The sequence below is a fragment of the Xenia sp. Carnegie-2017 genome, unplaced genomic scaffold (assembly GCF_021976095.1).
Source record: "Xenia sp. Carnegie-2017 unplaced genomic scaffold, XeniaSp_v1 HiC_scaffold_6, whole genome shotgun sequence".
NCBI lineage: Eukaryota > Metazoa > Cnidaria > Anthozoa > Malacalcyonacea > Xeniidae > Xenia > Xenia sp. Carnegie-2017.
Window position 1 is genome coordinate 20,230,337 of NW_025813526.1, and position 52,158 is coordinate 20,282,494.

Sequence of the window (52,158 nt, forward strand, 5' to 3'; positions counted from 1 at the left end):
ATCGCACTTGCATTGGCTTCCAAGCACGCAGACTACATCAACTTCCCATCAACAAATGAGGGAAAAAATGCTATTCGTACTGCGATGTATCAAATTGCGGGTTTTCCCTGCGCCATTGGCTGCGTTGATGGCACATATACGTATAATTACTCCTTCCCAAAACGAGCCAAATTATGTAAATAGAAAAGGATACCACAGCATAAATGTTCAAGTCATTTGTGATAACAAAGGTAAATATGAACATATTAAACATGTTTAATTAATATTCAAAACCATAATGTACTAGACTTCAAGAACCATAATATAATACATTTCAATAATCATAATATAATAGATAATCATAACAATAGAATTTTACAAAGTTATCCACTTAATTTATCTTACAAGTATTAATATGACCTACTTGATATAAAATTTCCAAAAATTAATTTTATGCAGGCAAATTTATCAATGTGGTAGCACGATGATCATGTCATGATTCATTCATCTTCCGTTGGTAGAAGGATGGAAGAAATGCATCATGCAGCAAATATTGATGTACTGTTGGGGGACAGTGGATATGCCTTAAGGTCATTTTTGATGACTCCATACCTCCATCCAGTGCATCCATGCCAAAAAAATTTAACAAGGCACATAAAAAAACAAGGTGTTTGGTTGAAAGAACCATTGGCATTTGGAAAAGAAGGTTTCATGTTTTGCATTCAGAAATAAGGTATCAGTGAGTCTTTATGAGCTTTAATACAACATCAAATCCTAGCAAGCATGTTTACTCTATTTAGGATGAAACCAGATAGAGTCTGCACCATTATAATGGCTTGTGCAGTATTGAATAACATTAGCATTCTAAGGCAAGAGCCTGAAGTTGAAGAAGATGAGTTCGGAGAGGATGCACTGGAAGAAGAAAATGAAGATGTTTTGCTGGAAGCAGGAGAAACAGATGGAATAGCAGCAAGGGAGCATATGGCACAAACATATTTTAGCTGACTAGTTTAAAAGAAAAAATGAAGGGGGTTGTTCTTTGATTTCAACTATCCTCTGAAGTAACTGTACTTGTAGTTCGAGTTTTCTTTTCTTCAACTCTAGGTTGTGCTTCTCAAACAACATTTTTTCTTTTTCCAATTGAAGGATCTCAACATGAAGTTGTTGAACATCATTTTTCATCTCTCCTTGAGTCTTTGGTCGTTTCCTTTTGAATGTTCTCGATTCTTTGCCTGTGAATTACGTTCAATACAATGCACAAATAGATTTTATAAGCTATGAATACAAAAATGGATATAAACATAATTAAATGCTCACATTGTGATAGGGTGGATGTTGTTGGTATTGGAGTCTTGCTTAATTCCATGTCCTCACCACCCTCAACTTCTTTGTCAGTTTCGACCAAAGTGCTCAAGTGAGATGAATTATCTCTTTCTCTGCAAAACGTTAAAAAACATAGCACAATGAAAAGATGAAAACGTATTACCTTTTGTTTTACTGTATATTTTCCATTATGCAAACAAATCATCAAAACTTAAATTAATACAATCGTTTCATTAAGCATATAAAATTCATATTTCGTATTTGTATTTATAGCATCGAATTCTTTGTAAAACAACTTTGGCAATACTCCATCGTGAACACATATTCGGTTATTTCAAGCTGGCCATTTTATTTCGGGATGGGTTGGTTGGTATAAATTATATTGTTATGTTTAGCGTAATGGCGGGAAAATTTAAAATCCCTTGTGTTGTATTAAAACGTAAACAAAAGACAATAACAAAGTAGCATCTTGCTTCTGCTTATTCTTTTACGAAGAATTCTTCTATGCATTTCAAAGAATGAGATTTTAAAGATCATAATTACCTACAAATGTACCACCAGACTCGAAGCCTCCTTGAATACCTGAGAATGAAGGTTCATCTCCCAAAATATTTATGATTTTCTCCGTTGTTAAAGAAGGCAGTTTTGTAGCAGGACCTCCCCCTGTTTTTCTTTGCGAACTCATTATACCATCATTGGTTTTTTTGGCAATCTGTGCCAGGTTTCTCCATTTTTCACGCACTTCTTTTGGCTTGCGATTTTCAAACCCCAAGCTGTTTATTTGCGAGGTTATCTTCTCCCACAACTCTTGTTTTGGCATTTGTTATACTACTTGAAAATTGCCCTCGTATTGCATCCAAATTTTCTCCACAAGCTCAACAAGAAGAGCATTCTGCAGAGCTAAAATTTTGTTTTCTTTTTTTACTTTTATTTGAGGACTCAGCTGTGATTGATAGGGAAGACATCTTGGATTGAAATGATATAATACATCTACCAATGATAACAGTTACACAACGTGTGCATGATTATGATGTAACAGAGAAGAGATGTGAGTCACTTGAAAACAACTACAGAGTAATCACCAATGAACTTTATAAAAACTTCATTATGCAATATCAATATCACAATGCAAAACAATATATTGTCTTTAAATGTACATTAAGCAATTTTCAAGAGTCAGGTAGCTGAACCATGAGAATTAAATAGCCGAAAAGAAAAAGGTTAAATAATTTTGAGAATAGATTTTAAATTAAATAAGTTAAGAGGAAATATTCTATGTACCTGGGGACACTCAAAATCTATAATAAACAAAATGGCATGAATTTAACAGGATAGAAATGACAATGAAGACAAAATGAATACAATATTTATTCTATATCCCTATGTTACATTTTAATGACAGAGGAAAGATATGTCATAACAGTCGTGAGATTACATTGTAACTATGATGACCTTTAAGAAATGTTTGCTAACAAGTCTATCAATAAAAAGTCTATGGCTGTCTTCTTTTGCTCATACAGTCATATCTGTGACTAAATGTCTTTTCATAAAACAATGATTAATTTTTTTGGTTAACAACATTTCTTTCAATGATTAGCAAAACAATGTCTTTCTCTTTTATACACTATTTCTGACAGTGTCGATGGCTGTTCAAATACTTACCAAGATGCAAAAAGTAGGAAACAAATAAAACTCCCAAGCTTTAGACAAAAAGAGGCTAATAAATCACAAAGGCATGAATAAAAGTTCCATAGCTAAGGCTCATTAACAAATATACCCAATAGTTTTTATAACTCAGTTTTTAAAAGGTAGAATTAAGAACAAATAAGTATTTTGTGTATAGCTGTTAATATAACATGTCACAAGCCGATAAAAGACGGTTGCTGGATTACATGGCTACTAACTATGACAACTCAAAGAAATGTTTTCTAATAAAAAAGTCCATCACTCTTTACAAATATGTGTGACTTATGTCTGTACAAACACATTTCTTTCAAGCATTTTACTCAGCTGTTATAAAGAGAAACGAAACGACCCTTTTCCTTTGTTACCCTCAATCTCTCAGTTTTAAATTCTGTAAAAGCGAGGCCATTCAATTATTTAAATCCTTGCACATAGAACACAATACGAATCAATTTGAGAAGAGTTTATTGTTTCGTTTGCCCAAGTCCGTTATATATAACTGGTACATGAAAGAAAGCAGTCCTTGCCGAGACTCATCATCGTCAACATCGTACTGTATTACACAGAAGATAAGGGTCGATTTTCTTGAGAAAAGTCCAAAGTATATGCTTACAATTTAATCCGGTTACCATGTCATCGTGAATCTTTTATTAAATTTTCTTTCGCTTCATCAGCATCCGTAAAAACGACAATAGTTTGCCATATTTTAGGAATTTTATATAAGCCAAGAGATTTTTCATGATTTTAAAGTCATTTTATAGTTCACTTGCCCGCCATTACAAAGCATAAATTGATTAAACTTTATGTCATTTAACGTAAACAACACTCCACGCAATTTCCACGCAGTTAACTATGCAGTTACTTAACTGTCCGACTAACTACGTTTTGTGCAACGCAGTTAAGTCGAGCAGTTAAGTTACTACAGTTAAGGAGTTAACTACGGTAGTTAGCGCTAACCATAGTTAAAGTTAACTACGTTTTTATACAACCGGCCCCAGGTGATTAAAATTGAACATTTAGTCAACATTCCAATTTCTTTATCAAGAAGAAGCAAAGGTATTACATGTAGTTGGTTGTGTCGTCTTTAATGTTTTAATTTGTGAAAGTATGTTGATTGAATAGTTTACCTATCATAATGTCGTTGTTTGTTCTTATGTCTAGAATTTTGTTTTATTTCCCACAAAAACTTGAATGTCATTTTCGTGGTGGAATTGCACTTCATATGTTTTATATTGATACATCTGTTGATTTTGGTAAGATTTTTCCAATAACACATTGGATAATTTATCATTTCAAAATACTGACCTTTCTTGCATTATCACCAACAATCAATTTCACTTGTCTTTTCAAATATCATTGGTACGGCAAGGCTAAAAAATCAACAAGATGAATCAAAATCATGACACCTCACAGAATTTAAGTTATCCATATTATAAATGCGGAATGATTTTAATTTTATCTAACATGGCTTTTATCAAGAAGAATTTTTTCTTCTTTTACACAGTTATCTATCTATTTATCTTATTCGTACCACAGATGCTGACATAAAAAATTTTGCTAGGTATGTCTTTAGAAATTGGGCCTACTTGGAGTAAAAAGCTTAGTTCTTCACGTGATAGTACACGTGATTCTTTGGTGGTCTATAATTATTCAACTTGTTGTAAGATAGACTATTTAAAATATTTGTTTGCATCAAAAGTTCACTAAATGACAAAACTTTGCATTATGAACTGTCAAGTCCAAACGTTATCAATTTTGAAGTATCTCTGATTACTGAGATGTGACAAAATTAATCAAAATTAGAGACTTCGAGATTAATTACTCTGATATTCCCTTCTTAATTAAAGATTTTCCCTAAAATCTTGAGCCCCCCAACTTTTACTTGCTTCTCACGCCCCTTATCAAATTATTTGTTTATCCGCATCAAAAGTTTTTAAAATGACAAAACTTCATTGACCACGTTTCAAAGTTGGAAGGCTGACAAATTTAGAGAAGCTCCGTTTATCGATTTTCTTAACTTCCTAAATTATAAATCTTCAATTTTGAGCTATGTTACTTGTAAAAGCCTGGCTGCCTGTCTTTCTTTATGATTATTTCAGTTAGTTTGCATGTAAGTCAGGATGTTCAATAATTGAAATAAATAATAGTAAACTGTGAAAGGTTTATTGCCATAAAGCTTCCAAGTCAAAACTTCTGTTTTACTTCAGTCATAGCTAAGATAAAAATTTGCATTTCATGTTCTTTCGGGTATTAGCAAAATTCAATATTTTACAATAAAACAGCAGGTGATTAAAATCAAGCATTTTTGAACATTCCAATTTCTTTATAATCAGTAGCAAAGGCATCACGAAGTTGGTTGCGTCTTCTCTAATCTTTCGAAATTTGTTAAGGTATGTTGATTACAAAGTTCACCTTTCAGAGTGTCATTGTTCGTTCTTATGTCTAGAATTTTGTTATATTTGTCATAAAAAACATGAATGTCATTTTCGTTGTGGAATTCGCACTTCATATGTTTTATATTGATGCGTCTGTTGATTTTGGTGGGATTTTCCCAATAACACATTGATAAGTTATCATTTCAAAATACTGAGCTTTCTTGCATTATCACTAACAATTAATTTCGCTAGTCTATTTAAATATTGGGTACGGCAGTGCTAAAATCAACAAAATTAATCAAAATCATGACACGTCACAGAATTTCAGTTATGCATATCATAAATGCGGAATGATTTTAACTTTATCTAACATGACTTTTATCAAGAAGAATTTTTTTCTTTTATACAGTCATCTATCTATTTATCTTATTTTTAACACAGATGATGACATAAAAACGTTTTGCTAGATATGTCTTTAGAAATTGCGCCTAATTGGAGTAAAAAGCTCAATTCTTCACGTGATAGTACACGTGATTTATTTCTGGTCTATAATTGTTCAACTTATTGCAAGATAGACAATTTAAAATATTTGTTTGCATCAAAAGTTCACAAAATGACAAAACTTTGAATGATGAACTGTCAAGTCTAAACGCTATCAATTATGAAGTAGCTCTTATTACTTAAATGTGACAAAATTATTCAAAATTAGAGACTTCGAGATTAATTACTTTGAAATTCCCTTTTAAATAGACTGCCCTAAAATCTTGAGCCCCCAACTTTACTTGCTTCACGCCCCTGATCAAATTATATGTTTATCCGATCAAAAGTTTGACGTTTCCATGTTTTAAAGTTGGAACGCTGACAATTTAAGGGAAGCTCTGTTTATCGATTTTCTTAACTTCCTAAATTATAAATCTTTAATTTTTGAGCTATCTTACTTGTAAAAGGCTGGCTGCCCGTCTTCCTTTTTGACTATTTCAGTTAGTTTGCATATAAGTCAGGATGTTCAATAATTGAAATAAATAATAGTAAACTGTGAAACAAAGCTTCCAAGTCAAAACTTTTGTGTTTAATTCAGTCATAGCTAAAATAAAAATTTGCATTTCATATTTTATTGGATAGAGCAGAATTCAGTATTTTACAATAAAACAGAAGGTGATTAAAATTGAACATTTATTGAACATTCCAATTTCTTTATTATTAGCAAAAGCAAAGACATCATGTAGTTTGTTGCGTCGTCTTTAAACTTTTTGAAATTTTTAAGGTATGTTGATTTTATATTTCACCTATCATAGTGTCATTGTTCTTATGTCTAGAATTTTGTTATATTTGTCATAAAAAATCCTCAATTTTCATTTTTGTGGTGGAATTCGTACTTCATGTGTTTCTATTGATACATCTGTTGATTTTGGTGGTATTTTACCAATAACACATTGGTAAAATACCACCAAAATACTGATTTTTTTAATTTATAATTTATAATTGCAAAATACTGACCTTTCTTGTATTGTCACCAACAATTAATTTCATTACTCTTTTCAAATATCGCTGGTACGGCAGGGCTAAAAATCAACAAGATGAATCAAAATTATGACATGTCACAGAATTTCAGTTATGCATCATTATATGCAATAATTTTAATTTTTAACTGAGATATGACTTTAGCTGGACAACTTAAGCAATTCTCAGGACCTTCAGGATCAGGGATTATCGACAGCTGCGTGTGTGCTCTGACCACTGAGCTATGAAGTCACTGGTGAGCAGGTCAATATTGTTGGGCTCATGTTTGTGAAATGAATGTGATATGAATGTTTAATGCAGTGCGGTGTTTGAAATTAAATGAGATATGATCTTCGCATGTGTGACTTCATAGCTCAGTGGTCAGAGCACTGCACCGGCACCGCAGAGGTCATGGGTTCGAATCCCGTTGAGTCACCTGATTTTTCAGGTCCCGAGACAATTGCTTAAATTGTCCAGCTAAGGTAGATCATATCTCATTTAATTTCAAACACCGCACTGCATTAAACATTCATATCACATTCATTTCACGAGAAAACATGAGCGCAACAATATTGACCTGCTCACCACTGTGTGACTTCATAGCTTAGTGGTCAGAGCACTGCACCGGCACCGCAGAGGTCATGGGTTCGAATCCGTTGAGCCACCTGATTTTTCAGGTCCTGAGACGATTGCTTAAATTGTCCAGCTAAGTGCGTAGATCATATCTCATTTAATTTCAAACACCGCACTGCATTAAACATTCATAATTTTAATTTTATCTAACATGACTTTTATCAAGAAGAATGTTTTTCTCATTCATATACTCAAAATGAGCTAACGTTCTTTACTTAACTACGTATATTGTAGGTGAGCTAACGTCCTTTACTTAAGTACGTAGATTGCAGGTGAGCTAACGTCCTTACTTAAGTATGTAGATTGTAGGTGAGCTAACGTCCTTTACTTAAGTATGTAGATTGTAGGTGAGCTAACGTCCTTTACTTAACTACGTAGATTGCAGGTGAGCTAACGTCCTTTACTTAAGTACATAGATTGCAGGTGAGCTAACTTCCTTTACTTAAGTATGATTGCAGGTGAGCTAACGTCCTTACTTAAGTACGTAGATTGTAGGTGAGCTAACGTCCTTTACTTAAGTATGTAGATTGCAGGTGAGCTAACGTCCTTTACTTAAGTACATAGATTGCAGGTGAGCTAACGTCCTTTACTTGGTATGTAGATTGTAGGTGAGCTAACGTCCTTTACTTAAGTACGTAGATTGAAGGTGAGCTAACGTCCTTTACTTAAGTACGTAGATTGCAGGTGAGCTAACGTCCTTTACTTAAGTACGTAGATTGAAGGTGAGCTAACGTCCTTTACTTAAGTACGTAGATTGCAGGTGAGCTAACGTCCTTTACTTAAGTATGTAGATTGTAGGTGAGCTAACGTCCTTTACTTAAGTACGTAGATTGAAGGTGAGCTAACGTCCTTTACTTAAGTACGTAGATTGCAGGTGAGCTAACGTCCTTTACTTAAGTATGATTGTAGGTGAGCTAACGTCCTTTACTTAAGTACGTAGATTGTAGGTGAGCTAACGTCCTTTACTTAAGTACGTAGATTGCAGGTGAGCTAACGTCCTTTACTTAAGTATGTAGATTGTAGGTGAGCTAACGTCCTTTACTTAAGTACGTAGATTGAAGGTGAGCTAACGTCCTTTACTTAAGTACGTAGATTGCAGGTGAGCTAACGTCCTTTACTTAAGTACGTAGATTGAAGGTGAGCTAACGTCCTTTACTTAAGTACGTAGATTGCAGGTGAGCTAACGTCCTTTACTTAAGCTTTTTCATTCATGCTTCTCTTCATATAACCGAATTCAGTAGACGTCTTTTAGCTTTTCATTAATTGCCTATGCAAACGACCCCATGACGTTAAGCTCGAATGCCCGACAAGCACTCAAACATCTGGGGCTCCTTTGCCTCCTATCCATTAAGCCTATGTCACACCCAATATAATTGTAAGAAATTGGTACTATTTTGTTGGTGTAAATGTGTTGAGTTTGAGTTACTCGCCATATCTTTTTTCGTAATGTACTCTATACTTTCAGTAACAACCACGAGTGAACTTAATGATCGAACTGATTTTTATTATTTTACAGAGCAGTATTTATATTCTTTATTACAAATAACAAATATTAATTTGTTCGGAATAGTTCCTCTATTTAAGCTATATATGGTACATAAAAAAATTTAAATAACGTCAATAACTGTTCCTTGGCTGTTAGCCATGTGGGAACGATACATTGGTAAACCAAAATACGCACAAACTATTTCCTTAACATGTTTCTATGGTTTATGACCATGACTCAACACCCCCACTTGCTCATAAACTAAAATATCAAATTAGTATCTATTTACTAGTTATAAATGTTTTGAATCTACTAAATTTAATCTTAGTTACAGCTTTCGTAAATATATCAGCCACATTTTCATGTGTTGCTACATATTTAAGTTCTATTTTACCAACCCTTATTTCACTTCTGATAAAGTGATATGTAATATCTATGTGTTAAGACCTTTTGTGGTACATAGGGTTCTTTGCTAAGTTAATTGCGCCCTGATTTTCAACATTCAACAAATACTACGCCTGTCATCTGATCGCCAGCCCAATCAGAATTCGAAAACCAACCAATTTTAAAACACTTTCACATTTTCTAAATGTAATTGTCTGATCTATTGTATCCTTTTACGTATTTAAGGACATGCTGTGCCTCTACTTGGTTTGCTTGTGTCAGTTTTGCAATCTTTTGAGACAGCTTTATTACAATAAAGCACAGATCAGGTCTAGTTCCTGTCACAACATTTATAAGACTACTTACAATTTGTCTGTAAAGACTCGGATCTTCTAACTGAGGCAATTGATCATGCGACATTTTATTTGTATCGGAAGAAGATGGAGTGGGTTTGGGTTTACACCCGACATGCCAAATTTTGTTAGTAATTTTATAATATATTGCCTTTGACTCATTGTTATTTCACTTTCTGAGCATTTCAATTCAGTCCCTAAGAACCAGGACAATATTCCTAAATCTTTTATCTTAAAACGGTCGCTTAAGGTTTTCTTGACACTCTGCATTAATGTGTCATTGTTAGCAACTATGATAATATCATCTACCCATACTATTAGAATAGTAACATCTTTTCCTTCAAATCACGTAAACACATGGGTCGACTATGATTGTTTGAAAGTTTTCCCGAGTGAGTGTTCATGCAATACTTTATTCCAATTCCTAACACTTTCTTTTAATCCATACAAAGACTTTTTCAACCTGTACACTAATTTTTCACCATTTTTATCTACTTCCACATATCCTTCGGGTTGATGCATATAAAATTTCGCAGTCTATTGGGACGTTAAGATAAGCTGTTTTTACATCCATCTGATGCAATAACATGTTGTTTTGAACAGCGTGTTGAAGCAATACACGGATAAAAGTCATACATGCAGATGGCGAAAAGGTTTCTTTGTAGTCAATACCGTGAGTCTGCGAGTATCCTTTGTCTACATAACGGGCTTTATGGGTCTTTTCTTCATGTTGCCTTACTTTACGGTGTATACATCCCCCATATGTCTCTATTTGTTGGGGTGGAACAAGTTCAAACGTATCATTGTCAATTAACGCTTTCATTTCATCATTCATGGCTTTTTGCCATTTTACTTTCTCATTGGAGCTTATTGCTTGGGAATAGGTCGTTGGGATGTTGGATAGTCTATAGCAATAATCTACGGTATATGAGACAGTATCTTCCTGAAACTTCTTTTGTCACATACTCGTCAAGATATTTAGGCTTACTTCTTATCCTAGTGGGTTTCTTGATTCTTTAATAGTTTCTGGAGCACTAATGTCCTCGTTAGTTACTTTAGGGATTCTTTAATGCAATTTTGAAATCTGAGGTGCAAGTTCTTTATCATCTAGTTCTGGCAGTTCCCTGCTACCCTCCCTGATGAACTTAACACATCTTACACGCTCTGCTTTGTTAATTTCAGTGTAGTATAGTAGATATGCTGGACTATTTTTATCATACCCTACAAGAGTACCTTGTTTACTTCCAGGGTCTAACTTTTTGCAATTTTGTGAATAACCATAACAAACACAACCAAAAACGCGCATTTTGCTCAAGTCTGGTTTTGAGCCTGTAAACGCTTCGAACAGAGTTTTGTTCAACCTCGAATTAAAACAACGATTCCTAATATAAGCAGATGCCATGACGGCATATGTCCACATGGATTTTTAATTCCCTTCTAGCAATAGACCCTAGCCATGTTAAATAAAGTTAACCACGATCTCTCAACTGTGCCGTTCTGGTGTGGCGAATATGGTGCACTAGTTTCATGCCTAATTTTTTTCCCTAAGAATCGATTTGAATTTCTCGCTTGTAAATTCAGTGCCGTTATCACTTTTATGCGCTTCACATTTCCGTAAGGTGCAACATCTGCTAAAACTGTTTTAATGCTTGTGGTGTATCACTTTTATACTTAACAAAATAGACCATATTCAATCCTGAATAATCATCCACAAACGACAACGCATATCTAAACCCTTCTCTTCCTTTCGGATCAATAGGACCTGCAAGATCTGTGTGAATAAACTCAAGAGGACCCTCGCCTTTTATCTTCCAGCTTACTTTTGTCTGACACATTTTACCTTGCGTACAAACCTCACTCAACTTTCCTCAAGTCTGTGATTTTCATCCCTTTAACCATCTTCTCTAGTTTCCTAACATCTTTGTAGTTTCAGTGATTTTGATCGTAAGATGGAACATATATAAGGCATTACTTAATAAAACATCCTGCGCATTTCTATGCAAGTCAACTAATTTAACTTTAGCGACACCTTTACCGACAACTACGTTGGCATTACTGCCATCGGCTAATTCAATAACATGCGCTTTACTATCAAATTTACTATAAAAATCTATAAATTTTGACTTATTGTTAATAATGTGGCTTGTAGCTCCTGTGTCCACCAGTAGAGTTAAATTCATTTCATCCTTATCCTTCACGTCTGTTTTAGCGTTCTCTTCTTCATCCTTTGACGCAAATAAAAAGGAGTGTTGCCGTTTGCTGTCATGGCGTTGCTCGTCTTTAGATGACTTGGGCGTTTCTTTCGTCTTTCGGCAATCTTTCGTGTGGTTGGTCTTGGTCTTGCATATGGAACACCATTTGTTCCCCTTCTTTCGGCATTGTGAGCTTCTGTGTCCCTTTCTTCCACATTAGAAACAATTTCCGTCAAATTTTGGTTTCATATACATAACGTTGTCACCTACCTCAGTTTGTTGTGACAATGGTTTGACATTTTCTTTATGACTTCGTTACGAGTTCTAAATTCCGTAAATGTCATTTGTCTTTCCCTTTGAACTATTACGGTAGCAAAGACGTCATACGTGCTTGGCAGACCCTTTAAAACCATTGCAATGAGTAGTGCATCACTTATTATCTCCTAGGCTTCTCTTAAGGCTGTTGCCGATCGTTCCGCTTGCAATATATGATCTGTGACAGTCTCGTCATCACTTTTCTTCAGCGAAGTGAGGTCCGTGTAAAGAGCGATGATGCGAGGTTTTCCTGTGCCTTGATAGTGATGTCTGAACATTTGTAAAGCTCTCCGTCCATTGTCTTTTGCCTTCCGAATCACAAGAGACAAACTTCTGTCGTCCAGACATTGGACCAACTTTGCAAAAGCGTAGCCAGTTTTGAAGCTGCTGGTTCTTCTCTCTCACTTGCTGATTCGATAAATACGTCGTACAGTTTTTGAAGACGCATTAGCCCAAGAATTTTACTTCCCATAACTCGTATTTACTTTCGCTTCCGTCGAAAAGCAAACCTCTTCTGGGCCCATAGCCTGTTGAGTTCGAGTTACTCGCCATATCTCTTTTCGTAATATACTCTATACCTTCAGTAACAACCACGAGTGAACTTAATGATCGAACTGACTTTTATTATTTTACAGAGCAGTATTTATAGTCTTTATTACAAATAACAAATATTATTATTGGTCGGAATAATTCCTCTATTTAAGCTATATATGGTACATAAAGAAATTTAACTAACGTCAATAACTGTTCCTTGGCTGTTAGCCTGTGGGAACGGATACATTGATAAACCAAACTACACACATACTATTTCCTTAACATGTTTCTGTGTTTTATGAGCATGACTCAACAAAATGTTAATAAATGTAAGACAAAGTTTTTGAGCTTTTTTGTCATTTTTCTAGAAATTTGCATGTCGATTACATACAGAATACTTTAAAATGGTAATACCAGAATTTACCATAATATTTTACATTGTGTAATTAATTTGTTTTTTAAATGTTCGCCAGGAAACAGTCTTAATCTGCATTCTACACAACTAAAAATTTTTTTTCTAAAAAACATGACTTAACATGACATGTCCTACATTTTACATGATTTTTTATTGAAAAGGAAGAATACTTGAAAAATTTCTCAAGGCTGTCTTTACAATTAATTCTAGAAGGCAATCAGATCTTTTAAAAAAAATGGGAAATTTTTTAATGCAAAGGCTAAATTACAGAGCACTTTGCTTCATTTATGTTTCCATTGTACAGATGAATAAGTAGTCATTGTATTTAAGTAGACTGCCAGAACGAACTTTGTGTGTCAGTTAGACAAGTTGTTAAACACTTTCCTAAGTGATAATATAACTCAGTACCTCCATTTTCATTCCAACATGCAGTGTTGTCGCTAAAGTGCGGCCTGGAGAGGGGGTACGTGCCCCCAAGTGCTCCCCGTTAGAATTTTAGATAAGTGTCTTCATATGCATCATTTCGAAATTGAAAAATAAGCACATGGCATTAATGTAGCTCTTACGGAATTCACACAACTTTACTGTAAAGGAAAGCATTCTATTAGCTGTGCAGACAAGTTTGCTTTGTATTTACCCTTTCTGGGTTGTTAGCCAAATGGTGAAGATTTTAATTTCTTAAAAATAAACAAAACAATACTTCTACAATAATTCAAGTCTCCAGTAGGCAAGGAAGAACAAGTAATATTGTGATGCATGTCATGAACGACATTACACCATATCATAGAAGCTGTATGAGATCGTGGACAAGTATACTCGTAGACTCAAACTTGTAGGCACAAAAATACAAATATAGCAATGACTAAGAGTAAGGCTCATGAAAATACAGCAATTCTGGGAGTATTATAATATGAAAACATTTCATTAAAATCAATAATCAATCTACGTAACGTTATAACACAAAGAATGTACAAATCCGCCAAGGTTAAGCTGGGAAGTTAAAAATTGAAACTATTCATGTTGTGATAAATATTTCAAAATTTCCCAGTGCAGAAGCAATTTTTAAGGCCATTTCCCTAGCGACTGACGTGGTACAAATTTTGTGCCTTTCCACTCGCAAAATCCCGGCGACGCCACTACCAAAAGGTAGCCAAATGCCTAAATGCAGGAAAACTAAAATGTCCAATTGCGTTGTTTTCAGCTGCCATCCTCGATATTCATTTACACGTACAAGTAAAACTGTAACATGTTATGTTTAATCTTTGACAATTTTTGTTGTCTATAAATTCAAATTAAACAAACAATTTATGTTGATATTAATAATTTTATGATCCTCAGATGGAGTCAAGAGAAGAAAAGAATTACAACTACTTGCAGAAAATACTTAAAAAAAAAGAAACTTGTTGATTTATTTATCCAAGAGTGGAACACTCATTGCAGTAAAGACCACGGAGAATGGAATAATTCAATCAGTGGTCAGAAGTTGTTCAATATTGAAATGTCAGAGAAAAAATTTTGTGATAAACAAATTTTGTCAAAATTTAAAGATGGTGACACCAGTAAGTGGGATTGTACGGCATTATGTAAAGCAATATTGTTTACCCACTCAATTGGAACAAAAATTGATCCAAAAGTTAAAAATGCTGTGAATGAAATTCGTAAAGTAAGAAACGAAATCGCTCATAATGAAGATGGTAAATTATCTGATGCTGATTATCACACAATGGTTTGTGATATTGAAAACTCATTTCAAGATCTAGGATTTTCATTCACTGACATTATCAAAATAAAAAGTGAACGAAACAAATTTAATTCTTTTCAAGTACTTCCTTGCAAATCAAATCACGATGTGGTTAAACGTACAGAGTTACTTAATCAAATCACAGCAGATCTCAATAACTTGCGCAGTACTAACAATAATGAACTAACATATTACTATATTTCTGGTAATCCTGGCAGTGGTAAATCTCAATTAGCCAGACAAATTTGTGAAGAAATGTATAACTCGTTTGACTGGGAAAATAAAACAACATTTGTGATGACACTCGAAGGAAAAGATATCGACTCTCTTTGAAAACTTATGCTGAACTTTATCAACGATTAAGCAATGATAAAACTGTCATTGAAAATATTCAGAAAGAAGCAAAAAGCAGCGAAGACAAAATTAAAGATTTTCAATTATTGCTGACACAACAACTGAAATCTTGGCAAACATGGTGGATTGTTGTAGATAACGTGGTTGAACTTCATAAAATTTATCCATTATTACCTCAAGTTGGTGATCATAGCTGGAAAAATGGTCAAATTATAGTAACTGTTCAAAATACAGATGCTATACCACCAGATGGAAATCTAAATAAACACATTTCAGTTAGTCATGGTATGAATGATGAAGAATGTCGACAACTTCTATCTGTCTTTTCTGATATTCATAATAAAGATGAACATATTTTAAAAGATTTATCAGAAAAATTAGATCGTCAACCGTTGTTCCTGGCAAATGCTGCTTCCTACGTAGGTGATGTAAAAAGTGCAAATCCGACATTCACCTGGGAGGCATATTTGTATAAGTTGAATGAAGGAAAGCGTCAGAAAATGGATGGCAATTTTCAAAAATAAACTCAACTTACTTAGGAATGAAAACTGTTATGTTAGCAGTACAAAAAAATGCCGAAGAATCCATCTTGTTGGAACATGTTTTAAACTTTTCTCAATAGTATCTTTTGATCCCTTACCGCAAGATGTTATAGTACAATTCATTAAAAGCATTGATCCACAAAAGTCTGCAGAAGATGTCTGTCTTCAATTAAAGCATTGTTCTTTATTCCTTCAAACGGAAAACAACGACATCCGCCTGCACAGCGTTGTACACGAAGCCATCGTAAATTATTCATCGCAGACCTTTGGCTGTAAACAAAACGAAAATAATTCTAAAGAGTCTGCAGCTGATCTTGCCTGTCAAGTTGCTTGGGCACTAAATCATTTTGAAGACAGAGAAGATGAAATCAAAATAATTCCACATCTAATTAAATTCATAACAAATTCATCATTTCAACATTTCCTAAATAAGTTGATCGATGTCAAATCATCAAAACAAAAACTTGATGAAAGAATATGGAAATTTGCCAAATATTTTGTAGATGTTTTGAAAAGATTTTGCAACTATAAACTTGCAACTAAAGTACTTTATCAGATAAAAGAAATTCAAACTAAAGTGTTAGGTGTTGATCACATTGATGTTTCATATTCGAACAACGTGCTGGGTGAGTTGCTTTGGAAGAATGGAGAATATGAAAAAGCTAAAGATTTTCTCGAGCGAGCAATGGGAATTCAAGCAAAAACATTTGGACCTGACCATGCTGATATTGCGACAATGTCCAACAATCTGGGTTTGGTTTACTATAGTATGGGAGAGTACGAAAAAGCAAAAGATTTTTATGAACGAGCGATGGAAATTGAAACAAAAGCATTTGGACCTGACCATGTTAATATTGCGACAACGTACAACAATCTGGGTTTGGTTTACTATAAAATGGGAGAGTACGAAAAGCAAAAGATTTTATGAACGAGCGATAGAAATTGAAACGAAAACATTTGGACCTGACCATGTTAATATTGCGACAAGGTACAACAATCTGGGTTCGGTTTACAATAAAATGGGAGAGTACGAAAAGCAAAAGATTTTTATGAACGAGCGATAGAAATTGAAACGAAAACATTTGGACCTGACCATGTTAATATTGCGATAACGTACAACAATCTGGGTTTTGTTTACAATAAAATGGGAGAGTACGAAAAGCAAAAGATTTTTATGAACGAGCGATAGAAATTGAAACGAAAACATTTGGACCTGACCATGTTAATATTGCTGCAACGTACAACAATCTGGGTACGGTTTACAAACATATGGGAGAGTACGAAAAAGCAAAAGATTTTATGAACGAGCGATAGAAATTGAAACGAAAACATTTGGACCTGACCATGTTAATATTGCGATAACGTACAACAATCTGGGTTCGGTTTACAGTGAAATGGGAGAGTACGAAAAAGCAAAAGATTTTTATGAACGAGCGATGAAAATTCAAACAAAAACATTTGGACCTGACCATGTTAATATTGCGAAAACGTACAACAATCTGGGTTTGGTTTATAGAAATATGGAGAGTACGAAAAAGCAAAAGATTTTGTGAACGAGCGATGAAAATTCAAACGAAAACATTTGGACCTGACCATGTTAATATTGCGACAACGTACAACAATCTGGGTTTTGTTTACAGTAAAATGGGAGAGTACGAAAAAGCAAAAGATTTTTATGAACGAGCGATGAAAATTCAAACGAAAACATTTGGACCTGACCATGTTAATATTGCGAAAACGTACAACAATCTGGGTTTGGTTTATAGAAATATGGGAGAGTACGAAAAAGCAAAAGATTTTTATGAACGAGCGATGGAAATTCAAACGAAAACATTTGGACCTGACCATGTTAATATTGCGAAAACGTACAACAATCTGGGTTTGGTTTACAGTAGTATGGGAGAGTACCAAAAGGCAAAAGATTTTTGTGAACGAGCGATGAAGATTCAAACGAAAACATTTGGACCTGACCATGTTAATATAGCGAAAACGTACAGCGACCTGGGTTTGGTTTATAGAAATATGGGAGAGTACGAAAAAGCAAAAGATTTTTATGAACGAGCGGTAGAAATTGAAACAAAAACATTTGGACCTGACCATGTTAATATTGCGACAACCTGCAACAATCTGGGTTTGGTTTACAGTAAAATGGGAGAGTACGAAAAAGCAAAAGAGTTTTTAAAACGAGCGAAAGAAATTAAAACGAAAGCGTTTGGACCTGAACATGTACTGCAATAAAATACAACAATCTTCATTTGGTTAATAATAAACAAACTATAGATATTGAAACTGAAGGATTTGGACTTCTACTTATCTTTTATTTTCTAGTAGCTAAAATACTCCTGTCTTTGAGAAAACGTACAAGGAGATAGAAGAAGAGGAAAGGAATTTGTAGCTCATTTTCAATGAAGAAGAAAATCAATTTCTCTTTTCATTTTAGGTATGTCTTCTTATACTAAAGCTGATTAGAAACAGTTGTATTGTAGATTTCTTTTAACAAAGGTTCAAATAACAACAGTTGTATATTTATAAAATGTATAAATATATTATTGACAATATTCAAACATTTGTATTTTCAAGTTTTCAACTTTCATTTATTTACTGGAACAGTTCTTATTAAGAAACTTGTATGGAACTCTCAAAGTATATATATGAGTTTAGTTTGCAAGATCTAGCTATTCAGAAGTTGTGAAGTTCCTCAAAATGAATGTTGTTGGGTCATTTTTTGTATAATGAGAGTAAATGCTGATTTTACAGCAACTATGATCATGTAACATCCCTTTTTGAAATGCTGAAAAGCCCACAAGATCCCAGTAGCAGCTTGTCATGTCAATTACAGTGAACAACTCAGTGCCATTGAGTTTATTTGAGATTTCTTCGGCTGATGGTGGGTTTTAGTACTCTCTTTTGATGGCTTGATTTAGATGTTTGGGATCTAGGCACAGTCGTAGCATTCCATTTCTTTTTTCTATTATGACCAGGCTGTTTACCCAGTCTGTAGCTCGGTCAACTTTGCTGATAATTCCTGTGTCCGTGAGATTTTCTAGTGTTGATTTCAAGCGTGGCATTAAACTCAGTGGGACTTTTCTTGGTGGATGAATTGTAGGTTTAGCATCACTTTTAATTTCGATGTGGTATTCACCATTGGCGAGGCCAATACCTTTGAAAACATCTTGATACTCTACGAAAATGTTTTGTTCGGTTTGGTGAATTTCACAGACATCATTTATGCTAATGAGGTCAAGGTCACGGCATGTTTGTAGACCAATCAGTGGCTTCGAGTTGTCGATTTCAACGACGTAGAATTAGCTATGAATTTTCTTGTTGTTGTGTTCGATGTTCATGTAGCATTTACCACGAATTGGTACTTGGGTTCCTCCGTAGGCCTTTATTTTGGTGTTTGTCTGGTGAAGAGTTGGTTTGTCGTTTAGTGAAGTGAACACGCTGAGTGGCATTATATTACACTGAGCGCCAGTATCGATTTTGAAGCTGATGACTTTGTTGTTTACTTTAATGCTAGGGAGTATTTCGTTTCCATTCGGCTTGTTTATTTCACCGAGAAAAATTTAGTCGTAGTTTTCAACACCGTATTGAGTTTCTTGAGGGGTTTCTTGAGTGATTTCGTGGAGTTTATGTCTGGAAGAGTTAGCGAAGCACATTTTGGCGTAGTGGTTTTTGCCTTGACACTTTAAGCACTTTTGGCCGTAAGCTGGACATTGGTTAATCAGGTGATGTGTACCACAACGTCTACAAGGTTTTCCTTTTTGTTGAGGGCTTCGCTTTTGGTAGCTAGCTCTCGTAGTTTGGATGGCAGCTGCTTCGAGTGGTTGTGTTGCTAGGTTTTTGACTTGTGCGTGGCTTGTCTCAGCTGCTCGGACGGTGTTGATGGCTTTGTCATGGGTTAGAGTGTTATCTCGTAGGAGTCGTTCTCTTACGGAATTATTGTCGATTCCACATACGATTCGATCCCTTATCAGACTGTTTTGCAGCTCTCCGAACTCGCAGGTTTTTGCTTTATTTCGTAGGTCCACGAGGAAGACGTCGAGCGGTCGGCCATTTTGTGAGCATGTGTTGAACTTGTACCTTTCGTATGTGACATTTTTCTTAGGGGAGCAGTGTTCTTCGAATTTCTCGATAAGTGGGTCGATTTTACCTTCTTCTTCTTCGGTGAATGTGAATGTATCGTAAATCTCGAGGGCGTCTTCGCCAATCATGTGGAAAAAGATTGCACACTGCGTGTCTTGATCTTTTGAAGTGGCACCGCTTGCTTTCGAGTAAAGGTCCCATCTTTGTCGCCATTTCCGCCATCTTTCTGCGACGTTTTCATCTAAGATGAGAGGCTCTAGAGGTTTTAAGTGGCTCATGATAAATTATTTTTTGACACCATGTAGTAAAGTGTTGCAAAAAGCACGAGAGCTGTCGCGTAAACTTGTTTATTTGAACTGACAACTAACTCCTACAAGCTTCGGGGTGTCCCATTAGGGGCAACTATCATTACACTACTTCTTATTTTTTTTCCAAAACGTTATTCGAACATTAGACAAATTGTGTACTAACTATAAAAAGATTATATTTGGAATATATTTCTAGGGCAACATCCTCTTTAAAGTATGTATCCATATTCAGGAGTGAATGACATGACCAGACATTTTTGGCTAATGTATTTACAACTGATAAGAACAGTAAATGAGTCATTTCTACTGGTGTCTTTACTACTGATATGGACAGTAATGAGTCATTTTCATTGCTATGACATTCATGACTTGCTTTTGCTTTAGTTTGTACTTTACATTGCTTTGAAACTGATTCTCCCAGCTCCATAAATGATTTTACCACAAAATTACAATACAAAATTTTGTGGTTATCTCTAACTCCAAGAAAATAAAATATAAATTAAAAATCGGATTTACTATATTTAAATGTAAGTGAGAAAAGAACATTGTCACAACAATTAAGGTGTAAATCCCCAACCGTAAATAGAAAGAAATGTTGAATCAAGTAACCAAACTATTGACCTTCTCTCCACACACAATTGTTTTAAATGCAAATTCTATTTTACCATTTATCACAGTGAACAGAAATTTGTATATTTACACAGCAAAGCCAGTGCTTGGGTTTTTGAGGAACTTACTAAGCACTATAAATTTTACATGTAAATAATGTACATATTAAGATTTTTCTTATTAAACAACAAAAAGAACCAAACAAACACTCCATTTAAACCTTTGCCTACAGAAATTGAAAATACAACTGTTGCTGGTCAGCTGAAGGAGAAAGAAAACATACCCAAAAGCCAGGGCTAACAAAGTATCTTGCTCCTTGAAATGGAGGCACAAATCCATTCCTTTCTGTAAAGACTAAACACAATAAAAATCCTTTGCTGACAAGCGTTTTGATAGATCTGGCATTGGTGACCACCTGACAATGTAATTTATCTTTATGTATGTTTTAGATAGTGATGTAGCCAAGAAAAAAGCAGCTTTTACTCTAATTATGTGTGTCTGGCCCATATTTACTGTTGTCATCTCATATGTAGTGTAGTGAGTAACGAAAAAGTAATTGAACAACAAAATATTTATTTTCATAGCACTGGTAGACTTGCTATACGCTACGAGTTGTCATGGTGTTATTAAAAGGCTGAATTCTGATATTTTCCTTTGATTCTTATTTTTTTATTTTCCGTAAATTATACACGTATTTAATAAAATATACATTTAAGTTGATTTATCCAAAGCGGAGCCCCCACGGTGTGAGGATCTAAGTTCTTAATACAGAGTGTTTCAAAAAAAGTTAATTCAACTTTTACTTTCTGATGTGTGTAAATTACTGAACAAATAACTGTAGTTTTAAATATTTAAAAAAAGAGTTCTAGGCTCAACCTATGGAATGCTATGTTGTTTCTTGCGATTTGGAAGGGAAATGAGTCAAATGCAAACGCGTTGAAAATTTTTGGTCAAAGTCACATTCTTTCACCTTCGAGCATTTTTTCATTAACATGAAAGGTGCTTCACTTCTATTTTGCTGGTTTGTTGACAGACTATCACATATTTCATGGTGATGTCTCATTTTTCAACCTTGAAAATATTTGAAATTATTTAACATTTATAATTACCATGATTCAGCAAAAATTGATCCTCAAGGAGCCTTAATTAAAAGTAGTTAAATACATAATAAATTAATAACTACATACGTGTAAAATAGAAGCTACAGTGCATTAAAAATTCCAGTCAAGAAACTTATTTTAATTAAATTTATACCTCCTAGCGTGGAGATCAATCATTGAAGCTGAATCATGCAAATTTCAAACTAACGGCTGATTTCAAAGACGACCAGCTCTTTTGAGACATATTGTAACATATTTTGATTACAAAACTTTGCAAAGATCATCAAGTGTACGCTTACTACGCGGAAATCGATCGAGGTGTTTAACTACACAGTGAAGCATTTGGAAGAAATAAAAGCATAGAGCAATGTTTTACCCGCAGTTAATCAAGTTGTACTAGATTTTAAGCCCTTAATTAGCATTAAATTTTTTCTAAATCTCAAATATAATACGCTTTATTAATTATTTTAAACATTGATTTGTTTTGTCTTTCGTCATTGACTTCAATTTTCGTCGATCAAAACAATGGTTGACTTGAAGTGTGATTTTATTGTTTTTTTTTGTGTCATCTCTATCCTAATCTTAAAATATTTCTGAACTATTGTAAAGATAACAACAAAACCTGTAGTAAAAATGTACTAAACCTTGATACATCATTAAGATTATTTGCTTCTATTCCCTCTCCAGTGCAGGTATTTGATAGAGCAACTACACAAAAAAAGAAGAAATTCTCATAAAATCAGTCAATAATGATGAAAAAGTTTCAGATTCAAACTAAAACTTGTCCAGTCGCTAGCAGTGCGAATATGAACGCTAAACATCTCTTGCTCTGGGCTCTAAATAAAGTTTATAGTTGTACATATACGTCGATGGAACAAATACTTCATGTTAGCGACAAATGTAAGCACTATTAAATCGCATGAGTGCGCCTGAGCGGCAGCACCAAAATATGCTCCTCAGAAACTTTATATTTTACCTATTTTACTTTCAATTGTTGGGTAGTATTTACAACATCTATTTTCTAAAATCACTAAATTTGGCTTTTATGGCTATATGTTACTCAAGAACGTTTCTGAAAGCTGTTTTAACTTCATCTTCGAACAGTCGTGTCAGCTGTGAATTATGGCGCTACTTTATTCAATTGGGGATAAATAAAGGAAGACCAACTCATCGTGGTTGCCGTTCAGGAAGGCAAATTGCAAACAATACTTTGGGAAGTAGTGCTCCATCGCTTAATCTACTTTCAACATCTCAATATACAGATATTTATTCGGTTTCTCAAGAAATCGAAGAAATACAAGAAACAAGAAATCATTTGCATAATGCTTCAATCGACTTATTAAATATTCAAAATAACACCTTTTGTGATGCCAACATAAACAACTCTACGAATGGAATTCATGTACAACCTACAGAAGATACTTATAATGTGCCAAAGCTATTACTATCTAATGTTAGATCTCTTGTACCTAAAATAGATGAGATCAGAGAATTCACTTTACGCAACAACATTCATCTCGTTTTTATCACAGAGTCATGGCTACGATCGTCAATTTCTGATGTTGTCATTTCTATCCCAGATTTTGCTGTCATTCGAAAAGACAGGCAATCAGACAGCCATGGAGGTGTATGTGCTTATGTGAAGGAAGGTATATGCAAGTACAAAGAACTGAAAGATTTGCAGTGCTGCGAAAGCCATGAAATTTTATGGCTCCATTTAAGACCTAATAGATTGCCCCGTGGTTTTTCATGTATTATTGCTGCTGTTGTTTACCACCCTCCCGGTGCCGACGAAGGGTCAATACGAGATCACTTATTCACTTCATTACTACAAGCAGAAACAAAGTACCCAAATTGTGGCTTTCTCATTACGGGAGATTTTAACAGATTAGACATTAAACAAGCAGCCATTTTAAATTGAAGCAGATTGTAAAAGTACCAACTAGGAAGAATGTAACCTTGGATTTGGTATTTACCAACATGCATGAATTTTACAACAAACCCGAAGCACACCCTCCTTTTGGCTTATCTGACCACAATTCTATACTAGTACCACCTAAAACTAGAGATCGAAGTACAGATAATGAGAAGAAGATCATTATGAGACGTGACTTAAGGAACAGCTCAAAAATAGCTATGAGGAAGTTCCTAGGTTCCTTTGACTGGCATGTCCTACTAAGCCCCTCCTCAAACTCCTGCGAGGATATGTGGAATATATTCTGCAAGATAATACACACAGGCTTGGACATTCTAATGCCCCTCAAAAAGACAAAAATCTGCAGTGCTGATGCACCATGGATGACTCAAAAACTGAAGTCATTGATTCTGAAAAGACAAAAGGCCTTTAACACCCAGGGTAGCGAATCAGCGTCCTTTAAATACTACCGGAATCTCGTCAACAGGGTTAGGAAAAGATGTAGATCTGATTATTATGAATCAAAGATTCAACACCTTAAGGGAGAACAACCTAAACAATGGTGGGCTGAGGTTAAACGCCTAAGTGGAATGAAAGCCCAAACCAGTGATCTAGTAAACCAAATTGACATCGATGGCTTCTCCGAACTGTCACCCAAAGTACAAGCAGACCTAATAAATGCTGCATTCTTGGATCCTCTCGACGAGTATAAACTTACCAGTCCCTTGGAATACCATCATCTCGAAGGGTCGCCTGAAATACTTACAGTGAGTGTAGAACGTGTCCAGAAGGCATTAAACGCATTAAATGTACACAAAGCGTGTGGCCCAGATGGGATTCCAAACTGGTTATTGAAAGACTTTTCTGATATAGTTGGTCAACCAATAACCTTAATAATCAATGCATCTTACAAAGAACAACAACTCCCAAAATGTGGAAAAGTGCTAATGTTATACCGCTCCCAAAAGCCAAACCAGTTCAAGACCTTACCAAACAATTAAGACCAATATCTCTCACACCATGTCTCTCAAAGTTAGCTGAAGACTTTATAGTATCAGACTATATAAAACCGGCAGTAACCAAGGTGATCGATCCCAACCAGTATGGGATAGTATCAAGCTCGTCAACAACAATGGCACTGATCAGTATGTTACATAATTGGACATTAGGTACAGATGGAAATGGGTCTACTGTAAGGTCGATTTTATTTGATTATCGAAAAGCATTTGATTATATAGACCATTCCATACTCGTCGACAAACTGTGTAATCTGGACATTCCAATTAGCGTAATCAATTGGATCATCAACTTTCTGAGCGACAGATTGCAACGCGTTAAATTAGCAAATGATTGTTATTCAGACTGGGGCTCTGTTCCATCTGGGGTTCCTCAAGGCACCAAACTAGGACCCTGGCTTTTTGCATTGATGATAAACGATCTAAAACACGGAGCACCATCTTTTTGGAAATTTGTCGACGACACTACTGCTTCCGAAATTGTACCTAAAGGCAGTGTGAGTCATGCACAAAATATAGCTGACGATGTAAATGATTGGTCCAAAAAGAACAGAGTACAATTACATCCTGACAAGTGCAAAGAACTGAGAATATCCTTCTCAACACAAACACCAAATTTTGACCCACTTGTTATTAACAGCAACGAGGTTGAGGTTGTTAAGTCAGCAAAATTTCTTGGAATTACGATCAGCAATGATTTGACGTGGAACATTCATATTGACAATATTATCAAAAAAGTAAATAAACGAATCTATTTTCTAATTCAATTAAAGAGAGCTAAGGTATCCCTAAAGATCTCTCTCTATATAACTTGTATAAGATCGGTTATGGATTATGGAGTAGTTAGTTTTTACAATTCCTTACCAAACTACTTAAAAAACGAATTCCAACGTGTAGAAAAAAGAGTGATATCAATAATATGTCCTTATAATAGTTATAAAATTGGGCTGAAAAAGCTAGATATGTCACCAATAGAATTACACCATGAAGATTTATGTAAACGTTATTTCCAGACAATTGAAACAAATGAACGCCATAAATTAAGAAATTTACTGCCAAACAAAAATAACTGTAAATATAGCCTGAGAAGTAAACATAAATATATAGTTCCGCTTGCTCGCACCAACAGAGCGAAGAACTCGTTCATCCTGTCCTTGTGTACATAAAGTTACACAAAGTGGCCAGGTATGGAGTTTTCTTTGTCTCTGTTGGTGTTAGCGAGTACCATTTTTAGATACTTATTTTTAGATTTTTAGATACTTATTTTTAGATACTTATTTGCTATTATAATTTTACTAATGTAGATATTTGCAATTCAGCCGCAAGGCTGCAATTAATATTTTAATAAACTACCTACCCACCTACCCACGTACGGAGGTTAAGGATGCGATTCCAAATGAGAAATTTTTGGACATTGAAGAAACACATACTGTAAAATAACGTTAGTAAAAATATATAAATGAATGACTGTCCACGCGATGTCAGTTACAGGGAAGGCTTTGGGAAGGGGGGATGGTCCCTCCAAATAATTTGAACAAAGAATATCGTTAACCTGAGAATTCAACAATTCGCTGGCCATAGCTTGTCAAAATGTCACATTTTGTACATAACAACAATGAATAATTAATAATAAATATAGCACGTCAGATCAAAGATCACAGCGAAAAAAGTTATTTTTCAATAATTAAGAAAGCCCCAGTCCTTCAATAATCAAACCATTGACAGTGAACATAATATTTTTGCACAACAAAATCGTTATTGGTGTACACTGAAGCAGTGAAAAAATCCATAAGAAATGACAGTTATGAAGAAATATGTCAACATTTTATCACCTAACCTGACCAGGTAAAGATGAAAACCCAGATTTCTTCATTTGAATTTCAATAACATTTGATGGATGTTTCACACCTTAGAAGTCCTGTTGATGACGTAACCTAGAAAACAGGAATTAAAACAGGAATCAAACAAGAATGCTCAAGATGAAATTTTGAAAAGGCCGTTAATTATGTAATATGTAACGGGCTTATTTTAAAGTTCTAAGTTGATTGTTGTGCAGTAGTCTTCATGAAAAGAATTTGTTTCCATCTTGGCAAAATATATTTGCAATAAAGAAGTATGATATAAGATGAAACAAAAGCTGTTGTACGTAGTAAGTCAGGGAAAGGATTTGAGTTGAATGAGCAGAAAATGTTGATGATTTAGTAGCTATAACAAACAGAAGTTGACAAAAATAAAAATCAAATCATGAAACAAAGATATTTTTTTCGGCGTAAAAGCAAATGTTTTCCGTATCTAAAATGTTCAATGTATAAATTTTTTACCATGAGTACCAGCACTAATGTCATTATAAAGCCTGAAACACCTACAACTAATGAAAAAATAAAAGTAAATAGTACTTTTGAAGAAGCAAGGACAATTCAATGTTAATTATGTCTTCCACAATTTATAGAAAGCTTTAGATAATAAAATAAGCACAAATAACGAGTATTGAGCCCTGAATATTTACAAACCAGTTTCTATCTTGTCTTTGGTTAAAATTCAACGTCGCATTTAAACTAAGTGCAAAGGACGCGAATTCTTCCCACAAATCACGATTAAAAATTTTAAATTACACAGCGCAAATCTTGTCATGTTTTCATGTTATCTAAGGTTCTCAGTTTCGTAAGTAAAAAGTATAGTTACCAGTCTTAAAGACTTCAGTTGGAGGGTCCTGTAAAAATAATGACGTAATGTTATGTTAATGGTCACGTGAAGAATAAAATTATTGATGACGTCATGTGTTCTTACTGCAGCTTGTTTTCTTATAGGGTTGATGTAAGTATCATTCCCAGAATCCCCCAGATCACTCAAATGAAAGCGTAGATCCTTAGAGTCACGACCATAAGCATCAATAAGACTCTCAAAGTTAAAAAGATGCGTTCCAATGTGAATGGCTGAAATTTATGAAAACAGACTAAGTATTTTTACATACTTGAAAATGTTTAGAATTTCAATTATCTCATTTTTAAATCAACTTTAATACATTAACTTTAAACATGAAACAAAACATTACGTATCCAATAGCCATACGGGAAGGAGGTGGGGGAGGGGAGAGGGGAGGGGAAGAGGGGAGGGGGAGAGGACGAGATTATTCCTTTTGAGATACCACACCCAATAACAACACCCTATTTTTCGAAAATTCTTTTTCAAAACTTTTTCATGATGTCCTGAATTTTCCATTATTTACTAAAATCTTATACAACTTACTGGTGAAGAAACATATCACGTAGGCAATGACTCGATGAAATGTGATATTTTTATCGAGTAAATGTTGTAAATTGCGACCCATTCCACAACACTAAAGTTGAATATCACAATAAAATTGTGTCATAAAAATGTCTTCAATTCTATGGTTAGGTTATCAATGACAACTTTACTTCATATAGATGCTCTGAACTTTGTATAGTTACTGGAGTAATACTTCATATGGATGCTCTGAACTTTGTATAGTTACTGGAGTAACACTTAATATAGATGCTCTGAACTTTGTATAGTTACTGGAGTAATACTTCAAATTCCTATTCAACACAGTAATTAATCCTCAGCACTACACATGTAGAGAAATGATTAAATCTTTTTCATTCAGTAGCTAAATAATTGCAGACTACCAACATGTATGAATTGCGTGCCAATTTTTTTAAATGTATGCCATTGTATTTAATAAACGCAGTGTTTTGGGAGATGTACCCAAAAGCCAAGAAATGAAAAGAAACGTGAATATTCATGATAACTACGATAAATAATGTTATGACAAATGGCTTCACTTGGCCCCAAATGTGGACACTGTTTTTTTTTCCAAACCAAAACGAAATGGGAGGGAAAACCGGCGGATCCGGTAAAAAACCCTCCAATAAAAGAAAAATAAAAAATTTATAAGAATTGCCTCAAATTTTTGTAGTGTTTTATGATGTTTTATATTTTTGTTGTTTTCAATGATCCCGATGATCTACTTTAACATGCAGCGTAGTCAGATCGTGCGTCTTATACAGTCGTATAAAAAATCTAAATTTACGGAACAATAAGAAAGCGGGCTGACTACCGTATTCACACAGAAATATATTTTTAGTTCGTACATAAGAAATGCAAACTTTTGTAAAGCACAAAAAATGAAATAGTGCAGAGTGTTAACAAAAATTGTAATCAATAGACGAAAAACTAAAACTAATAGCAGCCATATATATAAATCATGTATAAAAATCATTCAGTACGTAGGGACCTGACCATTCACCTGCCCATAACAATTAAAAATAAAAAGACCAAAGAGACGTTGTGACTTGCATAAAAATAATTTTTGATGTCTGCTTGACTTTATTCCATTCAAATTTTCTATGTTGCCTCATTAATTAATAGCTGGCTTTCACTCGTGTGTTTTGTCAGAAAATTTAACAATTGTGAACATTTAGTTATACGGAAATTTTTAACAGTCGAATTTGAAAATGAGTTATATTTTAACGGTCGAATTTGAAAATGAGAATAAATTTCCAATTGTGCATCTTATAAAAACCCCGTTTATTTCTTGGTGTTTCTGCCCGACTTCATCGTTCATTCATTGTCCAGTTAGAAGGCCTACAGACATAGCTACTCTATAAAAACACGTTATAAATGTCAGCATATTGAAGGAACAAAAACAGAAATTAATTATATTGAAAAGAACAAAACTTTAATACCTGATTTCTAAGGGTTGTCCTGGTCAGTTCGATCCAGGCGACTTGGTCGGTCTCTTCCTTTTTTTTGACCGCGTAGTTTTTACGTTGTATCGTTGAAATTAATTGTAAAATTTTTATCTTAGTAATTCAATGAACCCTACTTGCATCATTGCAATTTTCTTAATAAACGTTAAATAAAATTACTAAAAAGTAGTGAGTGAAAGCCAGCTATTTTCTCACAGCAAGTGACATCTTTTATTGACACTTTTTTAAGTTGGATGTTTTTCATGGTTAAGTTTCAAATTATAAAGATAGACCATCAGGATCGTTTTTAACTATCTCATGCAGTTACTCATACAAGTTAATTTTAACACTTATATCTACTTAACTTACAAACCACAAGATATAGATCGTGTTTTTCCACTCGCTTGTTTTCCATCTTCGTAGAATGTAGTCCATTTTTATAGTGCAATCACTTCAATGTAAATGTTCATACGTACATATGCCGTTATGCGATGTCCATTCAACATGTCGATACCATTCCATACATGAAGCAAGGAGCATCATCAACCAATAAAGAAGCTACTGATATGAGGAATCGCCATTTTGAAAGACAACAATTCAAAATGCACTGTTATGGTAACTTCAAGCGAAGGAAAAGGGACCGCACATCAATACCCCAGTTGTATCATTACTCAAAGAATGTTTAGTGAAGAGTTGATCTTCTTTGAGTATCAGTTGACCACCTTTAGTTGGGTGCATATAACAAAGGGGCCCGTCATCATTATATGAACAAACGACTGACATCAACAAAGAGTCCAAACTACAAATGAACATTCTTGGCCATGAATCACCATGACACATGAATAATGACAAACTAGTAAGAGTAATTGAAGGGAATGACACAGGTGGTAAAGGGACTTTCACAACTCCATTCTTGTGGAATCTACAATATAAGAAAACATGAAACACATGTATGAGATTTCATGATGAATAACTCTGCCAATGACGTTACTTTGCGTTTTAAATTCTTAATCAGATATATTGAGAATGAGCAAATTGTTTTCCGTTTTCTGTTTGACTATTCAAACGGTAGAACATTCACCTTCATTGCACGAATAGCTTTAGTGAGTTGAGATTGAACGATGTAACAAGTTTCACACGATCAAAGACTTATAATCGTGATGAAAGCATTTTACAGTGAAAGCTTTCAAATTACGAGGCCTACACTAAGACCAGTTCATTATTCCATGTAACTCATACTTCAGTATTCGTCAGTAAAAAGACAGAATTTACCTTTCTTCTAACAACGTTAAAGTGAGTAATTTTCTGTTGAAGTAAAGCACACGAATTTAAACATGTTAACGTTTCTTTAATTGACGTCATAACTAAAACTATTATTGTGATTGATTCCTTAAGGACATATCAAATTTCACAAAGACAGCAAGTAATCCTTCAATGCGTTTTTAAGGCCTGTTTCAAACATTGCATTTTACATGTGCCGAATGTATTTAAGACAAAAGATAATAAGGAATTTTATCTCATTATCTTTTGTTATAAATGCATTGGGCACATGTAAAATACGATGTTTTAAACAGGCCTTAAAAACGCATTGAAGGATTACTTGTTGTCTTTGTCAAAGATGACATGCTCCTAAGGAGGCAATCACAACAATAACTTTAGTTATGACGTCAATTTAAGAAACGTTAACATGTTTAAATTCGTGTGTTTTACTTCAACAGAAAATTCAGAGTCAAATGACTACCGCTAAGGTTGTCAAAACGTCAGTCAACAACAACAAAAACAGTTCTTCTCAGGACTATACCAACCTGGACGATCTACATTTACAAACATGCAACGATACTCCCGGGTTGAAACCATCTACTTTAAAATAATTGTATTGTTTACATGAAACTATTTGGTATGAAAAGCCAATCACTATCGTCTCATTTGCTGCTGGATTTTTTTTCTGCTGGTGATGGTGACTGCTGGTGTCAGAATGCTTCGTTTTTTAAGAAAAAACTATGATAATGAAGAGATGAATGATGGATATTCTACACCATATTGGGATAATCATGGATCAACAAACTTATCCAATATGCCTGATGTGTACGAGAATCTATCATATACATCAGTAGATGAGTAGAGTTTTAATCAATTTTCACTGCGACATTCTCCAACACAAATTGTCCTCTTACCTGATGAGAATAATCATGGACCACAAAATGGATTTCAATCATTTTATACTACACCGTTGCATGAGTCAAAAGCACAACTTTAAATTTGTATTTTCATGAATATTTATGTAGATACAATGATCTTATAAAGTAATACACTACAATAAAATGATTCTGATATAAATCTTCAGTAAAAATATTGCATGGACTAGATTAAACAACGCTGACATTGGCACAATCATAGAATACACTGCTACAAAGACTGGCAACAATAATCAGGCCAGGTTATGATTAAGAAAAGGTTAGGGTCAGTTTAGTACGTGCAAAGGTTTTCTATAAAACTTCCTGTTACTGTTAGAATAGCTAGATTATGTATTCCAACAAAAAAGTTTTATTGAACCATCAATCTACTAGAATCAAGGTATGTTTATACAATCCTTGCCTTTCCTTCTCAAACGTTTTATTTGTTAAGCTTTAAAGGAGAAAATCTTCTGAATCCACTATACTTTCTTTGTTCTACTTCAACACAACTTTCACCTTGTTGGTAACTTTCTTCATTTTCTTGTCTCATTCCATTCACGATTTCGCCATTTTTCTACAGCCTCGAAATCAAAACTTCTTTCTACCGAATTCTCATCACAGCATATAATAAACGCAGATATTCGAAGAACTAAATAGCCAAAAACCCATGCAATAATAACACCAAATGTAATCCTGAAACGCTATTTATAAGATCTTTTCAAGCTCTTGACAAGATTTTACTCCTGCAAGATCATGCAAGATTTTAGCAAGATCTTGTCAAGATCTTACAACATTATTTTAAGCTTTTGCCATGATTTTACTCATGGATGATCTTGCAAGATTTTGAAATTCAGCCAATATAAATGACGCACTTTTGACCCTCTTATAAGAGTAAGTGTTAAGCACGTGCTCACAAAGCTTACGTCATTGTTTTATCATCATTACATGTTTTGATTGTTTTCATCTCACAATCAAACATTTTTAAGATAATCATAAAGCGTTGAAATGGGCGCTTGGTAGATAAATGAAAAATGTGCCACAGGAAAACAAATAGTAAATATCTTCGCAAAATAAAAGTTTTAATGAGAAAAACATGTTACTTTATCATTATGCAAATGTTGTCTTTGTTCTTTTTTGCATGCTTTCCTTGACTTTGAAAATGTTCAAAAAACAATATTTTTACATGGGTCAACAAAGAAATTGTTCACGTGAGATGAAACGTAACATGTAAAATTTACCTTCCATCTTTACTAAATGATGTTTGTCGAACGGCTGCTGTACATTTAGGATGAGAGAGAACTTTCTGACTGTGTGGGAATTGAACAAATAAAATTGCATTAAGATGATGTATGTTGTTACCATTGAACATGGAACGCTACCTGAAGCAAATATTTAAAGCCAAATCTTACATCCAGACAGGCGAGATTACACGCAGACACGCGTGTTTAGTGTTTCGAGATTCTCTCGCGGAGTGAAAATTGATTGACTACACATGTCCCCCGGTGTCCTCGTCATCACCAGGACCATCCACTTGAGGCACACGTAAAGGTGGTTTCCCGTCCATTTCCTCTTTATCCTCAGAACTGCAAGTGAAGAAGACAGCTACTCAAAACTTTAGAGAAGATTGATTGTTTTTCATTTAAGATGTCTACAGTGTTTGCACAGAATTATGAAAAGCAAGGAGAACTTTGGGAGAACTCGATCAGTGATGACCAGAGTCAAAGGCTTCCACCTGCTCCAAAGTTCTCACAAACGTCTCCGAGGTTTGCATAAGCCTGTGTAAACACAAAAAACATCTTTTACTTCTTTTATAAAACAACGATAATGCAAAACAGGCAAATTTAAAAAAAATGTTTTAATTTTTCCTCTAACATCTATTCATGATTGATTTGGAAATTCTCTTTGATTGATTTTAATTGAATGACCTCAGATAGGTTCGCTCATTGCAAGTTAGCTAATATTAACTCAACTATAGACAAATCAACCCACGCATTTTTCTGTCTTTATTTTATAAACAAAAATGGATACTTTTACCTTTGGAAATCATGTTCCTCTTCGTCATCTTTCCAAAATGGCTGTGACATTAATATTGATTCTTTATCTTCATTAATATCTTCATCATGTTCGTTATCACTACCCTCTCAATAAACAATAAAATAAAAAAGATTGATTGAAAAACTTCATATAAGACAAATTTTACTAAACACAAATGGAACTGTACACAATCACCATTGATATCCATGTGTAACTATGGCAGTGTGTGAATTAACGGTGTGCAATGTGCAATTTGCACGTCGTTTTAGCTAAAATGAAAACAATTGCACATCACTTTTTCAAACGATATGCTAAAAACTTCTTTAGTGATTACTACTACATAAATTGAAGTAAGTTTTCAAGCTTAATCTTTACTGATCTTTACTTTATAAACAAGTGCGCTGCACGACATTAAAATCCATGTTGACACAATGTCATCAAATTCAAAGACGTTGTCACTGAGACTGGGAAGTCTGTCAACAGTCAACATACATGGTGCTTATATGCTTATGACAATAGGGGTGTAATACATTATTAATGTCAATTTTTGCATTTGCGTTGTTTTGTAAACCATTACATACTGTTTTTGGCATCATAGCTATTTTGAGTATTTTCAGTAAAATCAGGAAACTTTTTGATTTTGATTCTTAAAAGCAGACAAAAAAAAACTTAATAAGCCAAATTTGAAAAATAAACCAAAGGGAATTTCGATTTTAAATAAGCCTAACGTGAGAAAAAGAAACGAAATTTGGCTCAAATTATTAAGCCAAACTGGCAACCTTGAACAAATATGATGTTTTTTATCGTAAGTAAACATCAAGGATGTTACTGTTAATAATCAGAAAGCAAAAGTATATTCGGTTATTCTCTTTTCACTTTTGCACAAAAAAGACGAGAGAATAACATCCGCAAAAAATTTCTCTCATACATTAGTAACAGGACAGCGATTGTAACGAAAAACACTGTCGTAAATCATATGAATTTGTGCACGTTTAAAAATATTAATTTAGCAATTAGCGCTTTACAATAATTAACGTAGTATCGATTTCATTATGCCTCTAAAGAAAAATTTTTGTCAAAAAAAATTGCACATCGTTTTTTCTCAACTAATTCGCACACTGAATACGATCTAACGACAAAAAAAGTTAAATTTTTACCTACGTATTGTTAACTGTTAAGTAAAAGAAAATTAATAAAGGAGCAGTTGTGCACATCTTCATGTAATGATGAAAATGTTTAAACTTAAGAAAACATGAAATTTTATGCACTAAAAAACAGCTGCATTTTGTGATATATAAGTCAGAGCCTCATAAATCATAAATACCATGACAATATAAAATACATGAAATGTATTGTGAGTTATACAATGTATTTTTGTCCTTACCTTGTAAAATAGGAAGAAAAACTTGTGAAGATAGTCCAATATCTCGTCTTCGTTGTCTTTCATCTTCCCACATAGCAGTTATACCAGGATTATGACCAATACAACCTTCATAAACATAACAAACTCATTAAAGATGTATAAACAGTAAAATGAAGACATAAAGATAAGTAAATTTTACTTTCAACATTTATTTGATTAAAGATGTCTTCAGCAATTACATCAACTTCAAGTTCACAATGACTGAGTTTTTTCCCAGTAGGATCCAGGCATAAATTTCTTAATAATGACAATAAAAAACATTAAATTGTTGAAAGTTCATTGCAAAGATAGTTATCACAAAGAATCAATTAAAAGTTAAACTAACTTTTTAATGTACTAAATTCTGTAGTCTGGACACAGCATTGTGTCTAAATCTTGGGAATAAATCATACATTAGGATTAAGGATTTACACAAATCCTTTGGGTTTAAATTAATTATCAAGTATAAGATATATGAATAAGACAAACCTAGGAATAGTGTCTTCATTCCAGTGTTGAGATGAAGGAAAATTGAGAAATGAATTTCGAGTTGAACCATGAAGTGGAAATGATTTATTATTACAGTACCGATCTCGAGTAACATGACTTGACTCGCGAGTATCGAATGGCGAGTGACTCGCGATGCAATTGCGAGTCACTCTCCAGTGTGAGAAGTTTGCGAGTGAATAAAATAACTCGCAAAAATTTCTTCCTCCAGTATTTGAAATTGACAAACATAATCTTAAGTGTAGTGGCAAGTAAAATTTGTTCAACTATTTGAAGGCGAAGGTTTTACATCTTTTTATGAAACATGGGAGCAAAACGACTATTCATTTGAAGCAATATCTCAGGACCTAATAACTAAGGCCATAAACATTTGACAGCAAAAACGATATAAAACCACGACGTGTATAGTAAAACCACGTGTATAGTAAAACCACGTGTATAGTAAAACCACGTGTATAGTAAAACCACGTGTATAGTAAAACCACGTGTATAGTAAAACCACGTGTATAGTAAGGCCTTTATATCAATAGCGACTACATCCAAAACTCCAGGTCAACGAAGTTCTTTCAGAATCGAATTCAAAAGATTATACGTACACTCAGATATTTGGCATTAAAGATTATTCGTTTTTTGAATGCATTTTTTCCTAAGATTATATATGTCCATAATCTAAGACTGTTAGAAGAAAATGTGTGAGCGCTATTACCATTTATTCATTGATTGCGTGCCATTTACTTTACATTTCTCTATAGTCTCTACCGCTTTACGAATAACGTTTGTGCCATGAAAAATGTGAAGCTATTAAAATGCTTTTGTAAAAAAATTCAAAAGATTTTAACGTCATTAGGTCCCGAGATATTGCTTCAAATGAATAGTCGTTTTGCTCCCATGTTTCATAAAAGATATAAAACGGTTGCCTTCAAATAGTTGAACAAATTTTACTCGTCACTACACTTTTGTTTGTCAATTTCAAATACTGGAGGAAGAAATTTTGCGAGTTATTTTATTCACTTGCAAACAGCGAGTCACTTATTCACTCGCAAACTTCTCACACTCGAGAGTGACTCGCAACTGCATCGCAAATCACTCGCCCACTCGCCATTCGATACTCGCGAGTCAAGTCATCTTACTCGAGGTCGGTACTATATATGTTCAAACAAAGAAAGAAAAACTAGCTATACCTAAAGTAATCTTCGTTTTCTTTCCATAATGTAAAAGAGCATCAATGAGTACATCAATTCTGTGACTTGGACGCATTTCTTTAGTCATTCTGCTAAATTTGCGAATGTAAGCTCACAATCTCTCCAACATCTCACCGTCAGTTAGGCCAAATCCTTCTTTACGACGGGGACTAAATTTAACCTTTTAAAAGAAAGATTTAGTAAACAATTATTGAATTTTTATCCTTTTATCATCTACAAATACCATTAGTTATGATAGCATAGGTATCACCATCTGTTAATACGTATGAAAAATAAAAACAATAACAACTAACTTGGCATCGTCCAACATGCCCATAGCAGTGAAAAATTGGAGTTGAATATTAAAAAATGTCAACAATCGGATCCTCCAAATTCTTTTTGTAAAAAACAAAATAGAGAAAAACATGTGAAAGACTACCTTTTCAAAGAAAAAAAGTGTTGAAGGAAAGTTATTGACTAAGGAAACAGGTAACAAAGCAACTATTGTCAATTGAATATTACCTGTAAGTGTTTCACCAACATGCATGCAACATCATACAATATGTTTATTTTGAGTGCAGGATTATCAACATTATCTCTCTAATTCTTGGAGAATATAAACTGCATAGCTCAATCTTTAAAATATGTAGAATATTTTTTTAAATAATGCAACCACATGTATGCAAAAAGCTTCAGCACTTGCATAAAGCATTGAAAGTAGCAAACCAACTGAAAAAAATAAATTTACACCATCAAATGCATGCATCCTAACCAACTCTTTCAAACCAAGAACATTTTGGTAAAAATAGAGAAAAATGTGTGCAACAGACCTCTCTCCATTCTTCAAATTTAAGAATTTTTTAGAAAACTCATGTCGACAGCTGCGCCCAAAGATTGCTGTTTCATCAAGAGCTCTGTAGCGAATCATTGATCGAACAGCATTCCCAGCAAGAAAACCATGACACTCCTAAAAGTATCAATATGTAACAAACAAAAAAGTATACAAGAGCTTTATTTCCTAAAGCCCATGGCACAAATTAATTGAAAATAAAAACTATGTGGTAGAGAATGTAAAAAAATCAAATATATTCAAAGCATTGTAACTTCCATGCCTGAATTTTCATTAGAATAACAAAGTATATTAAAGCTACATTGACCTTGTTTGATGTAGATGTGGTATAATTGGCAACAAATTGATCAACATGTGTCTGATCATAGAACATCAGCCGTCCAAATAGAGGTTTTCCATAACTCTGCCCAGCTTTTTCCTTCGTGCAATAAATAAAGCATCAAGAGACTCAAAGATCACAACATCAGTCTTCAATAAAATGGTGAAGGATAAAATCATGCAATGTATTTGAGTTCAATGATGCAAATGGTGCAGTCAAAAAGGTGTTTGAGATAGCATTGCTAATGTTCTTTTTACTAAATTGTCATTGTTAAACAAATAATATGAATATACTCACTTTGGGACAAGTAGGACAGATATTTCCTTCATCAAGCTCAGGAATAACACAGCTCAACATGTTAACTTTATGTTTCTAAATTCTGAAAAAAGCAATGACACAAGGAAAGCAATTATGCACTCTTAAACAAAGGACATAAACAAAATACAGTGCAAGAGAGTAATAATTAAGGAAAAATCCTTTCCCATCATAAACTTTAGCATTTTGACTTTCTCCAATTAAATACATCTCTTAAGATGAGATTCTTAGGCTATAAAATTGACTGCAACTTTCCCAGCAATTGATACTTGGTACAGCAGTGCAATAAATCAGTGACCTACATGCAGTTACATTTTTGGTGTTGCATAAGAGAATATGTAGTTATCATTAAACTCTTCAAATGACTGACAAATGCTTTTTATTGATGCCTTGCATTCCATCTGCACAGAATGAATCAATTCAAAAAACTCAATTGCAAATGCAATTCTTGGTTTTGTAGGTGTTCCACCCCAAAGGCCAAATTTCAGAAGTTGAACAAACTCTGGAGAGCATGAGCAAAACTGTACCTCAACAGTACAAAATGTGCTTAAAAATTGAAAAAGATCCAAAATTATAATTGTGTTGAACCATCCCAGCTAAAATGAAAAAACTTTTGCGGAACATTGCACATATTTTTACATACCTTTGACATCAACAACAGAAACACTTCTTTTGTGACGAGCTGTTTGGCATGAACAATCATACACCAGCATGTTCATGAGTTTATATGGCCAAAACATGCAATCCTACAAAGCCATGAATAACCTCGTAGAAATTAGTTGTAATCAATCCCCATTCTTGCATTCATAAAAAATATTAGATTAGTGCTTTGTAGCATGTTTCACAATGTACAGTTCTCACAATACTTTGCCATTGGACCACAATCACTGCACCTAAACTTTGCTTCATTATCACAATGAATACACTTCAGATTGCTCCAATTTTGCCAGCAAACTGAAATGTATTCTTTATAATTGAATGTCACAAATTTTCCCATGCTTTTTGTTTTCTTTCAACTTTCTGGTAATAAGAAGATGATTCTTCACAATCATGGTGAACATCACTTTCAAGATCACTGTTATCTTGTTCCATTCCCAGTTCATGGCCTTCCAATGCACCACAATTATCACAGACCTGCCAACCCCAAGGAATACAAAACCTTGAGATTAATGCAGAAAAACCGGGAGATCTGGCAAAAAAACTGGAGATTTCTATTCTTGTATACGACATATTTTTAGATTGATTTATTAGGCAAATGGCAATGATTACCTCAAGTGTTATGCACAAAAATTTTAACTGGCAGCCAATTTGTGTTACATAATTATACGAAAAAACAAAAATCAATGTCATGCCCAGTTCACGGCGCACTGCGGCTACAATACGTTATGTTTTGAATGCTATTCATCGAGTATTTCTTTCCATGCGATGAATAAAAATGCCAACAAACTTCTAAAATCCTAAGGTTTAAAAAAACCGGGAGATTTAGTATCTTTGTCGGGAGGTCGGGAAAAATGCAGCAAAAGCGGGAGTCTCCCGGCGAAACCGGGAGAGTTGGCAGGTCTGTTATCAGGACTGTTAAAAGAACAGCTTCCTCTATGATCCTCAGTCACAAATTCTGACAAATCCACCTCCTCTCTCAACATGGCCATCCTTATCATGATATGTGACAGCTACAGTTGCTTTAAACCTTTTATTGCTCCTACAAAAATTATCATAAAAATCTATAAAATGAAAATAAATGTTGAAAAGTCTAACAGCTATAAGGCCGTTATTTGGTGTACCTTGGCATCTTTTAAAATTACCAGAAAGAAAATCACAAATCAGATAATTTTATCGATATTACCAATGACACAATAACATAAGTAAAACGACCAAAGTACAACGTATGTATCTTCCACGACTACCAGCCGACGTTTTGTACCCGTACTTTACCGGCTTTTAGCCACATCTCATAAGACGAACGGGTGATTTGTTTGATGTTTGTAACATGTTTGTAAATGTAGATCTTCCAGGTTGGTATAGTCCTGAGAAGGACTGTTTTTGTTGTTGTTGACTGACGTTTCGACAACCTTAGCGGTAGTCATCTTCAGAGTGATTTGCTTGTTGGTAGAACGAAAGGGTTTTTGTTCCGGTATATTGTAGGAGCCTTTTTCCTAGGGTAGGGGTAACATATCTCACGTGACCGGAAACGTAAATCATTTAAATTAATTCCACAAACTCGACTAGAACGCCGCGCAGATATCATGTAGTTCGTTGTGTCTTGAAATCTTTCTGACTTTGTGAAGGTATGTTGATTTTTAACTTTACCCGTCGTTGTTATATTGTATTTTGATTTTGTGATTTAATGCTTCATGTCCATTTATCGATTATTTTGTTTTTCTGTAAAATATACTACTTCCGCGTTATGTACACGTATGCAAATGTTTTATAAAGATAAATTTGTTGATTTTGGTGAGATTTTGGAACTAGCTCAAATCAAAATATATCTTATAAAACATATAAGATATATTATTATATCTTTATAGAATAATAAAAAGAAATAAATTTCTACTATATAATAGTAATGTTCTACATCGATACACATCATGTGCAAGGTCACGAGGCAGTAGAGGAAATAAGATATTCATGGATAATTTCGTAAAAGCGCTATTGCTAATGCGCATTTAATAAACAGGCATTCTGGAATTCCGCGGAAAAAAAACGAGAATTCCGTGGAATTTTTGAAATCAGTTCCGCGGCTATAAATCCAAATTCCGCGACCAAAATAACAAATTCTGCGGGATATAATAAAACAAACAAAACTATTCTTTATCAAATTGCTAGTGTGTAAAACTGGTCTATTTTTAAACAGTGCCATGTGGTAAAATTTACATTACTTATACGTAACTATGTTTAACCGTAACAAGCACCAAAAGTTGTAAATGAAGCACTAAAAGTGATAATGTCCCCTACTGTCTGTAACAGGGCATTTTAAAATTTCTACAATATCAACAATATTAATCCAGCACTCGTCGTCGATTTCCGGCCAAATAAAATAGAATGCGTTGCCAGAAGCCTTTACCTCCTTCAAAAAACGAACCTCGATTTCTTCTAGTTCTTGGTCTATATTCAGTATAATCCCACAGAATATCTTTGAACCGCTAGCTCTTGATGATGTAAACCTTACACGAACATACATTCCGATTGTAATATTGGAAAGTTTAATTGGCCCAATGCCCTGTTCATCTCTGCTTGCACCAGACGAAATTTCCTTTATTTTGTCCATACTAGTGCTCTTATGTTCACTTCTTTTCTCTTTGCTGGTACCTACATTGAGATTCTTCAACTTTCTCTTGTTGCTGATTTTTTGTTTTGACTTATTCTGAATACCACTTCCGGCATCGCAAAGTTTACAGTTATGAAGTACACTACTTGATGTTTCCTGAATGGAACAACAGGATGGAAAGGTGCAAATAACTCTTCTGCATTCACTGCATTGGTGTCCATATGAGACTTCTTTCTGACAAAGATAACAATATTTCAATTCATCACTTGACTTCTGTTTTAGTGCGTTTTTAAGAGACATGCGTTTTGTTGCACCGCTGGAACTAGAAGCAATGGAATGGGGTGTATCTTTCTTTTGAGAACTGACTGACTTAATCTGCAAACTTTCATTGCCGGAACTGGAAGCAATGTTATGGGCGGTACCTTTGTCTTGATAACTATTGGGGCTTGTCGATTTTGTTGCAAGGTGCCGAGAAACTTTCTTGACATGTCTTTGTTGAGGACTTTCATTTTCCTCTTTAATGGAAATTTTCACCCTCAAATTCCAGTTAAGGAAATGTAATGCTTTGAGAGTTTGCTCATTTAAATTCCTTCTCTTCTGATCAAGAATGGAATTATATGTGCTGAATGTCCTTTCAACATCGTATGATCCCAATGTTCCAGTGCAATAGTGGGAGGCAAGCTTGTAAAGTTCTGGAAGTTCTTCTGCATGGGATTTCCAAAACAGCTTCAGGTCTACCTTACCTTGTGGACTTTCTGATACAGCAGCAGGTCCGAATATATCAACATACTTATGCCATTCTTCATCGGAGACACTTTCTTCGAATCTAGGAATATTGGTGTATGAACTGTGTAGCTTTGATGAAGAGACTATGTTGCGTGGTTCAAGTACTTTGATTTCCTTCAAAAATTCTGATGCTGGTTGTCCTCCATTAACAATATACTTCTCGAGTTTTGCTTCTGCTTGCTTGAAAACACTTACAAACTGTTTCTTCAAATCATCCTGGTGATCTATCTCCAAATCATTAAACGATTTTGAAAGATCATTAGAATCCACTGTAATATAGTTCATCAAAATCAAGAATAACAGCCAAGACATCCATTACATAGCGTCCCTCATCATCGCTCAGCTCATCAGTCAATATAGCGACTTTTTTACCGCTAAATTTTTGCTTCAATTCCTCTTTCTCTACAACATATACATCAAGAAGATACTCATCTCGCAGTTGAGAGGATCCAGGAATAGCACCGCCATTTTTTACCCTTGTGGTCAAGAACTCTCTTAGATATGCGTTATCAGATTTTAATAGCCGAATATTCGCCGCAGTGCATGCATATATCCATTCTTGACAAACCTTGATTTTCTCTGCCTTTGCATTGTTAGAGAATTTCAGTGCTGATTTGACAGACTGCTGCTTTCCAAAAGAGTTTGCTTTGGCATGACTCTTTGATTTTAGGTGGTCATCGACGGTGAATTTCCTTACATGATCAATTACGACATTGCACTTTGAACAGAACAACAGACCATCATCCAGGTGAAAAGTTCCTGACGGATATTTACTTGCTCGCTGTTCTGCATCTATATTCACAGAAAGGTGTGACTTTGTCTTTGGATGAGGAACTTGGGACAATTTCTGTACAACAAATTTATCCATCCGCAAAGCTGACATTGAATGATCTTCGCTCGTAAAACCTGCCGTCATTTTTCCTCGTATTTAATTTAAATAAACTACGTGAACGGAAGTGAAACGGAACGGAAGTACTTCCATTTTGTTTAAAATTTTACAGACGTAGCAACTAGCAAAGGCAACGCACTAGTGTTGTTTCGCTCCAGACTTCATTTAGAACACCATATAATTCGTAAGTTCAGGGAATAATTTTGAAAACAACGTGCAAAAATTAAAATTCCACGATATTCCGCGAATTTTGATCGATTCTGCGAAATCGTGGCACCGCGCAATTCCAGAATATCTGAATATACATGACAAGTTTTTTTAAAATAGATATGTTTCGATATCTCATAATGCCATCTTCATTATGAGTGAAATAATAAGTGATACAAGGTTTATATAAAAGTAATATGATACATAAATTACAACAATAAAAGGAAATAAAATAAATTAATGGGGAGCGTCCGAGCGTATTATAAACTAAATATTGTATTGAATTTAAAAACTTGAACATTGAGGTCAGGGTTAGTTTTGTTAATGTGGAGTGCCGCTTTGATTTTAAGGGTGAATGAGGTGTCGGCAGTGTCGATGATTTTGAAGCAATAGGGTGAATAGTTGGTTTTACATGAGTGAGATTTAAGAAGGTGTCGGTAGATATGAGAGTTTTTGTCTGTTGTTGTGGTATATTCCCTGACTCTGGTGGGTAAATGGCGTGAAGTTTTGCCAATGTATCGGGAATTACATCCCGCGCAATTAAATTTATATACCACCATAGATTTAATAGAATCAAGGATTGGGTCTTTGAATGAGAAAAGGTTTTTGATTTTGAACGATGTGAAAATTAGTCGAATGTCAATATGTGTACAGAAGCGTTTTATAATGTTTGTAAGTCTGCGTTGTGTGTGTCGTGAGTAATGTCCGATGTATTGTAGTTTGAAGTATAGAGTTGTTATTTTGGAATTTTCATTTGTGTTGGTTGTGATCGTCGTGTCAGGAGTTTTGGTGTCTAGTTTGAGGTTGTTGCTTTGTTTGTTGTCGAGATATCGTTTTACGTTTCTGTTATAAAAGTGAAGTGGGAAAGAGTTTCGTAAAAGAATGGATGTGATGTTTTTTATGTCTCGTTGAAAGCCATTGTTGGTATTGTTAACTTTGTATGCTTTGTCGATTAGTGTGCGTATAAGTCCGGTTTTGTATGAAAGTGGTGTGAAACCACTATTCACCCTCTTGCTTCGAAATCATCGACACTGCCGACACCTCATTCACCCTTAAAATCAAAGAAGCACTCCACATTAACAAAACTAACCCTGACCTCAATATTCAAGTTTTTAAATTCAATACAATATTTGGTTTATAAAACGGTCGGACGCTCCCCATTAATTTATCTTATTTCCTTTTATTGTTGTAAGTTTATGTATCATATTACTTTTATATAAACCTTGTATTACTTATTATTTTACTCATACTGAAGATGGCATCATGAGACGTCGAAACATGTCTATTTTCAAAAAAGTTGTCGTTTATATTAAAAGTGTATTGTCAACAGTGCTTTCACGAAATTATGGAAAAATTCGATTTCAGCTCGGCAAGTCTCTCGCTACTATTTTAGGAAATGCTGCCCTACTTTTATGGTGTATACCCATTTCCCCCATTATGTCTCTGTTTGGTTGGGGGTGGTACAAGTTTAAACGTATTATTGTACAATTAACGCTTTCATTTCATCATTCATTGGAGCTTATTGCTTACGAATAGATCCTTGGGATGTTGGATACTCTATAGCTATAATCCACGGTATATGAGACAGTATCCTCTCCTGAAACTTCTTCTGTCATATACTCGTCAAAATATTTAGGCTTCTTATCCTAGTGGGGTATATTGATTCTCTAGATGTCTCTGGAGCACTAATGTCTTCTTTAGTTGTTTTGGGGTTTCTTTCATGCAATTTTGCTATCTGAGGTGCAAGTTCTTCATCATCTATCATGTCTAGTTTTGTTTTCCCTAAGAATCGATTTGAATTTCTCGTTTGTAAATTCAGTGTCGTTATCACTTCTTATGCGCTTCACATTTCCGTAAGGTGCAACATCTGCTAAAAACTGTTTTAATGCTTGTGGTATATCGCTTTTATGCTCAAGAAAATAGACCATATTCAATCCTGAATAATCATCCACAAACGGCAATGCATATCTAAGCCCTTCTCTTCCTTCCGGATCAATAGGACCTGCAAGATCCGTGGGAATAAACTCAAGAGGACCCCTCGCCTTTTTATCTTCCAGTTTACTTTTCATTTGACACATTTTACATTGCGTACAAACCTCACACTCAACTTCCCTCAAGTCTGTGGTTTTCATCCCCTTAACCACCTTTTCTAGTTTCCTAAAATCCTTGTAGTTGCAGTGACCTAGAACCTTGTGCCACTCCATGTAAAGAGAACGTGCATTTTTATTCGAAGATGATATGCTATTTCTGTAGTAAAGTTTGCCTTTTTGTCTTATTCCAAACATTGAGCCATCAGGTCACTGTACATGCTTATTGTGTTTATCTAATTTGACTTTTGCCTTCTTTTCTACAGCAGCATTTACTGAGAGTATATTTTGACCGTAAGATGGGACATATAAGGCATTACTAAATAAGACATCCTGCTCATTTCCATGCAAGTTAACTAATTTGACTTTAGCAGTACCTTTACCGACTACTACGTTGGCTTTACTGCCATCTGCTAATTCAATAACATGCGCTTTACTGTCAAATTTACTACCAAAATCTATAAATTTTGACTAATGTGGCTTGTAGCTCATGTGTTCACCAGTAGAGTTAAATTCGCTTCATCTTTATCCTTCACGTCTGCTTCAGCGTTCTCTTCTTCATCCTTTGACACGAATAAAAAGGAGTGTTGCCGTTCACTGTCACAGCACTGCTCGTCTTTAGCTGACTTGGACGTTTCTTTCGTCTTTCGGCAATCTTTCGTGTCGTGGGTCATGGTCTTGCATATGGAGCGCCATTTGTTCCCCTTCACTTGGCATTGTGAGATTTTGTGTCCCTTTTTTCCACAATTAAAACAATTTCCGTCAACTTTAGGTTTCACATACATAACGTTGTCACCTACCTCAGTTTTTGGGGTCAATGGTTTGATATTTTCTTCGTGACTTCGTTACGCGTTCTAAATTCTGTAAATGTTATTTATCTTTCCCTGAACTGTTACGGAAGCAAAGACGTCGTACATTCGTACGTGCTTGACAGACCCTTTAAAACCATTGCAATGAGTAGTGCATCACTTATTATCTCCTCGGCTTCTCTTAAGGCTGTTGCCGATCGTTCCGCTCGCAATATATAATCTGTGACAGTCTCGTCGTCACTTTTCTTCAGCGAAGTGAGTTCCGTGTAAAGAGCGATGGTGCGAGGTTTTTCTCTGCCTTGATAGTGATGTCTGAAAATTTCTAAAGCTCTCCGTTCATTGTCTTTCGCCTCCCGAATGACAAGAGACAAACTTCTGTCGTCCAGACATTGGACCAACTCTGCAAAAGCGTCAGCCAGTTTTGAAGCACAAAAATACAAATATAGCAATGACTAAGAGTAAGGTTCATGAAAATATTGCATTTCTGGAAGTATTATAATATGAAAACATTTCATTAAAATCAATAATCAATCTACGTAACATTATAACACGAAGAATGTACAAATCCGCCAAGGTTTAACTGAGAAGTTAAAAAATTGAAACTATTCATTTTGTGATAAATATTTCAAAAATTTCAAGTGTAGAAGCAATTTTTAGGGCCATTTTACTAACAACGGACTTGGTACAAATTTTCTGCCCCCTCCTCCCCCACTCGCTAAATCCTGGCGACGCCACTACCAAAGTGTAGCCAAATGCCTAAATGCAGGAAAACTAAAATGTTTAATTGCGTTGTTTTCAGCTGCCATCCTCGATATTCATTTACACGTACAAGTAAAACTGTAACATTACGTAGCTATGTTTGATCTTCAACAATTTTAGTTGTCTATAAACTCTAATTAAAGAACCAATTTATTTTGATATTAATAATTTTATGACCCTTAGATGCAGTCAAGAGAAAAAATTAATAACTCCTACCTGCAAGAAATACTTACAGATGTTGAAAAGAAGCTTGTTGATTTTTTTATCCAAGAATGGAACCATCATTACAAAGAATCTCTCGGAGAATGGGAAAATACAAACGTCAGTGGTATGAAGTTGTTCAATATTGAAAAAACCAAAAAGAAACCTCCTGACAAACATATTCTGTCAAAATTTCAAGATGGTGACACCAGTAAGTGGGATTGTACGACACTGTTTGCGGCGATATTGTTTTCCAACTCAATTGGAACAAAACTTGACCCAAAATCTAAGGCTGCTGTGGATAAACTTCGTGTTATCAGAAACAACTTCATCCATGAAAATAAAGGAAACGTTGCTGATGACGAATTTCAAACAATGCTTTGTGATATTGAAAAGTCATTTCAAGATCTAGGATTTTCATTTACTGAAATTAATGAAATAAAAGTCAACGAAACAAATTTAATTCTTTTCAAGTACTTCCTTGCAAAGCAAATCACAATGTGGTTAAACGTACAGAGTTACTTAATCAAATCACAGCAGATCTCAATAACTTGCGCAGTACTAACAATAATGAACTAACATATTACTATATTTCTGGTAATCCTGGTAGTGGTAAATCTGAATTAGCTAGACAAGTTTGTGAAGAAATGTTTTTGTCGGTTGACTGGGAAAATAAAACAACATTTGTGATGACCCTCGAAGGAAATGATGCAGAATCCCTTTTAAAAACTTATACTGAATTTTGTCAACGTTTTAACAATGATAAAACTGTCATTGAAAATATCTCAAAAGAAGCAAAAAGCAGCGAAGACAAAATTAAAGATATTCAATTATTGCTGACACAACAACTGAAATCTTGGCAAACATGGTGGATTGTTGTAGATAACGTGGTTGAACTTCATAAAATTTATCCATTATTACCTCAAGTTGGTGATCATAGCTGGAAAAATGGTCAAATTATAGTAACTGTCCAAAATACAGATGCTATACCACCAGATGGAAATCTAAATAAACACATTTCAATTAGTCATGGTATGAACAATGAAGAATGTCGACAACTTCTATCTGTCTTTTCTGATATTCATAAGAAAGATGAAAAATGTTTAAAGGATTTATCAGACAAATTAAATCGTCAACCGTTGTTCCTGGCAAATGCTGCTTCCTACGTAGTAGTGTAAAAGTGTAAATCCGACATTCATGTGGGAACAATATTTTGATAAGTTGAATGAAGGAGAGCGACAGAACATGGATGCCAATTTTCAAAAATAAACACATCTTACTTAGGAATGAAAACTGTTATGTTAGCTGTACAAAAAATGCTGAAGAATCCATCTTGTTGGAACATGTTTTAAACTTTTCTCAATAATATCTTTCGATCCCTTACCACAAGATGTTATAATACAATTTATTAAAAGCATTGATCCACAAAATCTGCAGAAGATGTCTGTCTTCAATTAAAGCATTGTTCTTTATTCCTTCTAACGGAGAACAACGACATCCGCCTGCACAGCGTTGTACACGAAGCCATCATAAATTATTCATCCCAGACCTTTTGCTGTAGGCGAAACGAAAATAATTCTAAAAGTCTGCAGATGATCTTGCCTGTCAAGTTGCTTTGGCACTAAATCATTTTAAAGACAGATGAAGATAAAAAAATAATTCCACATCTAATTAAATTCATAACAAATTCATCATTTCAACATTTCCTAAATAAGTTGATCGATGTAAAATCATCAAAACAAAAACTTGATGAAAGAAATTGGAAATTGCCAAATATTTTGTAGATGTTTTGAAAAGATTTTGCAACTATAAACTTGCAACTAAAGTACTTTATGAAATAACAGAAATTCAAACTAAAGTGTTAGGTATTGATCATATTCATGTTTCATATTCGTACAACCAGCTGGGTGTATTGCTTTGTAAGAATGGAGAATATGAAAATGCGAAATATTTTCACGAGCGAGCAATGGAAATTCAAACAAAAACATTTGGACCTGACCATGTTAATATTTCGACAACGTACAACAATCTGGGTTCGGTTTACAAAAATATGGGAGAATACGAAAAAGCAAAAGATTTTTATGAACGAGCGATAGAAATTGAAACAAAAGCATTTGGACCTGACCATGTTAATATTGCGAAAACGTACAACAATCTGGGTTTGGTTTACTATAATATGGGAGACGAAAAAAAAAAAGATTTTTATGAACGAGCGATGAAAATTGAAACAAAAACATTTGGACCTGACCATGTTAATATTGCGACAACGTACAACAATCTGGGTTTGGTTTACGATAATATGGGAGAGTACGAAAGAGCAAAAGATTTTTATGAACGAGCGATAGAAATTAAAACGAAAACATTTGGACCTGACCATGTTAATATTGCGGCATTGTACAACAATCTGGGTTTGGTTTACAAAAATATGGGAGAGTACGAAAAAGCAAAAGATTTTTATAAACGAGCGATAGAAATTGACACGAAAACATTTGGACCTGACCATGTTAATATTGCGTCAACGTACAACAATCTGGGTTTGGTTTACGATAATATGAGGGAGTACGAAATAGCAAAAGATTTTTATGAACGAGCGATAGAAATTCAAACAAAACATTTGGACCTGACCATGTTAATATTGCGACAACGTACAACAATCTGGGTTTGGTTTACTATAATATGGGAGAGTACGAAAAGCAAAAGATTTTATGAACGAGCGATAGAAATTGAAACGAAAGCATTTGGACCGGACCATGTTAATATTGCGACAACGTACAACAATCTGGGTTTAGTTTTCTATAATATGGGAGAGTACGAAAAAGCAAAAGATTTTTATGAACGAGCAATAGAAATAAAAACAAAAGCATTTGGACCTGATCATATTAATTTTGCGAAAACGTACAGCAATCTGGGTTCTGTTTACCGTAAAATGGGGAGTACGAAAAGCAAAAGATTTTATGAAGAGCGAAAAAATTGACAAAACATTTGGACCATGTTAATATTACGAGAAAGCAATCACGTTGTAATTTACTGTGATAGGAAAAATACGAAAGACCAACATAATAAAGTTTAAACGATAGAAATTGAAAGTAAAGCATTTGACCTCTATATTTATCTTTCATTTGCCAACAGCTAAAAGTCTTCCGTATTTGTGAAACGTTTCGTGAGATAAAGGAAGAAAAAAAGGACAAAGGGCAGTTGTATTTTCAGTTTAGAGCGATAGAAATTGAAAGAAAAGCATTTGGACCTGAATATGTACTGCAATAATATACAACAATCTTCATTTTGTTATAAACAAACTATAGATATTGAAACTGAAGCATTTGGACTTCTATTAATCTTTTATTTGGTAGAAGCTAAAATACTCCTGTCCGTGAGAAAACGTACAAGGAGATAGAAGAAGAGGAAATTTGTAGCTCATTTTCAATGAACAAAGGATCAAATAACAACAGTTGTATATTTATAAAAGGTATAAATATATTATTGACAATATTCAAACATTTGTATTTTCAAGTTTTCAACTGTCATTTATTTACTGGAACAGTTTTTATTAAGAAACTTGTATGGAACTATCAAAGTATAATTATGAGTTTAGTTTGCAATATCTAGCTATTCAGAAGTAGTGAAGTTTCTTAAAATGAATGTTGTTGGGTCATTTTCTTGTATAATGAGAGTAAATACTGATCTTACAGCAACCATGATCATGTAACATCCCTTTTTGAAATGTTGAAAAACCCACAAGATTTGCTTTGCTATATAAGTATGAATACAGTCTTTTCTATATTTATTTCTATTCATTCATATAATTTACAAAATATAATTTCCATTTATGAGAATTGTAGTTGTTTGAAATGGACATGCAGTTATTGTTATTTGATTCAATCACACTTGATTTGGGGACTAAAACCTTAATTGTCGTGACAATGTTTGTTTTTTTGTACTTTGGAGGAAATCTTTAATTAATGATTGATTCAATAATACTTTATTATAGTTCAAACTATAAAGGCAATGTAAAGTGAAAGTTATAAATAACCTGAAGAAGAAAAAGCAGGATATCATTGCCATAGCATTGACAGAAGTGAAAATGACACATTTAACTGTTCGACTTCCAGATTTTCGGCTACCAGCTTTACTAATATATAAAAAATCCCAGCAGTGGCACAGGATACATGTTAATTTGGGGGGGAGGCACAATTTCATATATGCATGTCTTAATCCGTTGAAAATAATGGTTTCAAAAGAACCAATGTGGCAGAACGTGACTATATGAATATGTGCCTCCTACCCAACATGGCAAAGAGTCTGCTATGTCATTTATTCCCAGGGCATCTTGAAGAGCTCTGGCATTGTGTGTAACAGTTAGTATTTCATTTTGCAAGGAACTTCTTATTTTTTTCCAAAACATTTGAACATTAGAGAAATTCTGTACAAACTATAAAAAGTTTATATTAGGAATATATTTCTAGAGCAACACCCTCCTCTAAATTATGTATCCATGTTCAGGAGTGAATGACATGACCAGACATTTTTGGCTAATGTCTTTACAACTGATAAGAACAGTAAATGAGTCATTTCTACTGGTGTCTTTACTACTGATATGGACAGTAATGAGTCATTTTCATTGCTATGACATTCATGTCTTGCTTTGGCTATAGTTTATACTTTACATTGCTTTGAAACTGATTCTCCCAGCTACATAAATGATTTCGTAGCCTTGATGTGAGTATGGACCGCCACAATAATAACATTTTCGCGTCGATTTAGATTGGATGGTGGCCAACATGTCGTTATTTTTGTCCTTTGACTCGATATCCCGTGCTTGAT

General features: G+C 34.3%; 3 protein-coding genes and 3 long non-coding RNA genes across 6 annotated transcripts; 2 read left to right on the forward strand and 4 right to left on the reverse strand.

Moving 5' to 3' along the window:
* Positions 1 to 562: 562 nt before the first annotated feature.
* On the reverse strand, positions 563 to 2,267 carry LOC124457283. Its single transcript, XM_047007560.1, is given in 4 exon segments — positions 563 to 1,211; positions 1,846 to 2,120; positions 2,122 to 2,176; positions 2,228 to 2,267. Coding segments are annotated over 4 exon segments (597 nt in total). The 3' UTR covers positions 563 to 984.
* An 18,478-nt stretch (positions 2,268 to 20,745) lies between these two features.
* LOC124458462 lies at positions 20,746 to 21,516 on the forward strand. The gene is made up of 2 exons (XR_006953200.1): positions 20,746 to 21,235; positions 21,406 to 21,516. It is a non-coding gene; the product is annotated as an uncharacterized LOC124458462 (long non-coding RNA).
* A 925-nt stretch (positions 21,517 to 22,441) lies between these two features.
* LOC124458464 lies at positions 22,442 to 22,739 on the reverse strand. The gene is made up of 2 exons (XR_006953202.1): positions 22,694 to 22,739; positions 22,442 to 22,620 (listed from the first exon to the last, which is right to left on the reverse strand). It is a non-coding gene; the product is annotated as an uncharacterized LOC124458464 (long non-coding RNA).
* A 1,290-nt stretch (positions 22,740 to 24,029) lies between these two features.
* On the forward strand, positions 24,030 to 24,828 carry LOC124457285. Its single transcript, XM_047007561.1, has one exon. It carries the CDS (start codon positions 24,049 to 24,051, stop codon positions 24,826 to 24,828), a length of 780 nt encoding a protein of 259 aa, XP_046863517.1. The 5' UTR covers positions 24,030 to 24,048.
* A 2,487-nt stretch (positions 24,829 to 27,315) lies between these two features.
* On the reverse strand, positions 27,316 to 28,173 carry LOC124458457 (cytochrome b-245 heavy chain-like). Its single transcript, XM_047008479.1, has 3 exons — positions 28,090 to 28,173; positions 27,631 to 27,776; positions 27,316 to 27,553 (listed from the first exon to the last, which is right to left on the reverse strand). Exons 1-3 carry the CDS (start codon positions 28,169 to 28,171, stop codon positions 27,497 to 27,499), a joined length of 285 nt encoding a protein of 94 aa, XP_046864435.1. The 5' UTR covers positions 28,172 to 28,173; the 3' UTR covers positions 27,316 to 27,496.
* Positions 28,174 to 36,879: 8,706 nt separating this feature from the next.
* Positions 36,880 to 37,448, reverse strand: LOC124458458. The gene is made up of 3 exons (XR_006953196.1): positions 37,373 to 37,448; positions 37,165 to 37,245; positions 36,880 to 37,031 (listed from the first exon to the last, which is right to left on the reverse strand). It is a non-coding gene; the product is annotated as an uncharacterized LOC124458458 (long non-coding RNA).
* Positions 37,449 to 52,158: the final 14,710 nt, after the last annotated feature.

Bases quoted from the DNA above. Each gene is read 5' to 3' on its own strand.
- LOC124457285 (XM_047007561.1), top strand. From the start codon at position 24,049: ATGAGGAAGTTCCTAGGTTCCTTTGACTGGCATGTCCTACTAAGCCCC.
- LOC124458457 (XM_047008479.1), bottom strand. From the start codon at position 28,171: ATGGGTCGCAATTTACAACATTTACTCGATAAAAATATCACATTTCAT. The intron at 27,777-28,089 runs GTAAGTTGTATA...CATAAATTTCAG, and splicing joins CGTGATATGTTTCTTCACCA to CCATTCACATTGGAACGCAT. The intron at 27,554-27,630 runs GTAAGAACACAT...TTATTTTTACAG, and splicing joins CTATAAGAAAACAAGCTGCA to GACCCTCCAACTGAAGTCTT.